Source organism: Chanodichthys erythropterus, chromosome 22 (assembly GCF_024489055.1).
Source record: "Chanodichthys erythropterus isolate Z2021 chromosome 22, ASM2448905v1, whole genome shotgun sequence".
In the NCBI taxonomy this organism is placed as follows: Eukaryota; Metazoa; Chordata; class Actinopteri; order Cypriniformes; family Xenocyprididae; genus Chanodichthys; species Chanodichthys erythropterus.
Genome location: NC_090242.1, coordinates 36,291,067 through 36,362,829, shown reverse-complemented (window position 1 = coordinate 36,362,829; position 71,763 = coordinate 36,291,067). Strand labels below are relative to the sequence as shown.

The 71,763-nt window shown below is 36.6% G+C and overlaps 3 long non-coding RNA genes across 4 annotated transcripts; 1 reads left to right on the top strand and 2 right to left on the bottom strand.

Moving 5' to 3' along the window:
• Window positions 1-11,514: 11,514 nt before the first annotated feature.
• LOC137013273 (uncharacterized) lies at window positions 11,515-16,120 on the bottom strand. The gene is made up of 4 exons (XR_010893690.1): window positions 16,062-16,120; window positions 15,788-15,915; window positions 14,416-14,485; window positions 11,515-12,166 (listed from the first exon to the last, which is right to left on the bottom strand). It is a non-coding gene; the product is annotated as an uncharacterized lncRNA (long non-coding RNA).
• A 12,365-nt stretch (window positions 16,121-28,485) lies between these two features.
• LOC137013134 (uncharacterized) lies at window positions 28,486-32,849 on the top strand. Its single transcript, XR_010893666.1, has 4 exons — window positions 28,486-28,677; window positions 29,545-29,713; window positions 31,358-31,478; window positions 31,938-32,849. It is a non-coding gene; the product is annotated as an uncharacterized lncRNA (long non-coding RNA).
• A 1,541-nt stretch (window positions 32,850-34,390) lies between these two features.
• LOC137012934 (uncharacterized) lies at window positions 34,391-38,506 on the bottom strand. Of its 2 annotated transcripts, XR_010893632.1 has the most exons (5): window positions 38,384-38,506; window positions 37,146-38,247; window positions 36,835-36,933; window positions 34,963-35,027; window positions 34,400-34,665 (listed from the first exon to the last, which is right to left on the bottom strand). It is a non-coding gene; the product is annotated as an uncharacterized lncRNA (long non-coding RNA). The 2 variants fall into 2 exon arrangements; XR_010893631.1 differs by having other exon boundaries at window positions 34,391-34,665; window positions 36,835-38,247.
• Window positions 38,507-71,763: the final 33,257 nt, after the last annotated feature.

Here is a 71,763-nt window from a genome sequence, read left to right as displayed (position 1 = left end):
GCCACAATATGCAGCTTTTGGTTTTAATTTTCAGTCAATGGACAACAAGAGAAGCTTCACTGCTTTACTAGAGATAAGAGGGGAAAAGAATTTTCAATTTGAGCCAAAATTAGTGAGGATGAAAACATTGAAGACTATTCGAACTACTGTTGTATAATTGACGTGTTAAAATCGTCTGATCACCTGCATTACACACACTTAAACATGCTAAGAAGATGCTACTGTTTATGCGATCACAGATATCTCATGCATCACAGCACATGCACTTTGAGTCAGTCTGTCTCAATCGTGGGCTAACCCTAGCCCCTGAAAAAGACCAAGTGTGAAAACACCCTAAAGAGTGAGAAATGCACACTGTTGTGTTCGTGTGTGAGCCGAGGCAGTGTACCGATCGCTCAGCAGGTACGTAACTGTACTTTATTGAACACTCACAGATCCCCTGGTTAGGGACGTTTGTCACTCCGTAGCGATCTTACTCATTTTATTACACTCACCCGTCTCTGCATGGGGGTTTCTGGCTACAGAATTTCCCAAATAGCTGCTCTGTCACCTTCTCTTAAATACACAGACGAGAACAAAAGGTATGTAAATATTTACTACACCTACATCCTTCTCATCACAAGTGACTGCTGTGAATTTGAGCCAATTTTACCTATGTGTCATTTCGTTGAGGTCTTCTCTCCAGATTAGTGAGTTTTACTGGAGGGTGTTTGATCTCAGCTTTTGCCTCATCAGGAAAATCAAGCCTTACCATGAACAAGTTTCTCTAAGTCTTGACTATAAAGCCTCTAATTCTTACAACATTTTTGCCGATCTGCTTGTCATTCTGCAGTGTATTAGCACATTCATTTCTTCATTTGCACATTCATTTGATCATTCGTCTTATTTGTTAAACATAATAGCAGATAATTCGTGGCATCTCTAGCTTGTCTTGTTGGTAACTTTAGAACCCACTGACTGCAAACCGTATTTGAAATTAATCGATAGTTTGTCATCGAAATCGTTGTTTTATTGTTTATCGCCCATTGATTACTAAAGTGTTCCTACAAACATGGGCGTAAATTTAATCTGACAGTTGGGGGGGACAATAAACTTAAAATTTCTCATTATTCTCATATTTGTCATTAATGTTAATAAAACAACAAAAAATGTTAAATAAATGTATACATGGTAAATAAACCTACTGTGTCTGAAAAATATTTAATTTGTATCTCTGTAGTATTTGTTGTATTGTTTGTAAATTTCTTTTTATATAACAATTATATATATTGGTGATTATGGCCTTTGAAGGTTATTGGACACTGTTAAATTTTTGTTCTTTAAGTTTAAGTGTGTCTGGAAAACTGCAACATCATCAAAAAAAAAAAAAAAAAAAGAGCGATAGAGAGAGAGAGAGAGAGAGAGAGAGACATTTATATGTGTATAGGCATTGGTATCGGTATCGGCAAGTACCAGAAAAAAAGTATCTGTACTCGTACTCTGTCCTTAATAAATGGTATCGATGCATCCCTAATTGCAAATGTTAAGTCTATTGTAATCTAAATATAAACATGCCGTTTTTGCAACCCTAGATGATCAAATCTACAATCAGATGACAGAAATGCAGAGAGGTAATGAGAAAAGACCCTGACAGATATGAAGAGTTATGGGAAAGGGACATTAAAAAAAGAGCAGAAATCGGAAAAGATAAACAAAAGAAACGCTACTATCTTTGACAAAATCCCTTCTGTTTCTCTCTACAGTAACCTATTGTTAAGGTTACATAATTAACATGCATCATTACCAACACAAGCTGTCATCACTGCAGCAATGATTTATTTTAATTATTAATCAGACTCTTGTTGATTAATAATTAGTGGTGGAAAAAAAATTGGGACGGGAGGAATTTTTTTCATCTCTTATTGTCCTTACATCATAATACGGAGCCCCTAAAGGGACAGGAATTTTTTTTTTTTTTTAATCTTTTGCGTTCCCTCGCAAAGTTATAATCGTTCCCTCGCTGTGAGCGGACAAACACTTCCTCTTTAATGTCCCGCTGGCTGGCAGTAGTGTTTCAGTTAGTAACATACGTAAATAATGCACATAATGCGCGGCTCATAGAGTTTGAACTTGTTGGACTCAAAAATGAAGAAATGCAGTCAGTGCTTATGTCAAGCAGTTCAGTTGGCAATATATTCACAGATTCGAGCTTCCCGGATTAATAACTCGTGAGCTAAACGTTGTTAAAAACACAAATGAAGCTACTTCCAATCATAGTAACCTAGACAACGAGCTACAACAACCCAATTTTCCTCAAATGTGTTTTATAATAAATTGGTCTCTATTGGTGCGTTCAAGTCCTCTTGGGAAGTTCGTATTTACGAGGTGGGAAGTCGTGTGTACGACGGTAGGTGCGTTCAAGACACTTTCGTCGGAGTATGATGGCGGTGTGCCTTCTCTAAATTAATTACACAAAATAACACTTCTGCTTCTAGAAAATATAGAGCAAAGAATGTGCATTAGTTGTATGTTGTTTTTTTATGTTTTTTAATTCATTTATGAAGCCATTGTAAACTTTATTGTTACATATTACATTTTTATATTGTGATGCTATCATATTTTTTGCTGGGAATCAGCTTACTTCATTGTAAATAGAAAAGCCTGACAATGTCACTGCTAAATATTTCGCTATGTTTCTGACTGACACGCCCCCAACTCGTACAGATCGGAGCTTAAAGAAAATTACGAGCTTCCCACGACATTGTGGTGGCGTTCATGTCTGTTCTGCTCGTAAATACGATCTTTCCGATATGACTTGAACGCACCATAAGAGCAGGCGGCGGAGATACACGCCTGAAGGGACCGTCTGAAAAGTGCAAAAACCAACACTTAGTTTGATTTAAAAAAATGCATAACGTTTATGATTATTAATAATTAAATAAAATAATATAATAATAACTTCACTGTTATTAGTAAAAATATTAAATAAATTGTAATGCCATCAAATCCAGTAAGCAATTATCATGCAAAAGCTGTTGTAAGTAAGCTGTGCACCAACATCATTTGTGTAAAGAAGGCCTTTATGTGCTACTTGCCAAACTAAGTGTTGTAGTACCTATAACCAGCAGGAGAGCAGTGATGTATGAACTGAATCTGGTGACAGTACAGTGTGTTACAGTGAAGTTATTGAGTATTTTTCGCAATATAAAATGAGCAAAAGGGTTTCGGGTTTTGCACTTTTCAGACGGTCCCTTCAGGCGTGTATCTCCGCCGCCTGCTCATAGAGACCAATTTATTATAAAACACATTTGAGGAAAATTGGGTAGTTGTAGCTTGTTGTCTAGGTTACTATGATTGGAAGTAGCTTCATTTGTGTTTTTAACAACGTTTAGCTCACGAGTTATTAATCCGGGAAGCTCGAATCTGTGAATATATTGTCAACTGAACTGCTTGAGTAAGCACTGACTGCATTCATTTTTGAGTCCAACAAGTTCAAACTCTATGAGCCGCGCATTATTTGTGTGCATTATTAACGTATGTTACTAACTAAAACACTACTGCCAGCCAGCGGGACATTAAAGAGGAAGTGTTTGTCCGAGCTCACAGCGAGGGAACGATTATAACTTTGCGAGGGAACGCAAAAGATTAAAAAAAAAAAAAAATTCCTTCCTTCCCATTTTTTTTTTCTACCACCATGTCCCTTTAGGGGCTCCGTATTATGATGTAAGGACAATAAGAGATGAAAACCATAAAAAATAAACATGTTCCAGATTAAAATCGTAACATCTACATTCAATTGTGTGTACATTTCTATGTATTACAGACTGTTATGGTTAAAATTGCAATTCATAGAGGTTGATTTTTTTTAAAAAAAAATTGGGAGTGTTATGACTGTCTAAGGGTCAGCCGTAACAGGAACAAGAAGAAAGAGTCTCACTACTAGAGAGATAAGCTTGATTTCTTAATAAGGGTTTGGTGTCGGGGCAGACAAGGACAAAATAACAAACAAAACAATCTCTTTGTTTAACCTCTACAATTCCTAACACAAAAACAAAGAGAACAAAATACAATTCTCCCTAACCAAAAAACAATGTGAAAAGATAGATATACAAAATAAAATGGCGTCAACTCCCTACATCCCGTAATTTGGCAAAATATATACATTAATATTTACAGGTGATAAATATAATAGTATGTATGCAAAATCAGATATATATTCAATATATATTCAAACAGGTGTAGGTCAAGTAAACAAGAATTATGAAAGGTCCTAATATCACAATCACAAATCGCAATCAAGCTCTCTGGTACGACACGATGACACAATAGATCAGGTGAAGAGGACCAAATGCAGCCTCCAAAAGATGATCACAGGACACAAACATTTCCAGACACAGAGATGAGATTCACTGATGAGAAATTCACAGGACAACCGAATGGAGTAAACGAATACATGAGTCAGAACAGGAGTCGAACGTGTCTGTAGTTGCAGAAACACTCATACACTCATTCAGTAACTGAACATGAAGAAGAATTTTCTGTTGGTGAGATGAGAAACCACAAACACGGCTTTCTAATGAAAAACACGCACACATGCACGCACACGCACACACACACACACACACACCAAACTCTCATCAGTATAACATCAGATTTCTGCATCAGCTCTACAGTGTGGTGATTCAATCCAGATCTCTGACTTTACAAGAGGAGATTAATTCAGAATTCACTGTTTGAATCTGCAGAGCACTATAGCTGTTGTGCTTCACTGTAATCTAGATGCATTTTAAAGATGTACACTTTTATTACTGAAATGCTGGAAAGTATTTAAAAGAACAATATTTCATCACCGCTCCACTGCAGCGAACAAAAGGAGAAAGAGAAAAACATTTGAAATAAGTAGGCGATTTTATATAATTATATACATTAAAAATATAAACTTTATCTCGTGTAAATAAGAGGCTGCATTAACTTATTTCTGCTAATTTCCATATTTTTTTTAAATGATGTCCATCATTTTAAGATAAAATACAAGACAGAAAGCTATTTCATTATAGTGTTTATCCTGTTTTTAAACTGGGGAACAAATGAAATTAAATAATTTTAAAACTATTAATATTAATAATTATTAAATGTCATGTGACTGACCACGTGTGCAGCGCGTTCCCCAGACCGGGTTCATAAGATCACAAAACTCGCCAACCGAACGCATGAGTTTATCACTGAGCTGCCGTGCAAATTTATTTTGACAGGTTTCCCCATGAGAAACAATTACCATCCGAAATGATGTTTTATTTACAAAGTCCAGGAGGATCATCTATTAATAAAATTCCCTATCCAAACAGCAAGACAAACCACAGTTTTCTTCATCCCTCCTCCACCCGTCTCCTCACACTCCTGCTCATTTTCCTAACCAGGAATACGGAGGGATTCTCTGGGTTCGGGCCAAATACTGAGCTCAGAGCCTGTCCTCGAACAACACTCCATCTGATTATTTATAAGTGAGATCTTGTGAATAGGGTTAATAGTCAATAGCTTGCTTAGTCGGGGACACTTGATATTCAACAATGTTTTGATCTGCATTGACAGCATTGTGTGAGAACTGAACTGAGCTGGACGATATCATCACTGTTCACTCTTGAGCTGATATAGAGATAAATTAACTCAATTAATAACTAATGATTCTTACATCAGAATGAATCAATACTGAATTTACTTAAGATGGACAATGACACCGTTTTCTTTGCAGACAAAATTATATTCTCACTGTAAAGGTAGAAGATCTATAGATGTACCAAAATAATTCATTGATTAACCATTTAGATCAACTGGATTAAATAATAGACAAATGCATTAAACTGAACGAGATGCAGTTCAATATGATAGTAATAGCATTATGAAAAGCAGTTACTGTGAATGAAACAATTATATAAATGAAACACTTATTTTGTGTTTTGACACTATTGAAAACATGCTGAAATGTTTGTAAAAGGTGCACTTTTGATGATCTGTTGTGATATCAGTTTTGAAAATGTACACTTTGCTTGTGAAAATAAAATGAATAAATTAATATATTTACAAAATATGAGAATGTGCTTTTTAATGAACTTATTAAACATTACATACTGATTAACAGATCATTATTTAATGTAAATTACTATTGTTGGTGCAGCTCGTTTTCTGTCGAACCAGAACATCTTTATTTTTTCACACGCATGCATTTATGGGTGATAGGATCACATATGAGGACACACACATTACATACATTAACACCTGCTCTCATACTGTACAGTGTGCTATTAAAATAAATAACAGAATCCATGAACACAGTCTTGTATTTCTCTTGTGTTGCATTTACATACCAAACACAAAACTCTTGGATTTAAACTTTATCATGACATCAGCCAGCATTTCTTCTGTGGGACTCAACTGTCACTTTACCGTCACTGAGTGCTGATCGACGGCAATGATGCTCTGTATTACATCTCTGTCGACACACTGGCTTCTTTGACAGAGCAATGACACATTCGTCGTCTTCAGAGATTTGGACTGACTCAGACATGCAGTTCAACACCTACAAGATATCCTGTTCTGTGTGATTTCAGCAGTGACATACTTCACATATAAAGCAAATGAAGACTCAGGAAATATCCTGCCAGATATTGAGAGGCTTTTGCTCACACGGTGTTGACCCGAGTCATTGAATATTGAAATGTACCTTTTCTAATTCATTTTTATTACTCCTTGGAAATGTTTTGAGCTTTCCCAGATCTTTAATTTTGAATCTTGCCGTCAGCATCTTTTTTTTTTCATGTAATTCATTATGGGGTGGTTTCCCGGACAGAGATTAAGCCTAGTGCTAGAATAAAATGGCCCTTTAAACCAGATTAACAGAAATCTGCTTTCTCTGTCATGGTTTAAAATAGTCCTAGACTGAGTCTAATCCAGAGTTTAATAAGCTGATTTCCTGGAGGAAGACTAGAGCGACTCTAGGACTAAACTGAGGCTTAAATTAAACCTACCAGGAGGAGGTTTAACTTCAGATTAACATTGTGTTTCAAAGAAGACTCATGTATTACTTGGATATATATTGATATTGAAATACACTGTGTGTGCGTGTGTATATATGTACGTAAATATATATATATATAGATAGATGCTGTTCACTTTATTTAAACAATTTATTTTGATTTAACACCATTTTTTCTGGTTCAAATGTGATTGCTTCATGTTAAATTGACTTGAAATGGTTACTAGAACTCGGTTTTCATTTTGAAATAACATGTTTCAGTCATGTGACCCAATCAAACAGGACTTTCACTTCCCATCATGCTTTGCACTGGGCTTGAAGTGGGAGAGTAAATGTTGAAAAAGTGTTATTTTATGCATTTTTTTAGAAAGATGCGAATATGGAGAGACTTCTTACTGTTTAACATAACAAAAACTTTTACAAAATAGAACATTAATGTTTTTTGAAGATTACATTGTGGTGAAGCGTTGGGTTTGGGTTGAGGACCTGCTGACGAGAATTGGCATTTTTATATAATGAAGCAAACACTCTGATAGTGCTTTGGATCAAACCAGCCCATTTCTATCAGACCATTTCTAGACTGCCAACACTGATTATCACATGTGTAAATATGTTTATGTGTAAATAGTTATGTTTAGTTTGTTGCTATGTAAAGACAAAACAAAAGCATTAATAAGTATAGGATTATTATATATATATAGAATTAATCTATTTAAAATAATTTGTTACAAACAGATTTCCAGGCATTTCTTTTTTCCCCACAGCTGACGTATTTTACTAGCTTTAAAATAAATGTCTCTTGTTTACTGAAGTTTTTATATTGGAGTCTTTTTTGCTGCTATTGTTTTCCTTTGATTTGCTTCTCAGTTTCATGCAATTTTAAGCTTTTCTTGGTTCATTCCATGTTTTACAGGCAGCCTCTCTCATGATAATTCAGATTTGCACAGTTGGTTTTAAATTAATCTAGTTTATTTTAAGTCTGGACTCCATAGTCCAGGTTTTAGTAATCTGTACTTAATCTGTGTTTCAGAAAGCCATTTTTTAAGCCACGATTAACTGTTCTAGATTAAGGCCTATCCTGGTTTAATTTAAACCCTGTCTGGGAACCCACAACCCCCCCCCCCCCCCCTTTTTCAGTGTGTTTACTGTACACACAGTCATCAGCTGAATTATGCACAAAATCATCTAACAATTTATTTTAAAACTGTTTTAAATCATACAGTGAATTGTTCAGTGTGGAGCCTAGCTTTTCTCCTACCTCTGACTTCACTACAAAACCTGTTTCATGACTGTTTCATGTAAATCTCAGTCATTTGGATCATGAAGATAAGTGGTTTTCACCTCCATCTGATGAAGTTCAAGATCATATTGTTCTGTCATTTGCATCAAGGCTGAACTGATATTTGCTGTTGGGGAGAAAGTGTCTGTAATCTACTCATCACCTGACCACAGCCTTTGGTGAAATATCTGTAATTGTATGTCTGAGTCTCATCTGCATTATTTTTGGCCGCATAGACCCATCATCCCACGGCATGTTTCTGGTGTAGTTTGGTTAAATGTGTCGTTCTTCTTAAGGGAATCCCCTTCATGGCCTTACTTGAACTCTTAACTTCCTTGAATGTTTTCGGTACATCCCACACACTGCAACAGCTTAAACCTGCTCATCACACTCGAGTCACCTTTATTTATATAGCAGTTTTTACAATGCAGATTGTGTCAAAGCAGCTTTACAGTGATAACTGGTATATCATTTTGGCTGTATTTTGTAATTTCAGTATTGATTCATTCCATTGTATAAATCATTAGTTATTAATTTAGTTAATTTATCTATAAATCAGCACTGGAGTAAACAGTGATGTCATCGTCCAGCTCAGTTCTCATACAATGGCGTCAATGCAGACAGATCAAAAACATTGTTGAATATCAAGTGTCCCCGACTAAGCAAGCCAGAGGTGACAGCGGCATGAACCCAAACTCCATCAGGTGACAAAATGGAGAAAAAAAAATTGAGCCAACAGCGAACAGTGCATGATTATGATTCAGGCAGCGTTACAGGTAGGAAGTGAGATTGGGATTGCAAAAGTCAAAGTATTTATTCCAGTTTCATCCAGTTGAGGATTGTATTCATCACGCCGGTATGGACGGTTTGTTGAGGAACTGTGGCACTGGCTGTCGTGTCGATGATGTCTTCACAGTGGATGATCTAGTCGACTCGATCTCTGCTGATACTTCAGGGCTGCGTTGTGGTCGTGTCATGGCGGTAAACTACGGTACTATGGTGGTGACTACGGTAAACCTCTGGATAAACAAAGTCTAATATTAGCGTAGATGCCGTTCTTCTTCTGATGTAACGAGTACATCTGGTGTTATAGGAAGTGTTCCTGGTTCACCTACTGGCGGTTTTAGCTTTTCTCCTACATCTGACTTCACTTCAAAACCTTCTGGCTGTTAAAAAGTAGACTATTATTTAATTTGTGTCAATATATGATTTAAACATTAATCTCTTCACATAATTTATGCAATTATAATGTTGCAGTATTTTGATTTTTTTTAAATTAAATTTAAGAAATCTGACATGAGGACACAGATATGACAATAAATTTAAGGGTGCGTTCACACTTGTAGTTCGGTTCGTTTGGTTCATTTGGTCCGGACCAAAGAAGAAAAAAAAACAAAAACATTTAGTCTTGGTCCGATTAGCGTTCATATTGGCAATTTTGATCATGAACTACAGCAGTGTTTCCACTCTTTCTGAAAGTAAAGCAGCTTTAGAGTGACATAAACCACAATAAATCAATAATAAAATAATGGATTGCACATGATCTTTAAGTGCTTTGAACATCCAAATGTGTTTTCTAAAGTTTTTGGCCATTTTAATGCACATTTTGTAAATTTAATTATTCAAATATGACAGTCCTATTAGATAGATAGATTTGTTCTGTATAACTGCACTATTGATCATTACTGACTGGAAATATAATAGCCTTTTGCCTGTGTTTTAGTTTATGTTAGAAAGATCTGTAATGAGGCAGACTCAGGGAGATCCATTTGCAGCTTTTAATAAGAAAATCGTAGTAGTACAGTGTCAGAGGCAGGGCAAACTCAGAGTCAGTAACCAGGCAAACAATCAGGGCGGGCGGCAGGCAAGACAGGCAGAGATATCAGTAGGCAGGCGGCGGGCAGTAAACAGGGGTAGTAGGCAGTCCAAGATCAAACACAGGAAAACAAACACAAGGAATAACGCTCAGTAATGCAGCCGTGGCAAACAAGACTTCGTAAAGCATGATGGGGCGTAAGAGTCTTATATAGTCCAGGGGAAATGAGGTTCAGGTGGGGTGTGATCAGTCCAGGTACGAGGAGTGTTCGGGCGAGGGTGCCCTCAGGTGGTGATCGGAGGGAGCCACAGAGGCCGAGTTTGTGACAAGAACACAGAGAGGAAAAGTTTTTCCAGAAAGTACTGATGATGGTGACGACAGAAAATAAGGTCGTAGTAAGAAAGAAAGAAGTTAGGACACTGTCAGTTATAAATGATGAAATCCTAAAAAAGGTCAAAGGTCAAATAAAAAAAAAGGAAAATGATTTTAGCCTTGACTATATGTAAAATATAAAGTCATTTTTTTCTAATAAATATTCACAACTCATATAATATCTGGTCTGAACACAGTAATTGGCGAAACACAAAATGGATTTATGTAAAATAGACATAAGAGCTCCGATATAAGATCAATATTCAACCTCATTAATTATTCAGAGAATATTGATTCAGACACTATTATAATGTTTTTGGATTTTTTAAAGCATTTAAACCATCAGATCATTAATTTTAGTTTAAATGCCTTGGTGTTTTTGGTTTCAGAAATAAATGTATTAGCATGATAAGAAAGCTTTATAATGATATTAATTCTTAGTTTTGGTTGTCTTGCAAACTACTAAACATTTTAATTGTGACAGAGGAGTGCGACAAGGATGCCCCATTTCCCCGTTTCTATTTCTTTTAGCCACTAAATATTTTACAAAATCCTTTTTGAAAGGTATTTCTATATTTGGTAAAGAGTTGACCAAAGAGAAGACCATGCTTCAATTTTTGACGCCTCGGGATTGAGAACGGGTTGTGAGTTCAGCTCAAAGGATCTTCAGACAAGCTGCACAAAAGTTATCAAACAGGTTTCTGATTTCCATAACTAGGATTTAATAAGTTTGTGTTGTGCTTTGCTCCTCAAATATAGCTATATCTTTAACTGTGAATCTTTTAATTTAGTGTTAAATATATTTAGACTTTAGAGGGAGTTTCTGCAGTAGATGTGTGGAGGAGTTTGTGTGTTCCTGTCGGATCTTGTCCAAGAATTTCACAGTTCATGACAGTCGTTTTCTTCCATCTTTATTATGATTGGAATGAAATCAGAAGCACTTCAGAACATCTTACAGAAATAATCACATCTGTGTCTTAAAGCAGAGGTTTTCAAACTGGTGTCCAGTGTCAAGAAGATGCTAAAGGTTGAACATCTCAGATTTCAGAGAGAAATAATGTCATTTCTTTATTCACAACCACAGATGTTTATATTTTAGGAAGGTGTTTCTTCACAAGAAGATCATCATATTTAAGATCTGTAGCTTCAGAATGACCAAGTTTATAAATTCTTAAACAACTCTAACGGAGATACAGTGATGACATCAGAGATTACTATAAAACTATCAAATTCAGAAAAACATGAACTATATTTACAAATATCAAATACTTTCATACACATTCATTGCCAGAAAAAGTGCAAGAGCGGATCTGTTAACTTTTATTAATGTACATTCACTAATGAATACTGTACTAATAAATCATTTAATATCTTTAAAAATATACAAAACCAAATCAAATGAAATGAGAACTATAGAAGTGATTTAAATATGAAAACAGTACAGATGTGATCAAACACTGAACATGACACTTGAAAAAACATTTAAAAAAACAGTTTAATCTTTGACCGCATGATAAATCAAAGAATAATCTATATCGCAATATTGCATTTATGAAATTACAAAAGCTGCAATTTAAATATACACACTTCATTCATCTTTGTTTTTCATAAACACTTATTCTCACAGCTGACTATACATCTTCTTCTTCATCATCTTCTTCATCTTTTCTTTCTTCATCTTCATCAATGGCTACTTTCCATGCATACAAAAGAAGAGAATGAGAACTGTGTGAACATGTTAAAGAAAATGGTGTCAGTATCCATCTGAAGTAAATTCATGTCACGGTTCATGGGTTCACTGACCCGCCCTCGTGTTATGTTGTGTGTGCGTGAATGATTGTGTGTGGGCGTGTCCTCGTTACGACTGACTGTGATCTGTTGTCAGCTGTGTCTTGTGTGTTTGGGTGTCGTGTTTGTCAGATCCTTGCAGGCTGTCCTGGTGTGTTCACTTCCCCTCGGTTTTTCTTCCTGGACTCTACCTTCTCTGGACTGTTCGTGTTTACCCTTAGTCTGGCTATCACCAGACCAAGCTCAATTTAAAATTGAACATTGGTCTGGGGAGTTTGCTATGTATTTCCTCCCGCACAAGAGGCGTGATCAACGAGCATTAGTCACGCAATTGGATAGTCCTTCAACCAATCAGATCAACGATCCGGGTGACGTACTTTGCAGAGCGATGCGAAAACTCCAGACAGGCTTTGTAGCATTGATCCGCAGTTTGCAGAAGCAGCAATGGCATCGAGCGATTTTTGCAGGTTGTGCAAAAAAACATGAAAGTGATCGGTATTTACACCCACTTGAGCAAATTGTTTGCTAACTAAAGAAGTCATTCAGCATCGTCGAGAGGTTAAAAGGCGACTCTGATACTGTTCTGGTTCAGTGTAAACAAAGACTATAGAATAACACAAGACGTGTCACTCGTATTGTTTTGAATGGGAGAAAGTGTAACGCGCAATATGGCGGAATAAGTCCCGCCTTCTAAAACCAAGAGCCAATCGCCGACTGGTAAAGTCATCGCGTCACTTCAGCGGCCGTTAGAATCACCGGTTTCTATAGAAACAGTCAGACGCGCGCCTCCGAAGAAACGCGCATTTAGGTCTGCGCATGCGCATTAGCTTGATCCAGCCTGAAAAAAATAGTTTTTTTGTCATGATTCGAGCGTTTAGAAACTAAATTTATGAGTCGGTTGTTGTTAGATTTCAAATATCAAATTTAATCGTAAGGTTGACGAACAGTTTTGGAGAATCTGATGTTTCCCCATTCAAAGAGACAGGAGCTGCATGATGCCCAGGATGCCCGAGAGGCGTTTCAAAGATGGCCGCCGAGTTGTCTTAAAGGGACTTTGGTGTAAATGAACGCGAATATAGCCGCCCTAAACTACGTCATTGTCATGACAACCAAAAAGAATTCCAGTCAGCTCAGGCGCGCGAGATTCAAGAAGCAGGGAGACGAAACATATCGAGCAAATAATTAAAATATTGTCTACCATCAAGGGGCATTGAAGTAAAAGAGTCCTGTACTCACACCGTGAAGCAAACCACCAAAATAACAGCAGAGAATCATTGTGTGTCATTAATCGCTGTTTGTAATCTTCCTATGAAGAGACTGTCGGATCAACGCTCTGCTACATTTCTCTCGGATAAAGTAAATGCTTAACACAATCGGCGTTACTGTGATTGTGCATTGTTATATTGAAGTGACGGGTAGATCAGAGTTTGAAAGCTGCTTGCCGTCGCTTCTCTATCGTCATCTTGTTATACCCGCCAATAGCGAGCAAGGTGGCTAAGCCATACTGTGATTGGTTCCCGCAAAAGTGTAACAGCGCAGCAGAAATTAATGCACGGGTTTCCAGACTGAGTTGCCGAGCGAAATCAAATCGCCGCAGGTCAGACTGGGTTTACCCAGAATAGTTTACTCTGCTTTCTGGGTTGGATTATCCTTCGGCATCCGATACTCATTGCAGCCCTGCGTCACCCAGCACACCACCTGCACTACATCGCCTGCCTGCGTTCTCTTGCTTATTGTTCAGTGTAATCTGTCAATAAATCGGTGTTTACTCGCATTTGGATCTTCTGTCCTTTTGTTACGTTACCTGACAATTCATGACAAACATAAAATTCTATAACTTTCAAGTTCCTTTTTTAAGCACAACTTGCTGTCTGATCCAATAATGTGAAACACACATCAGAATTTCTGCCTAAATGAAACCATGATGGTTCATCGTGTGAAAATGAAAAATCAAGATATTATTATTAGTACTATTGTCATTATGCAGTTGTTTAAAATTATTATTTTTATTAAATATTTGACTTCTATCAAATCACACTTTTAAGATTAAGTGCACATTATTTTTTTCAGTTTCCTGCTGCTTTCTAAGAAGAGACTAACAGAAGTTTTTAATTAACTATTAATTCTGTGTATAATCAGTCAGTGTCTCACCTCGTCTGTGAGCGTCTCTTTGAAACATCAGACTGAATCTTTACAGCGTCGTCTGGATCACTAGAAACTACTAATTAAAAACACAAATATATTATTATTTTCATGCAGTTTATATATAGTGGATGAATGTTACAGTTCAGGATAAAATTTACTGTAAATCAAGAAATTTAAGGCAGTGACTGATCAATGGAGAAACGGGGGCAAATGTAACAAATTTCGGTTATGCCGTCATTACTCAAAAACCTGAAATATTTTAATACAATTTTTATGTCAGTAACGTGTATCTGTTCTACTTGTTAACAGTCACCAAATGTTTAACAAGCAATGTTAGAGTCACAATATTGACTGAAACATTAGAAGTCCAATGTTACATCTGTAACAACACATGTAAAACCTTCACATAAACACAGAGGAGCACAATAAACTCTAGAGAATATATAGTTAAAACTATTTAATATCCATTACATCTGGATCACCAGATTGAGAGGCAAAAACTTTAACCTCTGGACTATATCACTGAATATAGTGATGATAACACAGTACAGTATAAACAGGCTATAGTATTTAAAGTTAAGACAACTTCTGATTCATAAACACTGAAGATTTTGAAAGCATGAGAATGAACACCGGTGCCCAGATTGAGAGGCAAAAGGACTATGCTACCACACTACAATATTTATAGATATTTAAACTGAACACACAACACTTTTCTTATATTACTGGAACAAATAATCTGTTTTGATGTCTTTGACTTTGATGGTGTCGCGACTGAACCACCCCGTGACAAGCTGCTCTGATAGAAACGACAAAGCTAATGTTTGACAAAGATATCAAATGTTAGACAACAGAATCAAAACAAGACAGATTTAAATTCATAGACAGTCTTGGTGTAGATAAAAATCAAAAAAAAAAATCAAAAATGAGTCTTTGCAGAAACATTCTCTCAAGTATGAGTCAGAAGCTTGTCCTCTGTCATGCAGAGAGAGAGAAAACTGGTGTAATTTGAGATGTTACAGTTGACTCCCTACTTTTAACATTAAGATCCGCCACTTTCAATCCCCAAAATGTATTTTTCAAGGACCTTTGAAACCGTGTATGATCCTAGAAAACACACCTTACACTTCATACACATTTCCTATTTATATTTTTAAAATAAACCGTCATATTACAGTCTCTCATGAATCTGTGAAATCACAAATGCTTACAGTTGCCAATAATTCATCATTTAGTGTCCATGATATCACGCTTCCATTGGTTTCAAGCGTCCTGCAATTAAGCCCTGAATTTAGGTTTGATCACCAATAACTGATTGATTGGTGCACATTTCAGACCACAGAGTAGAAATCTGTTTAAGGCTGTAAAAGACACTCACAGCTTGGTCTGATGTCAACAATGCTGTTCCGTTGAGCTTGAGTCAGGATCTGTTTCTCTACTTCATCAGATGAATCTTTATTTTCTGATTCCTGCAGTTTCTGATGATCCATCTTCTGCTATTCATTTCTGTTGCAAAACGTACAATTCAGAATTAAAGTTGGCCACTTATCAGAGATTCTTGTGCAATACAGATTTACATTTTAGTTTCATAGTAAAAACATCAATGAGTAAAATAGGTTAATAAACAATTAAAGATAAAGTGTTTTATTTACCGTGATGAGCTCTGGAGGGAATCTCCACTGCAGCTCTGAGAGCTTGAGCATTTATACCAGCATGAGGGATGCATGAGGGAAAATTCAGGGAGCTCCTCCTAAGATCATATCCAACAGATAAACAGCATTCCTGAGAGTTTGTACCAACATGGTCTTGGATTAGAGTCAGAAAGTTTTGGAATAACACCAGATGTACACATTCCACAACAAATCCACAACAAACACAGAATGACATGTAATGAAATGATAGATATGACTCTCTGCACAGAATGCAATAAATTATACAGAATGAAGGAATAAAGAAGAAGAAATCTGAAGATTAGGGTCAAGAAAATCCAGATTAAGAATGAAAATCATGAAAATGATCTGCTTATTGAAAAGTAGAGATGAGTCAAAAATCACTCCTTCCTCACATGATCTTGTAAACTCAACAATAACTGGACAGGCCTAAGATTTCAGTTTTGTTCTCATTTAATTGTAAGAAATTTTTTGCCAACCAATGTTTAATATCTTTACAACAATTTAAGGCTTTCTCAGATGAGCAATTTTTGTCTACATCATTTGGTCTCTTCTGACAGCTTATAAACTGAATAGAATTGTGGTGAACAATAGAGATATTAAAGTATTCTAATGTACAATCTGAACTATTGGTCAAACCAGAATTAAGAGAATATTAATGTGCTTTTCCCCTTCTAGACCATCATCTGTTCAGTTTTATGGCCTTTTGGTATCATTTCAGTGTTTGTATTCCATGTCAATGCTTTTTTCAGGGCATAAGGAGGAATGATATCTGTTGATCTTACAGAGAGGAGTTTATTCTGCCACTTCCACACACAGCACAGGTATCATCATGCCCACACACGACGAGAAGGTGTTTACTCTGCTGCTCGTGCACACCTGAGCACCATCACCACCATCCCTTCCTCTTTCTGCACACATTCACACACTCAGATAATAGATAAGGTTTTTAACCTGTTACTTCTATAGATCAGCGCTCCAGCCACACACTCCCTTCCTTTCTTTACTCTCTTCTGTAAAGCAGTGCTTTATATTACAGTGTTTCTACTGTATGTTCTTCCACTGTCCGTCTATTTAAACATGCAACTTAAATAACTTTGCCTACATCAATGGCTTTGAGAATATTTATTTTTACTAAAGAAATGTTGAACGCTGAAGTAATTGTAACTTTATCTAAAGCTTCAAGTTGTGTTTTCCTATCAGTTCTAAGTTTTCCTGGTGTGTTCTGCACCTTTGGCTCTAGTCGGACACTGTCTGGGTTTTTCGGGGATTATTCAGTATGTAGAATCGGCGTCGGGCCATCGAGGGAGAGAGAAATCTGATTGACTGTTCAGTTTAGGAGACGAGTCTTAGCATGAGGATAATAGCAAAACAGTGAGCAAACAACAAGTCAAGGAGGTACAGAGAGACGAGGCTGCAGACACGAGCACACAGTCATCAAAGGGGAACACACGTGACACCATTCATTCCTGCATGAGAGCACGTCCCACCTCATGTGCTGCTGCCTGACACCTGAGAAACACAACAGCTATCTGGCAATGAGAAGAGAAAAAGTAAAAAGCCCAAGATGAATCCTGTGTTCCTGTCCTTGATTCTGATTGGTATGTGATTGGATCACGATAAAACACGGCTATGACTGCGTATCACCTTAGCAACCACTCTTAGCAACGTAAACTGTATGTTCTCAGTTGATATTGTTCAAACTGATTAGAACTTTTACGATCAGAAAGAATTTTGCAGAGACTCTGACATCATTCTTTCTGAGAAGGACAAATAAACCCTCTTATTTCTATGTATTCTCTATATAACCATCTCTTGAGTATAAAACAGTGTGAGAGTAAGGGAATTAAAATCATGCTATTTTTAGTGATATTTGTAAATTGTCTTTCTAAATGTTTCGTTAGCATGTTGCTAATGTACTGTTAAATGTGGTTAAAGTTACCATCGTTTCTTACTGTATTCACAGAGACAAGAGCCATTGCTATTTTCATTTTTAAACACTTTCAGTCTGTATAATTCATAAACACAACTTCATTCTTTATAAATCTCTCCAACAGTGTGTGATGTTAGCTTTAGCCACGGAGCACTATCAAACTCATTCAGAATCAAATGTAAATAAACACTGTACTCACTATGCACGATGAACATTTTGTAAAGATCCATTTTGAGGGTTATATTAGCTGTGCAAACTTTTTTATGCAATGTATTAAAGAGTTGTGAGCTTGGGGAGGGGGAGCACGAGCATTTAAAGGGGCTGACTTCATTTGTCCATTTATTACATTTCTTTATTTCACTGATTCATGTGTTCCAGATATACAGTAGAAACACACTTTGATTCACACATGATCTTTCACACACTGAATGGGTTTTGCAGTAAAATAAATAAACAAATAACTTATAAAGTGATTTACAATATTGAATATGATTTGATGGACAGATTCAGATTCCACACTGAATCCAGTTCAGTTCTCTGATCCAAACATCTGAACTGAATCCAGATCAGTGTTCACTGATATCAACATTCATAATTACAGTATTACTGATGATTATGACACTTTGACACGCTCATATTCTCCTCCAGATGGCGTAGTTTACTGCTCTTTCTTTAACACTGATTGACCGTTGAAATAAAATCCACTTCACTTTCAGTTTGATCTTGTTTTTCAGTGTGATTTTCTTTTCTTTCTTAGATCAGACGCACAAAGGTTCAGCAGTGACTGTATTTTTCAGTATTGATCTCTCACATTCACATAAATCACACAAATGAAATGTTCTTACAGGTCAAATGTCTGTGAAAAACACTCTTTTGAAGGTCCGTTCATCCCTCCTTCGCTCCGCTCGTCCTGTAAGAGTCTCTGGGATGATGTAGTCTCATCCAACATCTCTGTCCCGTTTGTGTCCTTTATTATTATTATGATTATTGCTTCATTAAAGTTGATTTTCATCAGTTCCAGCTGCACACGTCAGTAGTTTATATTTCATCTGTCAGTGAATGACTCTCTACAGCTTCATCATGACAAACTGCAGAAAATAAAGATTATAGATCATTTAATAAATCTTTATAATCAGTTCCAGATGAACTCAAACTCTGTGATGGTAAAATACTCACAGTTTGGTCTTTTTGGATCCACACTGTCCTGTTGATGAAACATCATGGATCTTCTCTTCTTTAATTCTTCAGATTGTGAGTTTTTCTCTCTGTTCTCCTGGTTTTTGTTGTTCAGTTGTTTCTGAATCTTCAGATTCGGTCCGTCACACATCATCTCCAGTCCATTAACCTTTATTCTCTCTGCTTGGGGAAAAAACTATTTATTATTTGCATTGCTGCCAAAAATGGTCTAAATTCAGAACCCTTTCAGATAAATCATGTTTAACACATGCAGACAGTCGAGTGTCAGCTGATGTATTCGGAGACTGGGGCAAGTTGTCACACTTTTAACTCGGTGAAGTCAAATCATTTTTGAAAGTTTAATTCTGTATATAGAAATACACTGTAAAAATTCCCACTGTTGAACTCTGAACATTTACTATCCAGGAAAACAAGAAACAGTTTATCTAACAGACATTTTGCTGTTTATGGACAATGATTATGAAATATTAGCATGCACTTGTCAAATCATTGTTTTACCAAAAGACCTAATTGCAGTAAATGCAAAAAAAACCCCCATATATTTATATGGGGAAAAAAAAAAAATTGTCCTGAAAGCACAGTTCAACCTTTCAAAAGACCTTCATATCATTCTAATATATAATATTTCTAATATATTAAATATCAAATCGACTTACGAGAAGCATGAGATTTAGCCCTGCGGGCCATGAAGGCCACGGCCCAGGCCATTGGCCAGTTTGGTAGTGCTGGAATGTCACTGCGCTGGACCCGGCGACTCCGAAGTCGTCCTGATCTGCGAAGGAAGAGGATTGGGGCATGTCTCGCCGTGGCCGGACCACCCCAAAAGCTCAAGTTGTAAGTGTTGATTCATGAACTGATCATTCTTATTATGTAAGAATTGATTTTGAATTTTGAATTTCAATTCAATTCCCATTTATTTGTATATCGCTTTTCACGATACATATCGTTTCAAAGCAGCTTTACAGAGAATGCATGTCAACATTACAATTTAAAGAATGCAGTTAGCAAATAATGTAATAATTTAGGCAATTCATTTACAATCACTGTTAGCAGTTTAACTGAAGGTAGAAGCAATGAGCTCCTGGAGAAATTAATTACATTAACAATAATTAGGATATATAGAAATTGGGCTGTGTGCATGTTGATCCAGATGATTGCGTCTTCTGAAGTCCTTGCAGGAGTTGGCGGCGTCTCTTCATAGGTGTTGGTCATCTGAGGTCTTCTTAAGAGGCTGGATCCAAACTGAAGCTGATGGACGGGTGTCCCGAGATAAAACAGAAAAGCAAATGGAGAATAATTAGTGTAGCTGCTGTTCATAACATTAAGCAAAGATAGTCATGTGCAGTTGATCTGGTATGAGATGCGTTATGTGAACGCTTGGCTAAAGAGATGTGTCTTTAATCTAGATTTAAACTGGGTGAGCGAGTCTGAGCCCCTAACATTATCAGGAAGGCTATTCCAGAGTTTCGGAGCCAAATGTGAAAACGCTCTCCCTCCTTTAGTGGACTTAGATATCCTAGGTACAACCAGAAGTCCAGAGTTTTGTGATCTTAAAGAGCGTGAAGGATTGTAGGGTGATAGAAGATCAGTTAAGGAGCTAAACCATTTAGAGCCTTATAGGTCATTAGCAATACTTTATAATCGATACGGAACTTAATGGGTAACCAGTGTAGAGATGATAAAATTGGTGTTATATGATCATATTTTCTTGACCTGGTAAGAACTCTAGCAGCTGCATTTTGTACTAATTGTAGCTTGTTTATTGAGGAAGCAGGACAACCAGCTAATAATGCATTACAGTAATCTAGTCGAGACGTCATGAAAGCATGAACTAACTTTTCTGCATCAGAAATAGATAACATATTCCCTATCTTAGCAATGTTTCTGAGGTGGAAGAAGGCTTTTTTTGTAACGTATATAAATTTGATTTTCAAAGGACAATTTGCTGTCTAATATAACACCCAGGTCTTTAACTGTCGAGGATGGAGTAACAGTACATCCTTTTAATGCAGATTGTAGTCTGAGAGATTCTGTGTACAGGTTTTTGGCCCAATAAGTAATACTTCAGTCTTATCTGAATTTAATAGAAGAAAATTACTAGTCATCCAATGTTTTACTTCTTTAACACACTCTGTCAGTTTGGATAATTTAGAGATTTCATCTGGTTGTGTTGAAATATATAACTGAGTATCATCGGCATAGCAGTGGAAACTAATCCCATGTTTTCTTATAATATTGCCGAGTGGCAGCATGTAGATTGAAAATAGCAGAGGGCCTAACACTGATCCTTGCGGCACTCCATAGTTTACTATCGTTATCATTGGATGGGTTTCCAGAACTTTCCACACCTTAAGAATGTAGACATGACTTATGAAATCTGCTTCAACATGAAGATAAAAAAGCAAGCGCTTAGTCAACAGTTTGTGGAATTACAGTTACGTGAAAGAAAAATTCACTGGATGGATTCCAGAACTTCCCATGCCTTGAATGTAGATGAAACTTGCTTCGACATGAAGTTAACTACATCTACCCTTAAGAGGTTATGAAGATATCAAGAAAAAAATACAGAGGCTGAGGAGATTTTTTTGTTTTTGTTTTCATCTTGGGGTGATTGTATCTAAAGGAGTGATATAATTAATTCTGTTTTCCTCGAAAGTATTGAAAAGTAAGAAAATAATTATAAGTAAAATAAAATAAATAATTATGTGCTATACAGACTTATACAGATTTGTGCATTATTGTATATACAGCAAGATGAATAAAAAATATATATGTTACTGTGATGAACAGGGCGGGTGAGAGCCGTGAGGGAACGGCCTCGAGTCTCTCACGGAGGAGCTCTGGAAGCATAAAAGGAGGAGCGACGACAGTGAAGGACGAGAGAGGACCAGGCCTGGACTTTATTTTATGTTTTGTTATGTTTGTGTGGCCGGCAGACATCCGTGCATTAAGAGTTCCTTTCAGTGGAACTAAGGGTTCAAGCCCAACCCCTGAAAAACAACCCCACACCATAATCCCCCTCCATCAAACTTTACACTTGGCACAATGCAGCCAGGCAAGTACCGTTCTCCTGGCAACTCCTGGCCGCCAGCTCCTGAGACTGGGCTAACACTAGCCGGTCATCTATATAGTTAAGAACTCGTGTGCCTTGAAGTCTGAGAGGCTCTAGGGCTGCTTCCATGCAGTTTGTGAAAGTGCATAGGGAGAGTGCTTGGCCAAATGGAAGAACCCGATACTGGCATGCTTCACCCCCGAAAGCAAACCTCAAGAACTTCCTGTGTTCCGGAAAGATGGAGATATGAAAGTAGTCGTCCTTTAGATTGAGGTTTGTTGGGTAATGTTTCCCAGGTGTCCAGGTAATTTACTAAAGGGCCCAGCCTCTCGAGGATGATCACTGACATATTTACAGAAGCAGACTCGGTGCCCTGAAGCAAATTCATGGCAGGGTTTATCCCAATCAATGTTTCTACAAGCATCTCTAAGGAGAGAGTTGTTTATTGGCAGACATTGAGGTTTGGGCTCGTTGGAAACCGTTGTGCCCCGAATTGACATAGGCGGCTGGGTTAACATATTGATTTCCTGAGGGCTCCGTGGGGGAGCAGGTCTGGTTTGCTCCATCCCAGGACGGGGCGCCCTCAGAGGCCTGAACTTATCCGCAGGACTGTTACTGTTACACACTGTTACTGCGGCAGAACCTGTTCAGACATACTGGATCCTTGCAGAAAATGCAGAATCAGAAAGAGCTTCATTCGCCAAACACAATAAATCTGTTGTGGAATTTAGAAGAGTTTGTGTGTCGTTCTCCTCTAAAGTAGCACAGATTCATTCTAACAATAGTTCATTCTAGTTCATTAGTGTTATTAGAATAAAATGTGTTTCATTACAGAAATAATTACTGTCTTAAATGACTGTAAACAATCATAACAATACAACAGTAAAATTATAACATTGATTACTGTAAAACTCTAACTGTAAGAAATTCATAAACCAAAAATTATTCAGACACTAGATATAATTTTTAATGCTAAAATATAAGAGATATGATAACTGTATATTCAGTGACAGTGATGAAGAATATTTTGCTGGTTCTGCAGAGAGATACATTACACATTACACATACAGTAACTCTAATCATCAGATTTGTGCTTCATTTCTACAGTTTCATCTCTGTATAGATCAGTATCTCACCTCAAACTGCTCTGATATGAACTAAGGCTTTGGAGTTTGCAGTGACAATCTAGTTGCGCCATCAAGTGGTCAAAGATGAGAACAACAGTTCACCTTGTGTATTAAAGCAAATATAAAATACATTCTCTGATACTAATTCTAATGTCGCATGATGGGTATATATTATATAGTATATACTATACACCCTCCTGTGATTCACTGGTTTGTGTCTCCATTTCTCTCTCTGTCTTCTTGTTTTCTGCTGCTCTGTGATTTCTGAGGCTCCAGCAGTTTTCTGGATGTGTGATTTTCTGAATCTGTTCAATCACACACAGAGTTTAGTTAAAGTCAGATTAATGTAGAATCAGAACATGAAGATGTTCAGCTGAAAGAACGACAGAAGAGAGGGAAATAAAGTGGAAAAGAAACAAGGAATAGGAAGACGGATGATTGTGTAAACTGAAGTAAGTTACTCTGATCAGTTTAAAGCACATCTGTCTGATCATAGAGCTCTTAAAGAGACAGTTCACACAAAACTCTTCATCCTGACATCATTCACTCACCTTCATCTCCTTCAAACCCGAATGAATTTCTCTCTTCTGTGGAACAAAAGATGATATCTTTTTTTAATACTTCAGCGCACTCCTGTACATCAAACTTGTATATAATCATTTTTTAAAGTTTATTATGATTTAGGTACATCGCCTTATAAATAAAATGTGATTAAATTCAAACAACAGTCAAGATTTACTAATGTAATACACATCATTAATGAATAAAACAAATATAAAGGTGTTTTAATTGCCTTGTGATTTTCTCTGCGAAATTCTGTATACTTATTTAATATTTATTTTACTATGTTTTAATGTAGTTTTTTTAACGTATTACAGTACGGAGCCCCGCACATGACATGCAATAGTCATGTAGTGCTACCATTGTCAGTTAGAAACTTTTTGTTTGTTGGCCTGGCCCTCTCCTGAAGATCTGCTTTCCCTATTTCTCTCTTTTTGTTGTGATTATTTTTGAATTGTTATTAAATAAAGTTATTTTTGCTTAATTTGTGTTTATGGCTATTCTGGACCAGGCGATTTAAGTGACCGTCAGTCATTTTCATTTTATTTATTATTTTTATTTTGTTAACAATAATTGTTACTTCCTCCTACAACTAGACAAACTGGGAGGTTCGTAACAAGTGGGGGCTTATCCATCCAGTGACTACTTCGTGCTTCGTGCTCTTTTCTCTCTAGACTGGTTTTTGCTGTTTTCGCTTCTTGTGTGGGGAGGAGAGTCTTGTGGTGATAAGAAATGGAGTTTGATTTGTTGGCGTTTACCGTTTCTCCCACCACAGAGGTCTTTCATAAGTGTAGAAAAAAGCTTCTAATTTTGATTGCAGAGATGTTTTTGATCTAACCCTGATTTAATCTGTAAACCTGTTCTCCAGGGCAGACAATGTTGTTCAGTGCTCTTTTGGTGCTTTCCAATTCATTGAGGCTCCAGATGCCCATGTATGTTGACACATTTTGGTGTCACATTTTGAAGACAAAGCAATGCTGTAGTGTGCATTGTGGGGGAAATCTCATAATGAAATAAATGTTTTTGACCACAGTTATTGCAACCTCCTTTTCCCAAGATAACAGCTCTTCTATAATGCCTGATGAGTTTGGAGAACACCTGACAAGAGATCAGAGATCATTCCTTCATGCAGAATCTCTCCAGATCCTTCAGATTCCAGCTCCATATTGGTGCTTCTTCTTCTCTTCAGTTCACTCCACTCATTTTCTTTAGGGTTCAGGTCAGGGGACTGCCATGGCAGAAGCTTCATTTTGTGCTCAGTGACACATTTTTGGTTTTCCTTGTTGGTTTTGATGTTTGTTTTGGATCATTGTCCTGATGGAAGATCCAACCATGGCTCTTTATAAGATTTCTAGATAAAGCAGTCAGGTTTTGATTTTTGTTATTATTTGATAGAATCCATGATACCATGAATCTGAACAAGATGTCCAGGACCTCCAGCAGAAAAATAGGCCAACAACATTAAAGATCCAGCAGTATATAACCATGGGCATGGGGTACACTTTATCCCTGTGTGCACCAAACCCATCTGGTAGATATATTTTAAGATGGAAGAATGCGGTTTTACAGATGCTAGTAACATGGCCTTCAAATGAAAGATTGGTATCAAAGAGCACACCCAGGTTCCTAGCTGACGACGAAGACTTAACAGAGCAGCCATCAAGTGTTAGACAGTATTCTAGGTTTTTACGTGAAGTTTTTGGAATCTCTGTTTTTTTTTCAGAATTTAGTAGTAGGAAATTACTGGTCATCCAGTTTTTTATATCAGCTATGCATTCCGTTAATTTAGTGAATTGGTAAGTTTCATCAGGGCGTGAAGAAATGTAGAGCTGAGTATCATCAGCGTAACAGTGAAAACTAACACCATGCTTCCTAATGATATCTCCTAAGGGTAGCATGTACAGAGTGAAAAGCAACGGTCCTAGTACTGAGCCTTGCGGTACTCCATATTGAACTTGTGATCGATATGACATCCCATTGTTTACTACTACAAACTGATAATGGTCAGATAAGTATGATTTGAACCATGACAATGCAATTCCACTAATGCCAACATAATTCAAGTCTATTCTTTTGATCAATAGTGTGAAATGTGAAAATAAGATCCAGTAAAAATGAACATAGTTGTGATGAAACTGCCTTTTCTAGTATTTTTGACAGAAAAGTGAGATTTGAGATCGGCCTGTAATTGACTAATTCTCTAGGATCAAGTTGTGGTTTTTTAATAAGAGGTTTAATAATAGCCAACAATAAAGTATAAATATACACACTGATAAAACATCAATATGCAAATTAATAATATCCGCATTTGTTATGACATTAACACTGAAAATACGTCTGTACAGCGATCGTATAATAAGATTGGATAGAGATTAGTTTACAGACACATGTGCTCGGCAGACACGATAAGAACGTCTTTAAAGACAAATTCACGATCAAATGTAAACAGTATAATGAAGAAACAAACTTACTCTTTGATGCACTCACACATGCCATTACTCAATATCGTGGCAGAACGGCATTACCACCACTTTTATGTTCGTCTCGCGGCAGTAATAATAATGACGATCATAACTGAATACTAAACTGCGTCAGCATACAGGTCCTTTTCCCCTTCTGGGTCCTAACTATAGGCGAGTGACTGATGCCTGACTAAATAACAACAGCAAATTAACCATTACACATACAAAGAATGAATGAACATATTAATCACTGGCCCTCAGTCAGTTTAGTACAATACATGTTATTGATTTTGATGATTTAACAAGTTTAGACAATTCTTCCTCTCCTAAAGCAAATGAAAAATAGGCAGATCTAGCAGTTTTTAAGGCCTTTCTTTACTCTACCATTCTCTCTCTCCACGAAATGCGAAAAACTTCTAGTTTTGTTTTCTTCCAGCTGCGCTCCATTTTTCTGGCTGCTCCTTTTAGGGCCCGAGTGTGCTCATTGTACCACGGCGTTGAGTCTAATGTGCTGGAAAAGATGGAGGCAACAGTTTCTGTTGCAACATTGAGGTCTTCTATGCTGTCTGGAAAAAGGAGCGCATGAGAGAGTGATGACAAGTTAACAAGCTAGCGAGATGCAAACGCGTTGTAATAGGATTTGGATTAAAGGATTAAAAGCTAGCGACGTCAGATTAATGTGGTAGGCAATATTAGATATATGGTAATGATAATATAAACAACAATGAATGAAAGTAAGAGATTCAAAACAAAGCTATACAGAATTACAGACGCAAACCACTCTGAGCAGCGAGGCAGACAGGAGCAGTCAAGGCTTCAGTGGTCTTATTAAAGGATTAGTTCACTTTTAAATAAAAATTTCCTGATAATTTACTCACCCCCATGTCATCCAAGTCATGTTTTTCTTTTCTCAGTGGAAAAGAAATGAAGGTTTTTGATGAAAACATTCCAGGATTTTTCTCCATATAGTGGACTTCAATGGCCTCCAAACAGTTGAAGGTCAAAATGACAGTTTCAGTGCAGCTTCAAAGAGCTTTAAACGATACCAGACGAGGAATAAGGGTCTTATCTAGTGAAACTATCGGTCATTTTCGAAAAAAATACAACTGTATATGCTTTATAAACACAAAATATCGCCATGAACGTACTTTTGCTTTCCGCATTGTACTTACGGAAGGAACGCGGCTCCAGTTTCGTTTTTTTTTTTTCACCCTATAAGAGGTCTGTCGTGTATGCTCCATAAACAAACACAATAAAACAATAATGAAGCTCCTCTCTGATGGAAAAACTGGTGTTATGTAACAGGCCCCAATAAGGTCAGAACGATGAACATGGGGACTGGATTTTATTTGCAGTCTGACCTTCGCTGTTTTGAGGGATGATGTGATTTGGGTTGAGAGGTGTCAGAGCATCACTTTCAAATCACCATTTCTGAGGCATCAACAAGCTGATGTTCACACTCCAGTGAGATCATAACTATAACATGCTAATAAGAGAAGACATTTCATGGCATTTCTGAATATTCTGGCCAGTATCAGTATGACCAATATGATTTAATATTAGTCTCATTTTTCATAAAGTATCTAAACACTCACATAGTACACTGGAATTACCCTAAACCAGCGTGCTCTAATAACTATAGAGCGACAGAGAGAGAGACACACACACACACACACACACACACACACACTTTCTTAAGAAACTTCCAGCCTAGTTCCCATATACCCTCAATCTCATGCACTCTTCTTGTAAACTCTAAACGCATTCTCTCTCACTAAAACACACATATGACAGTGTGATGAACTGCAGTAAACACAAGCTGCAAAAGTTAACCACAACTTCAACACAGTTGTCATCATTTACACACAACAGCTCAACATTGTCACACTTGTTTCTAATGATGTGATTAAACCAACTGAATGAAATATGAGCCGTTCAGAAGCATAACAGAGGAGAACTGAATGATATGAACAATCTGAGAGAGAGAGAATGAGGAAGAGGAAGGTGAGAGAGTGTTGTTAGAACGACACACCAGAGGGTTTCCTCATCATTTCCTGTGGTGTGAACACAGAGACAGTATGGGGCAGGTGTATAACACACACAACCAATCCTAGTTAGTTTCAGTCTGAGCTTTTCTAGGAATTTAAGCCCCGTGTTATTTTCTTTATAGCTTTTCTAAGAATTCTCGGATGGTTTATATAAAACAACACTCAAGCAGCACAGATCAGAGCTGCGTCGATGTTTCCTCTTTTCTGCTCGTCACAAGGTGATTAAAACACTTTTATATTTATTTTATGAAGTTTTTATTCATTCATTCATTCATTATTGAAGTTACAGTACTGTGGATAAATGTACAAATACATTTTAAATGTCTGACTGTTTTATCTTGAAGTGTTTTATTGCTGAACTGGAAGTGATGAAGTGTAATTTACTGTCATGTTGTGATGAGAAGGAAAGAGATGAAAGTTCTGGATCTGATTATCAGTGTTGATCTTGTGTAAATGAAGACAGAATGATGTTCTGCTGAAAGAGATCTGTGTTCATGCAGCTGAGAAACATGATTTAAAGTGACGCTCGACTTTAACAACTACAAAAATACAAGAAACCAATTTACAAATTCATCTTTCTGTGATTCCTCCGTCCTTGTTTCCTTTCCTCGTATCTATAGAGGGATGAAGAAGAACATGAGGAAAGACTGATGCTGATGGTTCATGTTTACTGCACTTTATTTTCCTCTCTTCTGTCGTTTAGCTGGACATCTTCATGTTCTGACTGTTACAGCAGCTCCTATACTGCTGATAGCTTGGATATACAACACGCACACCAAAGTCCTCTAGTAGTCGATCTTAACTTTTTGGCTAATTTACTGAACATAATGCAAACATGGTTACATACTTTGACGATGATAGTGGACATCCAACATGTGGCTTCTAGTGTTTGTTTGGTAAAAAACTACTAAGAAACTAAGAAACACCTGTTTAAAACCCCTCTGTGCACACACTGCCCCCACCTGGTGACAGCCTGAAATACATTTACATTAAACTGGCTCCTACACTCTCTGCTGACAGACTAAATGAATGAACTGACACCACTGGCTTTAACTAAACTGTTTGTCTTCTGTGTGATTGAACAGATACAAATGGAGAAGAGAAAGAAAATCACACATCCAGAAAACTGCTGGAGCCTCAGAAATCACAGAGCAGCAGAAAACAAGAAGATGGAGACACAAACCAGTGGATCACAAGAGAAAAGAGGACTGACACTTGATAGATGTGAGAGTATGGAGAGAATAAGGCCAAACTGTGAGTGTTTGATCATTATGACTCTTGCTAGATTTACTATTATTATATTTGCACTTTACGACACATTCAGAGAGATTCATCACTTTCTGCAGTCTGAGTATAGAATATGTTTATTGAAAGTTCACAGATGTGTGATTGTTTCATTGACAGAAAGTGTTATAGATTGAGAACATAAAAACGAATCCAAAAAATGAGGATAATCTGTAGCCTGTTGCATGAAGCTAGTTGAACAAACTCTGACTTTCAGAGTGGGTTTAGAGTTGACAAATCCAGATAAATCCAACCTGGTTTAGATCAGGTTCAGTGGGCTCACAATGCTCGGTATAAACTTTCTCTGTCAACTCAGGTTTAATCCAGAGTTTGCGATTAACTCTGAAGCGTGTGAACCTGAAAGCCAATCACACGAGCATCAGTTTGATTCACTTCTTGCGAGAGAGCCTTCTCTTCTGAAGATAAAGAGATCGTTATGAAAAATATCATGAAATTAAATGCATTTACAAAGCAGGAATAAAAAAGTGAAAGATTGAGAAGGCAGCTGTTAGGTTTTTGCTCCTAAATCGTGCCTCATCCCAGACCTCTTATTTGGCAATTGAATGAGCAATCACTCAGCGCTGAGGGATATAGTCTCATTTTACTGATAAGAAAAGAGAGAATATATAGAAAGAGTACAAGGGGTGTAGTATAGTTTCAGCCAATGAGAGAGAGAATACATCATATAGCTTATGGTATAGGAATGTGATACATATGGAAAAACAAGTCGAAATATGGTCATCTACTGGTCAGGTACCCATGAGGTCCCTTAAAATCCCAAGGACCTTCTCCTATTCTGGTGATACAGAAAGCAGGGATCATTCCCTGTCTCACATTCACTCCTAGTAGAGCCTTATATGGAAATGGTTCTGGTACATAGAAAACCATATGTTAAACATAATATACAGTTTTGACAGAGGAAAAAGGGAGCCTCTGTCCACATACTTTCAATGCTGAGACCAACATAAAATCTATCAGCAGCTGAAAGAAAATATCTGATTATATCAGTGCATGTCACTCAATATGCCTAATTTCAAGATTAGTTTGAACAAACTCTGGTTTTTCGGGCTCATGAAAGTATATTTAAAAAATACATTATTTAATATCCTGAAGTTGTAGTGTATTTAAAGTTAAATTTGAGTATATATTTTAAGCTTACTTATTCATCCTTGGAATTCATTATATTACTTGTGCTTATTTATTTCAGTATGACTAATGCATTAAAAGTCCCTTTTTTAATATATGCAGTGTAGCCTATAATTTCCAAATATGTGTAAATGTTTAAGTTTACACTGGCAGAATCATTTTACAATCGTACACACAAATCTATATTGAACAACACACCAGCAGCACAAGTAACGTTACATGCGAAAAATACGTTGAGTGGTTGAACTTGAGACTTCGTTCGGAATTCAAATATCTGTAAAGTGTTGAATGCTTGACTGTACGGAAAACAATATCGACATGACATACATACAGTTCCTGCTGCTGATCCTCATTTACTGTTCAAATATAGTATTGGTTCAATGTAGGATTCAGACAGACTATTGTAAACGTGAATTAAAAGTTGATCATGATGTCTGACCTTCTATCTTTTGTATATTCTGTTAACAGACGCTGTTCTTCACGAGTTTCTGCAGTCTCTGTGTAAGCGGCCATCAGACACAATAATGAGCAGCTCATCAGAAAATGGAATATTGGTCCAATAATTTTTTTTTCTTTAATGAAAAACATGGTAAGTTTTGCCGAAATCATGTTAAGTTTAAATAAAACCCATTGGATTTGTTAATGAATGTCTCTTCATTAATGATGTTGTTACATTTGATTTATTTTAATGGCCTTGAAAACAAATGCATTTGAACTTAAGGAAAATGTCACCTAAGTAATTCTTTAAACTGTATTTAAATGATAGCACAATTATAATACTGTATTGTGTGAGATTATGTAATGCAAAGTACAGCAGTCAACATCATGTAACTACATCATATTTGGTCTCTTCTGACAGCTAATAAACTGAATAGAATTGTGGTGAACTTAACAGAGATTAAAGTCTACTAATGTAGGGTCGTTAAACATTTCTTGTTGCACACTAGTGCATAAGCGCAGGTGAAATCTTTTTTCACTGTTCCAAAACACTATTACTTTAACACCTTAAACTCTTCATCATGATCCTCAAACTTTTCTTCAACAACAGGTGCATTATCCTGCTGGAAGAGCCACTTCCACCTGTGAACACAAAGGTGTTGCTCTGGCCTCCAAAATCCCCAGATCTTAATCAAACTATGCATCTGAAGATGTGCTGAACCAGCCAGTTCAATCCACGGCAGCTCCACCTTACAGCCTAAAGGACTTGCAAATGTCTTGGTGATGTAATTTTCTCCACAGGGAAACTGATGTTTAAAGATAACTTTAAACCTTTAAAGGCAACCATGAGCTACAAGGTTGATAATCGATGGTATTTGCTTCAACTTTATCCAAATTATACAGATTCCTCCATCTTAATATCAGATCTCATATTTCTCCTCACACTGTCTCTGATCTGAACTAAGAGGCTTTTGAGTTTGCAGTGAAATCTACTTGCACCATCTAGTGGTCAAAGAGGGAAACAAATCTTCTGTCTTGAATTAAATCTTCAGAATTGACCAGCATTCACTAATTATGTTCCAAATACTGAATGTAAGATAATTTAAACCCTTATTAATTAGAAGCTAATTAAAACAACAGTGCTGTGTTTGACATGGATAAGTTTATTACATCCACTGAACTCCTTACTTAAAATTGAACTGAACTTGATCTCTTTGTTGTGGTGGATGAACAGAAAGAGTGAATAAAACAATAAAGCTTTAAATCAACTGAACATGTCCTCTAACAATAGTGTTTTAATTATAACAATATTTTTTAAACAATCTTGTGTGTGTGTGTGTGTGTGTGTGTGTGAGAGAGAGAGAGAGAGAGAGATTTGCAGGCTTTCTAATAAAAAGAATCAATCAGTATGTTTTTGTTGTTATTATTAAAGGGTTAGTTCACCCAAAAATGAAAATTCTGTAATTTATTATTCACCCTCATGTCGTTCCACACCCGTAAGACCTTCGTTCATCTTCAGAACACAAATTAAGATATTTTTGATGAAATCTGTTGGCTCAGTGAGACCTGCATAGCCAGCAAGATGATTAACACTTTCAGTGTCCAGAAAGCTGAAGACATTTTTAAAACAGATCATGTGACTACAGTGGTTCAACCTTAATGATATAAAGCAATGAGAATACCTTTTCTGCTCCAAAAAACAAAACAAAATAATGACTTTATTCAACAATATCTAGTGATGGGCGATTTCAAAACACTGTTTCATGAAGCTTTGAAGCTTTACGAATCTTTTGTTTCGAAGCACATATTAAACTGCCAAAGTCACGCCCCCCAGTGATGAACCATGAAATTTCAAAACAATTATGATGCAACAAAGCCTTGTTTACTGAAATCACATGACTCTGGCGCTCCAAATCCCTGATTCGAAACAAAAGATTCATAAAGCTTCATGAAACAGTATTTTGAAATCGCCCATCACTAGAAATCGTTGAATAAAGTCGTTATTTTGTTTTTTTGGTGCAGAAAAGGTATTCTCGTTGCTTTATAACATTAAGGTTGAATCACTGTGGTCACATGATCTGTTTTAAACATGTCTTTAGTAGCTTTCTGGGCATCTGAAAGTGTTAAAGATCTTGCTGGACCTGAAGGCCTGAGTCATCAGATTTTATCTAAAATATCTTAATTTGTGTTCTGAAGATGAACGAAGGTCTTACAGGTGTGGAACGACATGAGGGAGAGTCATTATTGACATTATTTTCATTTCTGGGTGAACTAACGCTTTCATTTTGTTGCTAATCAATTTCAACGTTTTAGGAGATCCATTTCTGTTGTGAAGTTTCAATGAAAAGGATTAGATGGATAAAGAGATGAACACTGATTACAGATCAGCTATAGAGATTCAGCTCCAGGATCAGAGATATGAACATTCATAGCATGACTTTTTATGAGGATCTGTTTATATGCAGCGGTTCAGATTTCTGTCTCTGATCACCATTAGTGTATTGACCTTTCAAACTCAAACTCATTTTCACTTTAAATCATCTGCTGTTGTTGACTGTCACGATGTTGTTTGTTGCACATCAAGGCATGATGAGTTTTAACAAGTTTTTTTTAGATTTTCATTTTTAAAAAAATGTTAGTACATTTATAGCAGTATACTTTTTTATATATATTACCTTTGCATCAATTACAAGAAACTAGTTAAAGCTGCTGTGATGGTAAAAATGACATCTTTCTCTCTTCTGACTGCTGTTATCAATCTCTCTCTATTTTTTTTTAATCTTAATGAGACTTGTAAAAACAGTATTGTGGAGTTTTTCTTTTGCTATTTGAGAAAATGGGAACACAAAAAATATATATTTAATGTATTTTCTCATTCACCGCTATAGAAGTTTACACAACTATGATGATTTCTGCTTCTGAGAAACCTGGAAATGTGAAAAGGGTCTGTGGTGTGTATAGTTCAGTCCAGTGCTGTTACAGTACACATTTTATAAAGCTTATTTAAAGAAATAAAATCATTATAGAAAAAAAAACATGCTTCTCACTTCTGCACTGTATTGTGCAAACTTTGAAAGAAGCTCACCATGTAAAAGTTACATCTTTTTAACATGTAAAATACTTTTTTTTAACAATTTTAAATGAATGGAAGTACCTATGAATTTAAATAACATACAAAAATATAATACAACAATATGCAAGCAGCAGTATGGGGCAATGAAGGCAGGGTAAGGTTGAAAGAACGGAAAAGCAAACGATGAATCGATCACGTTTATCATCTGACGTCACGAGTGAAGATGCTGTCAGGAGCTCGAGGATCCAGAAGAGACTTCAGTGTTCTGTTTTCACAAAATATAAACAAGATCAATTAATAAAGTCACAGCTGAAAAGCTGTATGAACTGAAGAAACATCAGAGCTGCTTAATACTCAAATCACTTTCATCATCTGAAATATTATTGAATATTTAAATATTACTACACATTAAAAATATGTAGTTTTTCTTCATCCAGAAAAATGTTCATATGACTATTTAAATATGACTACAATGATCTTGCTCAGTATATATATATATAATTTTTTTTTTGCAGCAATGTAACTTTGTTTCATCTCTGCTTCTGATGTATCAATATCTTACCTGACTCTTTGTCTTTTTTAATACATCAGAAGGACACTTTACAGGTCTGTGTGGATCAGCAGAGACTGTGAATAAAAGCATGTGATTATCTTCATAGTTTAATTACAGCAGATGAATTAATTCTACACATCCACAGACAACATTAGAACAAGGGAATAAGGAGGAAGATTTGATTAACTAAGTGAAGTACACTAGTGAGAAAAAGTCTTTTGTGAAAGTCTTTCATACATACACTAAAAGATCAATATTGGTTTTAGATTGGATTAATTATTCAGAAAACCATGAAATTAATGAAGTTAAATGAGTGTTATGGAACTGTCCTCACATCAGGACACAGGTGTGAAAGGGTTAATCACAACATTAATCACCAGGAGCAATTTATGGTTACTTTATTTCAATAGTCCACTTTAGACATTCTGCTAACTCTAAGTAACTTTGCAGCTACATGTCAACTAACTCTCAGTAGATTAGGTTAGGATTAGTAGGATTAGTTGACATGTAGTTGCAAAGCTACTTATAATTAGTAGAATGTCTAAAGTGGACCATCAAAATAAAGTGTTACCCAATGTTCATTTTTATTCCCAGTTTCCACTAGTGAAATGTATATAAATATGAACACTTGTGATGTTTTATTCTTTAGTAACAAGAGCAGCTGTGATGATCAGAAGATTCCCTAAAACCGTCTCAATTGGTTTGGCCATGGGACCGACATTTTTTTTTAAAGAATTTGACCTAATTCTTAATAAATAAATAAATAAATAAATAGCCTATAGGCTAATACAAGAATTATAATAATTTTGCTTTTAAAAACCAAGCAAATTTATTTAATAAAAACGGTTGACTTCACTTTACTTAACATAGGCCTAAACATAAATTGTAAGAATATGACTAATACTGATGAATAAACATATAACAGTCCCAAAGTAGTTTTTTTTTTTTTTTTTTTAATACAATAAAGAGGCACCAGACATTTAAAAATTTAAAAAAAAAAAAAAAAAAAAAAAACACAAAGTGAAAATAAAGTGCCATTTTGGATTTAAGAAAACAAGTTACCATGGTAAATACACAATTCTAGCATGAACTGTTAATGAAACGTATGGAAACTGCTGCTGATGAATAACAACATAGGGGAGAGTGGGGTAAGATGAGCCATTCTTTACTTATGTGGTCCTCAAGATAAGGGAAAATGAGGCAGAAGTACAATTAAACTATTTCAATTAATGTTTCCTATCATTTTAAATGATCAGGATACATCTATGACAAAGGGTTCTAAAAATATGGCTTCTTATATAAAGGTTAGGGGTAAGTTGAGCCGAGTCAGTAGGTGGGTGTAAACTGACCATCTAACTGAATCTGAATCAAACCCATGTGAATTTTTAAAGATAATGAACCTATTTTAAATACTAATTTAATAATCAAATTTCCATTTACAAAATATTCTGTGTAAAAATATTTGACAAAAAAAATATTTTTTTAAAGCTAAATTAAACAACATAAAACCAACCAAATGAAGCTGAAATTTCAGTATCTTTAATTGTTTGCAATCCTTCCCAGGTAACACGTACCAGTTATGTAATTTATTGTACAATTTTTGGCAATTTCACGACTTAATAATTGACAACATAACTGCAATGTTGCATGCTCATAATTTCTTTTGCGCTTATATTGAACAGCTGACAGGACATTAAAGTTTTCTGGGTTAAGAGACTTTTTATTTATTTACAATTTAAAATAACGAAAATAACATTAAAATAATGACAATGACATGTAGCCTTCTCAGGCACAAACAGCGTCTGTCAACAGCGTTAATGCATGTCTTTCAAAATAAAAGTCTCGCTTCAGAAAAACATAATTACTTATCAGTTTACTCACAATTCGGTCTTAAATCATTCAAGCTGTTCCATCTGACAAGGTTCACATTTTTACTGGTTTGTGTCTTCATCTGTCTCTCTCCTGTCTTCATGTGTTAATCTTAATGGAGAGATGCATAACAGGAATTAATAAAGTGATAGCAATTAAAACTTTTCTTTCAAGTATTTTATTAAAACATCTAATGCTGCAGTGATCCATATGAAATCCACAAATGTTTGATGACAAAGTTCCTCAGTAAAGTAGCTACTCAGCATTAAATCAATTTCTACCCTAAAAACATATTAATAGGCTATTTTAAAATCGTATATCACCTGTGACGAGAGGAAATGTAGTAATATCCAGTGGAGTCTTCACGGATTTATAATCACACTGTATGATCAATTTATGCAGAAATCAGGATCCGCAGTCAACATCTTAGACTAGGATAAGTTTCGTTAATGCAACTGCTTGAACTTGTGTGTGTTCAGACACTTGGGATGGGATTTTTTTTTTTTTTTTTTTTTTGATGGGCGGAGTCACGAGCTGGGCTGCGTTTCCCAAAAGATCTCAAGTTCCGTCGTTACTAAAACATAGTTCAACGATTTGGTTTTTTCTGAAAAAATCGTTCAAACAAACATTCACAAACTGCATTGCAAACTCGTGTGGTTAGAAGAAAAGTGTCTTGTTTTTAAGACATGCTGACTCGTTATCTTGAGCAAAATAAACAAGCTGACATTAAGTACAATGTATATCTTTTATTTCGAATATATACAAATGTCATTTACACATTTTAGTTTGCCAAGAGATTTTAAGCACAGTCTTTGAGTGCGCATGTGCGTACATGCTCCGGTATGTAAGAACGAGCTTATTATTGAATCTGGAAACAAAGCGAAATAACTAAAAAAAAATGAGAATTAGTCCTCAGATACCATGTAATTTAGAGAGAGAGAGAGAAAAAGAAAAAAAAAAACTAGCATTAATTTGATCTCAAACGGATTCATTTAAAGAAGTTATTACTCACCACCTGCGTGATGTTATTCACTAACGTGGTTGAACGACAGGTTTGCGACAATACGTTTGCGAGAAAAAACAGTCCTGACTATGTATTTGATTTATTCAACAATGCATCGAACTATGGTAGTGAAGCAGCGAGTTACAGTTTTTCACCAGATTCTTTATGCATCGTGTCTGTGATTTCTGACATGTAGTTTAATCACTGACACAATCCTCAGAGGATGAGCTGAACAATGACGCATGTGAAATACAATACAATACAATACAATACAATACAAAATATAAATGACACCAGACTTTAACTCAGGAAACTTTTCCACAAACAGTATTTAAAAATAAGTTGTACTGAAAATAAAAATGTAGTGTATTGGACATATAGCAGCTCCTCTTTCTCTTCGTGTCTCTTCATGTAGTTTGTGGCTAGAAAGTAGAAACAAAAATAATTGTCAAACATTTTTTATCTCATTCCTGAACACATTGAATCAGTTATTAGGTATTTTTATGCAACAAAACAATCCTTAAAACATTCACTGGATCTTTAGTGATATTTACTTACAGTTTGAACTCCAGCTGCTCCATCTGATAATCTTCACAAGCTGTTCTTTGGTTTTCTCTTTTTGAATGCAAATGCACAGAAGTTGCGCGTTTATGAACATGCAGTGTAAAATAAGATCCTCCTCCCACTGCCTCAATGTTGAGTGAACCAATCAAATGGATGTGAGATGACCCGTCTGCAGAAATGGGGCGGGGCAACATTTGGTTTCCGCCCCATATCTGCTCTTACTGGATTCAGTGTGAATGTTTGGAGAAGGAAGTGGTTTTGTGTGTCCAGGGGTGAAAAACATGAGAGATGCCATGAATCATGAGGGTGGAGATGTTTCCCACTCATAATGAAACTGCATGTAACTAAATAACAGAAACGGCAGAAAAATAAGAGAAACTCTTTATATTCTATTTTCCAGGACATTTCATGTGCACAAACAGACGTGATTTATATTGTGCTTATTAGATAATTCTACAGTGCAAATGTGTTTAAATACTACAACATTGTCAAAAAAAAAATAAAGGATTAATCTGAAAAAAAAAGTGCTAATTTTTAGTGCTAATTTTAACTAATACATTTTAAATTCTTAAATTCCCTTAATAAATCTTCATGAATTTCAATGCAAGGAACTTGTGAGACAAAGTTTGGTAACACTTTCAATAAGTTTCATTTATTAACTTTAGTTAATGTGTTAACTAGCATGACCATAATGAACATTATATATTTACAACTTTTAATAATCTTTGTCAGCATTATTAATTGTGCATTAGTGCATTAACTGATTAATAGAGAAGGATTTGTCATTGTTAGTTCATGTAGTTAACAAACAAGACCTTATTGGAAAGTGTTACCCAAGATTTTACCTAAAAGGAGAACTGAGAAAAATAAATTCTGCTTTTTCTGATGAAATCATCTTCTCATGAACTGAAGAGGGAATCTCCAGCGCAGCTCTGAGATCAGACTGTTATTGGGATCTTTTAGTTCCTTTATAAGCATGAAGTGAAACCACATGTCAGCACGCACCGCAAACAAAAAAACATCTCTTTATATTTCTCCTCTGCTCTTATGTGTCTCATATTTAGCTTTCTATTAAACCTGCCATATAAACATTTTGACACTGTGATATTACATATCTATCAAGACTGATGGAAACAACGCACATCTGGTCATTTTGAAAATGAAAAGATCATGATTTGTTAGTTTCTCTCTTTGTTTTTAGATGATCTCATCACATCACACAATGCTTTACAGGCAAAAAGACACTTCTATCTGTTGACTTTGCAACAGTTAAACTGATGGTTAATTAGTATACATCGTGTAAAACCATATGTTTTGGTTTCTCATGACATTTTATGTGATTTCTGTATGTACTGGTCAGTTTGATCAGGAGTTTCTGTTCTTCTTTAAGGCACAAACCCTCTTTAGTGATGATCATCAGTCTGTGTGGCTACAGAAGTGATGACTGCAGGATAAAAATTTCATGACCTCGTCTCGACACACAGACTGATCATTAAATACTAGAGTTACACTGTATTATAAAATCAGGCAAAACCATCTCCCAATAATAAAATGATACAAAATAATATAAATACGAAATTAAAAAGATAGAAGAATGTAATGATAAAGCCAGAATTCACTTAAAATTACAAGGATCATGAAGCACAATAATGATCAAACTATTTTAAGAACTGCTTAAAAGATCGTATGAAATTTATTTCTTTGGGGCACTATGAAAGAAACAAAACATTCATCACTCTAAACATGTGCTTTACTTTGCTTGAACAATGACATGAACTATAATCTCAAACCTGCTGAGAAGATTTGATGTATTATATTTCACTATTTCTCGAAATGTGTTTGGTGCTTTTTGTTGCATCACCAGCACATTTACATTATAGTATGTGGTTTTAATTTATTGTACCTTTATTATTTAAGTTAAAACGGTCTTTTTCTTACATGACCTTTCAGTTGTTGAACATAAAACAGGAAACTAAATAAGTTTGCATTGTCAGCACTTTCATCTCCTCTCATTGTTTCCTCATGAAACTGATTGTGGCTAAACCACGCTGATCCAATCCACACTCGTATTCTTCACTGGCATCGATGTTCCATGAAGAAGCTTTAACATCCATGAAATCTTTCCTTTTTCTTTATAGTGAAAAGGGTTCTTTAGATGACTAAAATGTTCTTTACTGTATAAAGTAATGGTTCTGTTAGGAACTGATCACTGAAAGAACCAAAACTATGGCATTGCTACAAAAAAACCCTGTAAACGTATAAGCCTGTTATATGTGGATATATAATATAAAACAGAGAAGAAAAACTATAAGAATTAAGAAAGCTATAAAATTTGAGTTATTAATCAAATTCATAATAATAAAGTGACAGTTATATTTAAGGTAATAATGATCAAATGAATTCCACATATCGATGGTTTTAAAAACAGACAAATCTAAAGGCAAGTTAAAACAAATCTGTAGAGATTAGCGATGAATCATAAGGGATTTTCATTTTATATTTTCCTGTTGTGGAAAATATGCAATTGTCCTGTTATAAATGTGTGTAAGATAAGTGTTTATTAAGAAAGACACTAACTTTTGTTTGTAATTGATTTATTAAGAGAAGTAGTTTATAAGGAAAGACTCTACAAGTTTTGCTTTAAGCATTTATTAAGAACATGCTGGAAGAATAGAGAGAAAAAACATGAATTAGAAAGAGCTTGTATGTAGTATTTATCTAAAATATGTATTAGAAGTATAAAAGAAGGTATTACCGTTGGATGACGAGACGAAGGAGACAGCGAAGGAGAAGAGTCTGAAGAAGGAGAACAAAGATGCGAAAGGCTTTATATAGACAAGTCTTGAGGGAATTTCCAGAGAGGAAGACCTCAAGAAGTCTAAGGCTAAAATCTGAAGATGACGGCAGATGCTGATTCAGGACCTTCTGAAGAGCTTCTCCAGCACCAGAGCCATTGCTGATATTGCCTTGAGTAAAGAAATGTTTAATGTTTTTACTTCATTTAATACTTGTATAGATTACTTGTATTAGAAATACTAATACTAATAGTAGAAATACTAATTGTAATAAATAAATGAACTTATAACTTCATAACTAAACTCTGCCTCCCATGGCATTAATGTAAGTCGTTGAGCTTGAAACAGACCACAAGCTGAGTGCTTATAATTTAGATTAGATTTGACTTATACTTAACCTGAGAATAATAAAGAATATGGTAAAGGTGTTTAATTACGCACCATAAAAACACTATATATATAAATAAATAAATATAAATAAATAGGACCATGACGTTAACTCTTTCATGGGGAAAACCTTGTTCTTCTCATGTCTTTGTGCCTCTTTCAGCAGGATATGCTCCTGCCACAAAGCAAAAATGGTTCAGGAATGGTTATCAAAATTATCCCAGAAGTTCCCCATGGTAAATATGACTTGAGAGTGTGTTCATGTCCAATTTTTAAACTTGTATTTATGGTAATTCTGATATCATGTGAAGGCAGCATAATTCACCCCAAATTCAAAAGAATAATGAGAAATTTAGTTTTCCATGAAAATTAAGCCCATCTTAGGGATGGATGGATGAATAAAAATGAAGCATGTTTTCAGTAGCCTATAAAATATTTATTAATTGTGACATTAAAGGGATAGTTCTCCCAAAAATAAAAATTCTGTCATCATTTACTCTCTCAAATCTGCAGTTCTTTCTTCTGCTGAACACAAAAGAAGATATTTTGAATAGCCTATAGGTAAACAGACCAAGGCCCCTTTGACTTCCATAATATTTTTCTCTCCCATATTTATTGAAGTCAGCACTAATTAAAGCTGCAGTCCATGATTTTTCCTCTTTGTCGCCATCTCTTGTTTGAAACATGCAATTGCAGTCATATGCGGAACAGTTACTGTATCTGTACGTGTGTTGTACGTCGGCACAGCTCGTCAGCACGGATGAATCTAATGCTTGCTGTCAGTCACCGCACCAGTGATACTGTACTGTACATCTTGAAAGTATGACCAAAATAAGAATTTTCACTGGAAAATCTAACGATGGCTTAGCTTGGATCATGCCAAACCGTGCAAATTATTATTACTGTTATATTGTTCTCAAATTGTTATTGTTAACATCAGCATTGTATGATTGTGTATTTGGTGTGTATTAGTGTTACCTGTAGATTTCAATTTCTGTAGCCACTCAACAGTCCAAAGTCTTTTGCTTTTTGACAACAAGTGAATCTCACATTGTCACTGATGATTGTCATTTGGATCTTTCTGGATTACAATCTGCCATCAAAATGATAAGTTTAAAGGGTTAGTTCACCCAAAAATGAAAATAATGTCATTAATTACTCTCCCTCATGTCGTTCCACACCCGTAAGACCTTCGTTCATCTTCAGAACACAAATTAAGATATTTTTGATGAAATCCGATGGCTCAGTGAGGCCTGCATAGCCAGCAATGACATTTCCTCTCTCAAGATCCATTAATGTACTAAAAACATATTTAAATCAGTTCATGTGAGTACAGTAACGACTTATATGGTGATGGCCGATTTCAAAACACTGCTTCAGGAAGCTTTGGAGCGTTATGAATCTTTTGTGTCGAATCTGCTGTTCGGAGCGCCAAAGTCACATGATTTCAGCCGTTGGCGGTTTGACACGTGATCCGAATCATGATTCGACACACTGATTCATAACGCTCCGAAGCTTCCTGAAGCAGTGTTTTGAAATCGGCCATCACTATATAAGTCGTTATTTGGGTGAACTAACCCTTTAATTATTTCAGCTGCTGTGAGAAAAGGCTATAAATGATCCGCTACCGGCAGCATCCTCACGTGATAAAACCGATTAGCCTGGACTCCTTCCTTTCTGTTTACGGACGTGACGTAATGACGCACAGACGAACTGCTGCATGCTCGAATTTCCCGTGGAAATCCACCAGGTCGCTCTTATTATAAAACATTATTACAAGCTTACTGTTGTGAATCGAGACACGGTAATGACATAGTTTTGAACACTGGCTGGTTATGTACTTGCTCAAAAATTGATTTTGGATCATTTTTAACCAAAAAACGTTTCGGACTGCAGCTTTAAAGGAAGATCATAATACTGTGTAATGAATTATCACTATTGTTTTTTTTTTTTGTTTTGTTTTTTTAATATTTATTGAGGCTGATCAAAATATAGTTACTCCTGAACTTCAAGCAGTTTTTAGTTTTATTTAAATAAACCTCTTCTGGAGTCTGATATGATGTATGTTCACGTGATCTTCTCTCAGCTGTTGATCTGTTGCTGTAATACTGATGATCTCCAGTAGAGGGCGACACTGACACACTGAACCACGTGTGTCCATAGATCTAATCTCGTCTCCGTTGTGTTTGCAGTCAGAACTCACATGGGTTTTTCTCACAGCAGATATCATCCAGTGAGTCAGCAAATGTTGAACATTTGTTTTAGTGAAATCATCTAATGCTGCTATAGTTAAGATTAGAGAGATCCTTTACTGTCAGAGCAAATGTGAACACACCTGTGGCCAGTTTTTCCATATCAAGCACACAAATGAAACATTAATGCCAGTAAGATTTATTTGTATTTTTAGTAGCAGCATTTTTTAAATGGTAAATTTTAAAGATGCAGCCCTAGTGTTTGTGTTTTGTTCTTCTGCTTCATCAGTTTGTCATGATGTTTTTACATCTAAATTCAGCTGTAGTTACGCACATGTTGGTGTTTATATGTGTGACCAGTTAAAGCAAAAGCATTTGGGCTGCACCAAAATATTACAGTAGTTAACCTGTGTGAATATAAGTGATGAATCAAAATTAATTTTTCAATGTAGGCCAACAAATGAAACATCAGTGTCAGTGTGTTTGTCCATTTTAAGCACTGGAATAACCAGTCTCTTATTGGTGAAGGCGTTAGTTTAGCACAAATGTGTGTTTTTCACACTTCCTGGTAAGATGCAGCCCTTTGTTTTTATGGTTTTGAATCATCAGTGTCAGTCGTTCTGACATCAATCTTCACTGAATTCAGTCACAGGATCTTCAGACAAGCTGCACAAAAGTTATCAAACAGGTTTCTGATTTACATAACTAGGATTTTATACATTTGTGTTGTGCTTTGCTGCTTGCAGCTATATCTTTAACTGTGAATCTTTGAATTGAGTGTTAAATATATTTAGACTTTAGAGGGAGTTTCTGCAGCAGATGTGTGGAGGAGTTTGTGTGTTCCTGTCGGATCTTGCCCAAGAATTTCACAGTTCATGACAGTCGTTTTCTTCCATCTTTATTATGATTGGAATGAAATCAGAAGCACTTCAGAACATCTTACAGAAATAATCACATCTGTGTCTTAAAGCAGAGGTTTTCAAACTGGTGTCCAGTGTCAAGAAGATGCTAAAGGTTGAACATCTCAGATTTCAGACAGAAATAATGTCATTTCTTTATTCACAGCCACATGTTTATATTTTAGGAAGGTGTTTCTTCACAAGAAGATCATCATATTTAAGATCTGTAGCTTCAAAATGACCAAGTCTATAAATTCTTAAACAACTCTAACGGAGATACAGTGATGACATCAGCGATTACTATAAAACTATCAAATTCAGAAAAACATGAACTATATTTACAAATATCAAATACTTTCATAAACATTCATCACTAGAAAAAGTGCAAGAATGAATCTGTTAACTTGTATTAATGTACATTCACTAATGAATAGTATGAATGCTATACTATTAAATAATTTGAAATAATTTCAACACTTGAGTCAAGTCAAGTCACTTTTATTTATATAGCGCTTTTTACAATGCAGATTGTGTCAAAGTAACTTTACAGTGATAACTGGTACATAATTTTGGCTGCACAGCAGCTCTTAAAGAACAGTGGCAATGCAGCAAATCAAAGCACTGTTGAATATCAAATGTTAAGTGTAACACTAATGAATACTAGCCTACTATTAAATAATTTAATAATATCTTTAAAAATATACAAAACCAAATTAAACGAAATTGACTAGTGTTAACATGAGATAGAAGTGTTTTAAATATGTAAACAGTGTATCAATGTGTGATCAAACACTGAGTTTGTAAACTTGTGTGTCACACAAAGACACTTGATGCAGCAAATTTACACTGCAGTGAAAAAAAAAAATAGTTTATCCTTTGGTTGCATGATAATTAAAAGAAAAATCTACATTGCACTATTGCTTAGTGCATTTATGAAATTAAAGGTGCCCTAGAATCAAAAATTGAATTTACCTCGGCATAGTTGAATAACAAGAGTTCAGTACATGGAAATGACATACAGTGAGTCTCAAACTCCATTGTTTCCTTTCTTATATAAATCTCATTTGTTTAAAAGACCTCAGAAGAACAGGCGAATCTCAACACAACACCGACTGTTACGTAACAGTCGGAATCATTAATATGTATGACCCCAATATTTGCATATGCCAGCCCATGTTCAAGGCATTAGACAAGCCAGTATTAACGTCTGGATCAGTGCACAGACAAGGTAAGCAAGCAAGAACAACAGCGAAAAATGGCAGATGGAGCAATAATAACTGACATGATCCATGATATCATGATATTTTTAGTGATATTTGTGAATTGTCTTTCTAAATGTTTCGTTAGCATGTTGCTAATGTACTGTTAAATGTGGTTAAAGTTACCATTGTTTCTTACTGTATTCACAGAGACAAGACTGTCGCTATTTTCATTATTAAAGTACACATGAAATCAAAATCGACCTTATTTATTTTGTTAGCTCAAATTGCTAGTTTTGTGGTGAACAATTCATCCGTGCAAGTCAATGCACACAAAAAAAATTGTTTGGCTTTGTAATATTTAATCAAAATCTGAAAATGCTCCTCCCCTGTGCAACGGTGCCCCTTCTTTGATGACATCAGTTTGACGGCTTCGGTTGAAAACGCTTAAACCACACCCCTGCAACCGTTAGTCTGCTATGAGCGAGAGATTGAGAGGAGGAGCACTGAAGTAAAACTTTGCCCTCTATTCAATATTCCGTTTCACTTGGAAATACGTTACAACACTGGAGAAAAGTCGTTTGCAACTTCCGGTTCATGCAGACTTTAAACACTTGCAGTCTGTATAATGCATAAACACAACTTCATTCTTTATAAATCTCTCCAACAGTGTGTAATGTTAGCTTTAGCCACGGAGCACTATCAAACTCATTCAGAATCAAATGTAAACACCCAAATAAATACTGTACTCACATGATCTGATATGCATGCATGACGAACACTTTGAAAGATCCATTTTGAGGGTTATATTAGCTGTGTGAACTTTGTTTATGCACTGTATTATAGAGTTGCGAGCTCAGGGCTGGGAAGCGCGAGCATTTAAAGGGGACGCGCACAGAAACGGCGCATTTATAATGATGCCCCAAAATAGGCAGTTAAACAAATTAATTAAAAAAAATCTATGGGGTATTTTGAGCTGAAACTTCACAGACACATTCAGGGGACACCTTAGACTAATATTACATCTTGAAAAAAAAGGGTTCTAAGGCACCTTTAAAAAGCCTGCAATTTAAATATATACACTTAATTCATCTTTTCATAAACACTTATTCTCACAGCTGACTATGCATCTTCATCATCACTCTTCATCTTCTTCTTCATCATCATCATCTTCTTTTTCTTCATCTTCACCTTCACTAATGGAAACTTTCCATGCAAACAAAAGAGGAGAATCAGAACTGTGTAAACATGTTAACCCTCTACAAAAATATTTGTTTTGTTTTTGTTTTTTTTAGAATTTTTTACCTCTACATAATGGTGCGGAACTTAGTAAAGTTTTTGGCACTTGCCAAAGTATACATTTCATATAAAAATTAAAAATTATATATTTTTTTGTGCATTATTGCATTGCAATAATTATTATGATGCACTGCATTTTCATGGAAATAAACATAAAATTCTAAAACTTTTAAGTTCCTTTTTAAAACTGTTTTCACTTCAGCAATAATCTGCCATGTGTCTTTAAAAAGAGAGCAAACTTCAGTCTGTGCTTCAAAACATTCGAGATTTATGACAGTTTAAGCTGGAAATTTCATTTATCTATGCTGCAAAAGTGAATAAATGGATTATAACTACTGAATAAATATAATTTAGTACCATAAAATCCTCTAAAAATACAAAATATTACATTACAAACAATGTTTAATAGATATTAATAGATTATTGAACAAAAATGTAGTACATTCATTTAATTGAAATAAAAAATAATTTTTGACTGACTGACAAATTCATTTTTGACACGCAAAGAGCACCAGGGTAAAAAAAAAAAAAAAATCAGTCTAAGATGAAAATAAAACTACATTATGATTGATTTCATACATAACAGAAAACACCTACACTTCATACACATTTCATATTTATATTTTTAAAACAAACCGTACTATTACAGTCACTCAAGAATCTGTGAAATCATGAATGTCACACTTAATACACGCAATTAAAATCAACCCTGAATTTAGGCATGATCACCGATAACTGATCGATTGGTGCACATTTCAGAGTGTAGATGTAAAACTGTTTGAGGCTGTAAAAGACACTCACAGCTTGGCCTGCCTTTATCAGAGCTGTTCCGACGAGCTTGTGTCGGGATCTGTTTCTTTACTTCAGCAGATGAATCTCGTCCTCTTGGCTCGTCATTTTCTGATTCCTGCAGTTTCTGTTGTTCCATCTTCTGCTATCTCTGTTGCAAAACGTACAATTCAGAATTAAAGTAAAATTTGCCTCGTATCAGAGATTTTTGTGCAATACAAATTTACGTTTTAGTTTAATAGTAAAAATATCAATGAGTAAAATGGGTTAATAAACAATTAAGGATAATTACCGGTGATGAGCTCTGGAGGGAATCTCCACTGTCTGCAGCTCTGAGAGCTTCAGCATTTGCAGCAACATGAGGGAACGTCTCCTAAAATCATAGCCAACAGATAAACTGCATAGCCTACCTGAGAGTTTGTGCCAACATGGTCTTGGTCTTTCAGTTTTGAAATAATGCCAGATGTGTGCATGCATGGGCAAATGCTTTCACTTTCCAGAGCAGATGCAACAGTTTCACAACAACCGCAAAATGACATGTAGTGAAATGCTTGGTACAACTCTTTGCACAGAATGCAATAAATTATACAGAAGAAAAAAAAAATGCAGTAAAAAAGGAATAAAGGAGAATAAATCTGAAGATTATGGTTAAGAAAATCCAGATTAAGTATAACAGAGAAGTATGGTATAATTGCACTGGAGATTCTCCAGCTTTGTTGTTGTTGAGCTGTTAAAGCTCCGCCCTCTTCTGGAAAGGGGGCGGGAGCAGCAGCTCATTTGCATTTAAAGTGACACACACAAAAACGGCCTGTTTTTGCTCACACCCAAATAGGGGCAAATTGTAGATGATCTGTGGGGGATTTTGAGCTGAAACTTCACAGACACATTCTGGAGACACCAGAGACTGACATTACATCTTGTGAAAAGAGGCATTATTGGACCCCTTTAAAAAAATGACCACTTGAACTTGCATCTGCGTGATCAAAACTACATAAAATGACAGAAACCATATTTGGAAAAAATAATAAAAAATCCCATTTGATTGCATGGAGCATGCTGCCACCTGGGGGCGATCAAACGTTTTGGCTACACTTTTCAGGACATGGTTCTAACATGTACAACATGTTTGGTCTCTTCTGACAGCTTATAAACTGAATAGAATTGTGGTGAACATAATAGAGATATTAAAGTATTCTAATGTACAATCTGAAATATTGATCAAACCAGAATTAAGAGAATATTTGCATGATTTTCTCCTTCTAGGTCCAGTGGTGTAAAGTATTTGAGTAAATGTAATTAGTTACTGTACTTAAGTATCTTTACATTACATTTGTGATGAGCAATTACACATTGCATTTTGCATGGCACCTAACTTTTTCTGCAGCTGTTTATTTCTGCTTTAAAGAAGTGATATTCTGATATAAGGGCATTGAAGGTACTACATCTTGTGCGTTTTGCCTTTACTCACCCAAACTTGTCAACAAGGTCACTTTACGCAAATATGAGTGAATTATCAGGTAGTTTCTGAATCACAAAGGAAAGCAACACTCGCTGTTCAAAACTACATCATGGCTACCACTGTCTCATCATATCTTACTATAATTCAGGAAAGCATACAGAACAAAATCAAGACGTGTACGTTCAGAGGTTTGTTTGTGATGAGACACTCTACTCCACTGATCAGACTCATAAAAGCTTGATAAAAACATTATTTTATTTAACTGCTATTTTGAAGGATACTAATTTACTTATGGCCTATTTGTGAACGCGAGCTTAACTGAGACTAGTGTTTGTAGATGTTGTGTCAACCTTGATTTATTGCAATATTGAGTTTTATTTTGATTTTACAAAATAAACATGATTTCTCATCTTACAAATCAACTGTTTCATATTTTCACCGGCATGTCTCTCAGATGTCTCTAGTGCATCTTTAAAGCTACATTCAGTTTGAGTAAAATACTTAAAATCAGATACTCTAAGACTTTTACTCAAGTCGTATTGGATTTGACTTAACTTGTAATGGAGTCATTTTTGCAGTATCTGTACTTTTACTCAAGTATGGTTCATGTAGTCTTTACACCTCTGTTTAGATTATCATCTGTTCAGTTTTACGGCCCTTTGGTTTCATTTCAGTTTGTTTCAGTGTTCGTATTCTATGTCTATTAATGCTTTGCTCAGATCATAAGAAGGAAAGATAACCTATGATCTTATAGAGAGGTGTTTATTCTGTCACTTACACACACAGCACAGGATTGACATGCCTGCACACGACAGACTAAATTTTTTACCCTGCTGCTTGTGCACACCAGAGACCCAGCTCCACCCTCTCTTCCTCTTTTTCTGCACACATTCACACGCTCAGATAGATAAGGTTTTTTACCCTGCCTCTTCTAGGCGTTGGGCGAGAGAGAGAGCTCTGATTGGCTGTTCAGTTATTGAGCGCGGGAAAAATAGTAAAGCAGTGAGTAAACAAGTCAAGGCGGTAACCTACAGACAGAAGCTCTGAGTTTACATCATGAAGGGTGAATTTGGGTGTGACCAGAGATTATATACTTTAGGGAGATGAGAGGGTCTGTTTGGTGTGTCTCTACCCTATGAATTTTACATTGAATAAGAGGTTAAAGAATAACAACGACTTTAATGTACACTAATCAGATTAATTCTATTGATGTCAGATAAAGGATTAAATTCTGCAGGCCATCCTTCAACTGTTTTGTTCTTAAAATTGGTTTAAAAAACTCCAATAATGAAATGTATGTGTCAAGTCAGTCAATCAACATTTTCCCCTCAGCTGAGAATCACAGTTGTTGAGAGTCACTTTATGCTTAATGTGTGACAGGATGATTCTCATCCATCTTCATATCAGATCTGATCATCATGATCATCATCACTGACTCTCATCTGATGTGGGTGATCTGGTGGCCAAAGATGGAAACAAACATTTATCTTTCATCTATTAAAAATGTAATTCTATTGCAGTTGCTAGCCTATATTCACTAATTATGGTTCAAATACCAGCTGAATCAGTTGGTGAGAATCAGAATCAACTCTAATGAAGTCAGTGTAAGGACCTGAGGACTGGTGTGATATGATCATGGTTTCTGCTTCTGTTCAGTGTTCTGTATGAGCTGCAGATGTCTGATGGTGTTTCTGGAGTCCATTACAATAATCCACCCTGCTGGAGATGAAACATGAACAAGTTTCTCTGAGTCATGACTGGAAACAAACCGTCTAATTCTTGAGATGATGATATGCTGATTTAGTTATAGCTTTGACATGAATACTGAAACTCAGCTCTGACTCCAGAATAAGATTCCTGACTTGATTTTTAGTTGTTCACCTCTATAGTGAAGGTATGTGTTCACCTTGAGAACTTCATCTTTGTTTCCAAACACAATGACTTCAGTTTGTCTCTGTTTAACTGAAGGAAGTTTAGGCACATCCGCAGTGAAGTCGACGCAAGCATATTGATCAATGCATTTGAAACGAGACCACAAATTCACTTCACATTCATATTCCCTATTTGTCAGTACACCACTTGTGATAAAAGCTTAAAATACAACGCATATTTCAAAGATCCAAAATAGAACAAGGCGTCGGTTACAGTAGAACATTTTGTCGTTTCACGTCACTTCCAGTCTGGACATTCACAGCATCAGATTATGGGTTTTCTTGGTGTGGTCTTATTAGAGTTTTCTCAGTTGCTTATAGTGATGGGAAACCAAGACTTTCTGAAGCGTTTGAGGCTTTCATTAAATTGTGCCCAAAAATGGTTCATTACTCGAAGTTCTTAACACAAGTGCAGTGCAGCTTCGACAATCTCCTTCTAGTGCCTATGTAGTCAGCTAGTGTTCTGATCAGTTCAGCTGAAGCACTGATGAGCAGATATATAGTGTGCACTGCAGTGTTGACTATGTAGTCAGCTAGTGTTCTGATCAGTTCAGCTGCTGAAGCACTGATGAGCAGATATATAGTGTGCACTGCAGTGTTGACTATGTAGTCAGCTAGTGTTCTGATCAGTTCAGCTGAAGCACTGATGAGCAGATATATAGTGTGCACTGCAGTGTTGACTATGTAGTCAGCTAGTGTTCTGATCAGTTCAGCTGAAGCACTGATGAGCAGATATATAGTGTGCACTGCAGTGTTGACTATGTAGTCAGCTAGTGTTCTGATCAGTTCAGTTGAAGCACTGATGAGCAGATATATAGTGTGCACTGCAGTGTTGACTATGTAGTCAGTTAGTGTTCTGATCAGTTCAGTTGAAGCACTGATGAGCAGATATATAGTGTGCACTGCAGTGTTGACTATGTAGTTAGCTAGTGTTCTGATCAGTTCAGTTGAAGCACTGATGAGCAGATATATAGTGTGCACTGCAGTGTTGACTATGTAGTTAGCTAGTGTTCTGATCAGTTCAGTTGAAGCACTGATGAGCAGATATATAGTGTGCACTGCAGTGTTGACTATGTAGTCAGCTAGTGTTCTGATCAGTTCAGCTGCTGAAGCACTGATGAGCAGATATATAGTGTGCACTGCAGTGTTGACTATGTAGTTAGCTAGTGTTCTGATCAGTTCAGTTGAAGCACTGATGAGCAGATATATAGTGTGCACTGCAGTGTTGACTATGTAGTCAGCTAGTGTTCTGATCAGTTCAGCTGAAGCACTGATGAGCAGATATATAGTGTGCACTGCAGTGTTGACTATGTAGTCAGCTAGTGTTCTGATCAGTTCAGTTGAAGCACTGATGAGCAGATATATAGTGTGCACTGCAGTGTTGACTATGTAGTCAGCTAGTGTTCTGATCAGTTCAGTTGAAGCACTGATGAGCAGATATATAGTGTGCACTGCAGTGTTGACTATGTAGTCAGCTAGTGTTCTGATCAGTTCAGCTGAAGCACTGATGAGCAGATATATAGTGTGCACTGCAGTGTTGACTATGTAGTCAGCTAGTGTTCTGATCAGTTCAGTTGAAGCACTGATGAGCAGATATATAGTGTGCACTGCAGTGTTGACTATGTAGTCAGCTAGTGTTCTGATCAGTTCAGTTGAAGCACTGATGAGCAGATATATAGTGTGCACTGCAGTGTTGACTATGTAGTCAGCTAGTGTTCTGATCAGTTCAGCCACTGAACCACTGATGAGCAGATATATAGTGTGCACTGCAGTGTTGACTATGTAGTCAGCTAGTGTTCTGATCAGTTCAGTTGAAGCACTGATGAGCAGATATATAGTGCGCACTGCAGTGTTGTCTATGTAGTCAGCTAGTGTTCTGATCAGTTCAGCTGAAGCACTGATGAGCAGATATATAGTGTGCACTGCAGTGTTGACTATGTAGTCAGCTAGTGTTCTGATCAGTTCAGCTGCTGAAGCACTGATGAGCAGATATATAGTGTGCACTGCAGTGTTGACTATGTAGTCAGCTAGTGTTCTGATCAGTTCAGCTGAAGCACTGATGAGCAGATATATAGTGTGCACTGCAGTGTTGACTATGTAGTCAGCTAGTGTTCTGATCAGTTCAGTTGAAGCACTGATGAGCAGATATATAGTGTGCACTGCAGTGTTGACTATGTAGTTAGCTAGTGTTCTGATCAGTTCAGTTGAAGCACTGATGAGCAGATATATAGTGTGCACTGCAGTGTTGACTATGTAGTCAGCTAGTGTTCTGATCAGTTCAGCTGAAGCACTGATGAGCAGATATATAGTGTGCACTGCAGTGTTGACTATGTAGTCAGCTAGTGTTCTGATCAGTTCAGCTGCTGAAGCACTGATGAGCAGATATATAGTGTGCACTGCAGTGTTGACTATGTAGTTAGCTAGTGTTCTGATCAGTTCAGTTGAAGCACTGATGAGCAGATATATAGTGTGCACTGCAGTGTTGACTATGTAGTCAGCTAGTGTTCTGATCAGTTCAGCCACTGAAGCACTGATGAGCAGATATATAGTGTGCACTGCAGTGTTGACTATGTAGTCAGCTAGTGTTCTGATCAGTTCAGTTGAAGCACTGATGAGCAGATATATAGTGCGCACTGCAGTGTTGTCTATGTAGTCAGCTAGTGTTCTGATCAGTTCAGCTGAAGCACTGATGAGCAGATATATAGTGTGCACTGCAGTGTTGACTATGTAGTTAGCTAGTGTTCTGATCAGTTCAGTTGAAGCACTGATGAGCAGATATATAGTGTGCACTGCAGTGTTGACTATGTAGTCAGCTAGTGTTCTGATCAGTTCAGCTGAAGCACTGATGAGCAGATATATAGTGTGCACTGCAGTGTTGACTATGTAGTCAGCTAGTGTTCTGATCAGTTCAGCTGCTGAAGCACTGATGAGCAGATATATAGTGTGCACTGCAGTGTTGACTATGTAGTTAGCTAGTGTTCTGATCAGTTCAGTTGAAGCACTGATGAGCAGATATATAGTGTGCACTGCAGTGTTGACTATGTAGTCAGCTAGTGTTCTGATCAGTTCAGTTGAAGCACTGATGAGCAGATATATAGTGTGCACTGCAGTGTTGACTATGTAGTCAGCTAGTGTTCTGATCAGTTCAGTTGAAGCACTGATGAGCAGATATATAGTGTGCACTGCAGTGTTGACTATGTAGTCAGCTAGTGTTCTGATCAGTTCAGTTGAAGCACTGATGAGCAGATATATAGTGTGCACTGCAGTGTTGACTATGTAGTCAGCTAGTGTTCTGATCAGTTCAGTTGAAGCACTGATGAGCAGATATATAGTGTGCACTGCAGTGTTGACTATGTAGTCAGCTAGTGTTCTGATCAGTTCAGCTGCTGAAGCACTGATGAGCAGATATATAGTGTGAACTGCAGTGTTGACTATGTAGTCATCTAGTGTTCTGATCAGTTCAGCTGAAGCACTGATGAGCAGATATATAGTGTGCACTGCAGTGATGACTATGTAGTCAGCTAGTGTTCTGATCAGTTCAGTTGAAGCACTGATGAGCAGATATATAGTGTGCACTGCAGTGATGACTATGTAGTCAGCTAGTGTTCTGATCAGTTCAGTTGAAGCACTGATGAGCAGATATATAGTGTGCACTGCAGTGTTGACTATGTAGTCAGCAAGTGTTCTGATCAGTTCAGTTGAAGCACTGATGAGCAGATATATAGTGTGCACTGCAGTGTTGACTATGTAGTCAGCTAGTGTTCTGATCAGTTCAGCTGAAGCACTGATGAGCAGATATATAGTGTGCACTGCAGTGTTGACTATGTAGTCAGCTAGTGTTCTGATCAGTTCAGCTGCTGAAGCACTGATGAGCAGATATATAGTGTGCACTGCAGTGTTGACTATGTAGTTAGCTAGTGTTCTGATCAGTTCAGTTGAAGCACTGATGAGCAGATATATAGTGTGCACTGCAGTGTTGACTATGTAGTCAGCTAGTGTTCTGATCAGTTCAGCCACTGAAGCACTGATGAGCAGATATATAGTGTGCACTGCAGTGTTGACTATGTAGTCAGCTAGTGTTCTGATCAGTTCAGTTGAAGCACTGATGAGCAGATATATAGTGCGCACTGCAGTGTTGTCTATGTAGTCAGCTAGTGTTCTGATCAGTTCAGCTGAAGCACTGATGAGCAGATATATAGTGTGCACTGCAGTGTTGACTATGTAGTTAGCTAGTGTTCTGATCAGTTCAGTTGAAGCACTGATGAGCAGATATATAGTGTGCACTGCAGTGTTGACTATGTAGTCAGCTAGTGTTCTGATCAGTTCAGCTGAAGCACTGATGAGCAGATATATAGTGTGCACTGCAGTGTTGACTATGTAGTCAGCTAGTGTTCTGATCAGTTCAGCTGCTGAAGCACTGATGAGCAGATATATAGTGTGCACTGCAGTGTTGACTATGTAGTTAGCAAGTGTTCTGATCAGTTCAGTTGAAGCACTGATGAGCAGATATATAGTGTGCACTGCAGTGTTGACTATGTAGTCAGCTAGTGTTCTGATCAGTTCAGTTGAAGCACTGATGAGCAGATATATAGTGTGCACTGCAGTGTTGACTATGTAGTCAGCTAGTGTTCTGATCAGTTCAGTTGAAGCACTGATGAGCAGATATATAGTGTGCACTGCAGTGTTGACTATGTAGTCAGCTAGTGTTCTGATCAGTTCAGTTGAAGCACTGATGAGCAGATATATAGTGTGCACTGCAGTGTTGACTATGTAGTCAGCTAGTGTTCTGATCAGTTCAGTTGAAGCACTGATGAGCAGATATATAGTGTGCACTGCAGTGTTGACTATGTAGTCAGCTAGTGTTCTGATCAGTTCAGCTGCTGAAGCACTGATGAGCAGATATATAGTGTGCACTGCAGTGTTGACTATGTAGTCAGCTAGTGTTCTGATCAGTTCAGCTGCTGAAGCACTGATGAGCAGATATATAGTGTGAACTGCAGTGTTGACTATGTAGTCATCTAGTGTTCTGATCAGTTCAGCTGAAGCACTGATGAGCAGATATATAGTGTGCACTGCAGTGATGACTATGTAGTCAGCTAGTGTTCTGATCAGTTCAGTTGAAGCACTGATGAGCAGATATATAGTGTGCACTGCAGTGATGACTATGTAGTCAGCTAGTGTTCTGATCAGTTCAGTTGAAGCACTGATGAGCAGATATATAGTGTGCACTGCAGTGTTGACTATGTAGTCAGCTAGTGTTCTGATCAGTTCAGCTGAAGCACTGATGAGCAGATATATAGTGTGCACTGCAGTGTTGACTATGTAGTTAGCTAGTGTTCTGATCAGTTCAGTTGAAGCACTGATGAGCAGATATATAGTGTGCACTGCAGTGTTGACTATGTAGTCAGCTAGTGTTCTGATCAGTTCAGCTGAAGCACTGATGAGCAGATATATAGTGTGCACTGCAGTGTTGACTATGTAGTCAGCTAGTGTTCTGATCAGTTCAGCTGCTGAAGCACTGATGAGCAGATATATAGTGTGCACTGCAGTGTTGACTATGTAGTTAGCTAGTGTTCTGATCAGTTCAGTTGAAGCACTGATGAGCAGATATATAGTGTGCACTGCAGTGTTGACTATGTAGTCAGCTAGTGTTCTGATCAGTTCAGTTGAAGCACTGATGAGCAGATATATAGTGTGCACTGCAGTGTTGACTATGTAGTCAGCTAGTGTTCTGATCAGTTCAGTTGAAGCACTGATGAGCAGATATATAGTGTGCACTGCAGTGTTGACTATGTAGTCAGCTAGTGTTCTGATCAGTTCAGTTGAAGCACTGATGAGCAGATATATAGTGTGCACTGCAGTGTTGACTATGTAGTCAGCTAGTGTTCTGATCAGTTCAGTTGAAGCACTGATGAGCAGATATATAGTGTGCACTGCAGTGTTGACTATGTAGTCAGCTAGTGTTCTGATCAGTTCAGCTGCTGAAGCACTGATGAGCAGATATATAGTGTGAACTGCAGTGTTGACTATGTAGTCATCTAGTGTTCTGATCAGTTCAGCTGAAGCACTGATGAGCAGATATATAGTGTGCACTGCAGTGATGACTATGTAGTCAGCTAGTGTTCTGATCAGTTCAGTTGAAGCACTGATGAGCAGATATATAGTGTGCACTGCAGTGATGACTATGTAGTCAGCTAGTGTTCTGATCAGTTCAGTTGAAGCACTGATGAGCAGATATATAGTGTGCACTGCAGTGTTGACTATGTAGTCAGCAAGTGTTCTGATCAGTTCAGTTGAAGCACTGATGAGCAGATATATAGTGTGCACTGCAGTGTTGACTATGTAGTCAGCTAGTGTTCTGATCAGTTCAGCTGAAGCACTGATGAGCAGATATATAGTGTGCACTGCAGTGTTGACTATGTAGTCAGCTAGTGTTCTGATCAGTTCAGTTGAAGCACTGATGAGCAGATATATAGTGTGCACTGCAGTGTTGACTATGTAGTCAGCTAGTGTTCTGATCAGTTCAGTTGAAGCACTGATGAGCAGATATATAGTGTGCACTGCAGTGTTGACTATGTAGTCAGCTAGTGTTCTGATCAGTTCAGCCACTGAAGCACTGATGAGCAGATATATAGTGTGCACTGCAGTGTTGACTATGTAGTCAGCTAGTGTTCTGATCAGTTCAGTTGAAGCACTGATGAGCAGATATATAGTGCGCACTGCAGTGTTGTCTATGTAGTCAGCTAGTGTTCTGATCAGTTCAGCTGAAGCACTGATGAGCAGATATATAGTGTGCACTGCAGTGTTGACTATGTAGTCAGCTAGTGTTCTGATCAGTTCAGCTGCTGAAGCACTGATGAGCAGATATATAGTGTGCACTGCAGTGTTGACTATGTAGTCAGCTAGTGTTCTGATCAGTTCAGCTGAAGCACTGATGAGCAGATATATAGTGTGCACTGCAGTGTTGACTATGTAGTCAGCTAGTGTTCTGATCAGTTCAGTTGAAGCACTGATGAGCAGATATATAGTGTGCACTGCAGTGTTGACTATGTAGTTAGCTAGTGTTCTGATCAGTTCAGTTGAAGCACTGATGAGCAGATATATAGTGTGCACTGCAGTGTTGACTATGTAGTCAGCTAGTGTTCTGATCAGTTCAGCTGAAGCACTGATGAGCAGATATATAGTGTGCACTGCAGTGTTGACTATGTAGTCAGCTAGTGTTCTGATCAGTTCAGCTGCTGAAGCACTGATGAGCAGATATATAGTGTGCACTGCAGTGTTGACTATGTAGTTAGCTAGTGTTCTGATCAGTTCAGTTGAAGCACTGATGAGCAGATATATAGTGTGCACTGCAGTGTTGACTATGTAGTCAGCTAGTGTTCTGATCAGTTCAGCCACTGAAGCACTGATGAGCAGATATATAGTGTGCACTGCAGTGTTGACTATGTAGTCAGCTAGTGTTCTGATCAGTTCAGTTGAAGCACTGATGAGCAGATATATAGTGCGCACTGCAGTGTTGTCTATGTAGTCAGCTAGTGTTCTGATCAGTTCAGCTGAAGCACTGATGAGCAGATATATAGTGTGCACTGCAGTGTTGACTATGTAGTTAGCTAGTGTTCTGATCAGTTCAGTTGAAGCACTGATGAGCAGATATATAGTGTGCACTGCAGTGTTGACTATGTAGTCAGCTAGTGTTCTGATCAGTTCAGCTGAAGCACTGATGAGCAGATATATAGTGTGCACTGCAGTGTTGACTATGTAGTCAGCTAGTGTTCTGATCAGTTCAGCTGCTGAAGCACTGATGAGCAGATATATAGTGTGCACTGCAGTGTTGACTATGTAGTTAGCAAGTGTTCTGATCAGTTCAGTTGAAGCACTGATGAGCAGATATATAGTGTGCACTGCAGTGTTGACTATGTAGTCAGCTAGTGTTCTGATCAGTTCAGTTGAAGCACTGATGAGCAGATATATAGTGTGCACTGCAGTGTTGACTATGTAGTCAGCTAGTGTTCTGATCAGTTCAGTTGAAGCACTGATGAGCAGATATATAGTGTGCACTGCAGTGTTGACTATGTAGTCAGCTAGTGTTCTGATCAGTTCAGTTGAAGCACTGATGAGCAGATATATAGTGTGCACTGCAGTGTTGACTATGTAGTCAGCTAGTGTTCTGATCAGTTCAGTTGAAGCACTGATGAGCAGATATATAGTGTGCACTGCAGTGTTGACTATGTAGTCAGCTAGTGTTCTGATCAGTTCAGCTGCTGAAGCACTGATGAGCAGATATATAGTGTGAACTGCAGTGTTGACTATGTAGTCATTTAGTGTTCTGATCAGTTCAGCTGAAGCACTGATGAGCAGATATATAGTGTGCACTGCAGTGATGACTATGTAGTCAGCTAGTGTTCTGATCAGTTCAGTTGAAGCACTGATGAGCAGATATATAGTGTGCACTGCAGTGATGACTATGTAGTCAGCTAGTGTTCTGATCAGTTCAGTTGAAGCACTGATGAGCAGATATATAGTGTGCACTGCAGTGTTGACTATGTAGTCAGCTAGTGTTCTGATCAGTTCAGTTGAAGCACTGATGAGCAGATATATAGTGTGCACTGCAGTGTTGACTATGTAGTCAGCTAGTGTTCTGATCAGTTCAGTTGAAGCACTGATGAGCAGATATATAGTGTGCACTGCAGTGTTGACTATGTAGTCAGCTAGTGTTCTGATCAGTTCAGCTGCTGAAGCACTGATGAGCAGATATATAGTGTGCACTGCAGTGTTGACTATGTAGTTAGCTAGTGTTCTGATCAGTTCAGTTGAAGCACTGATGAGCAGATATATAGTGTGCACTGCAGTGTTGACTATGTAGTCAGCTAGTGTTCTGATCAGTTCAGTTGAAGCACTGATGAGCAGACATATAGTGTGCACTGCAGTGTTGACTATGTAGTCAGCTAGTGCTCTGATCAGTTCAGTTGAAGCACTGATGAGCAGATATATAGTGTGCACTGCAGTGATGACTATGTAGTCAGCTAGTGTTCTGATCAGTTCAGTTGAAGCACTGATGAGCAGATATATAGTGTGCACTGCAGTGTTGACTATGTAGTCAGCTAGTGTTCTGATCAGTTCAGTTGAAGCACTGATGAGCAGATATATAGTGTGCACTGCAGTGTTGACTATGTAGTCAGCTAGTGTTCTGATCAGTTCAGTTGAAGCACTGATGAGCAGATATATAGTGTGCACTGCAGTGTTGACTATGTAGTCAGCTAGTGTTCTGATCAGTTCAGCTGCTGAAGCACTGATGAGCAGATATATAGTGTGCACTGCAGTGTTGACTATGTAGTTAGCTAGTGTTCTGATCAGTTCAGTTGAAGCACTGATGAGCAGATATATAGTGTGCACTGCAGTGTTGACTATGTAGTTAGCTAGTGTTCTGATCAGTTCAGCTGAAGCACTGATGAGCAGATATATAGTGTGCACTGCAGTGTTGACAATGTAGTTAGCTAGTGTTCTGATCAGTTCAGTTGAAGCACTGATGAGCAGATATATAGTGTGCACTGCAGTGTTGACTATGTAGTCAGCTAGTGTTCTGATCAGTTCAGCTGAAGCACTGATGAGCAGATATATAGTGTGCACTGCAGTGTTGACTATGTAGTCAGCTAGTGTTCTGATCAGTTCAGTTGAAGCACTGATGAGCAGATATATAGTGTGCACTGCAGTGTTGACTATGTAGTTAGCTAGTGTTCTGATCAGTTCAGTTGAAGCACTGATGAGCAGATATATAGTGTGCACTGCAGTGTTGACTATGTAGTCAGCTAGTGTTCTGATCAGTTCAGCTGCTGAAGCACTGATGAGCAGATATATAGTGTGCACTGCAGTGTTGACTATGTAGTCAGCTAGTGTTCTGATCAGTTCAGCTGAAGCACTGATGAGCAGATATATAGTGTGCACTGCAGTGTTGACTATGTAGTCAGCTAGTGTTCTGATCAGTTCAGCTGAAGCACTGATGAGCAGATATATAGTGTGCACTGCAGTGTTGACTATGTAGTTAGCTAGTGTTCTGATCAGTTCAGTTGAAGCACTGATGAGCAGATATATAGTGTGCACTGCAGTGTTGACTATGTAGTCAGCTAGTGTTCTGATCAGTTCAGCTGCTGAAGCACTGATGAGCAGATATATAGTGTGCACTGCAGTGTTGACTATGTAGTTAGCTAGTGTTCTGATCAGTTCAGTTGAAGCACTGATGAGCAGATATATAGTGTGCACTGCAGTGTTGACTATGTAGTTAGCTAGTGTTCTGATCAGTTCAGCTGAAGCACTGATGAGCAGATATATAGTGTGCACTGCAGTGTTGACAATGTAGTTAGCTAGTGTTCTGATCAGTTCAGTTGAAGCACTGATGAGCAGATATATAGTGTGCACTGCAGTGTTGACTATGTAGTCAGCTAGTGTTCTGATCAGTTCAGTTGAAGCACTGATGAGCAGATATATAGTGTGCACTGCAGTGTTGACTATGTAGTTAGCTAGTGTTCTGATCAGTTCAGTTGAAGCACTGATGAGCAGATATATAGTGTGCACTGCAGTGTTGACTATGTAGTCAGCTAGTGTTCTGATCAGTTCAGCTGCTGAAGCACTGATGAGCAGATATATAGTGTGCACTGCAGTGTTGACTATGTAGTCAGCTAGTGTTCTGATCAGTTCAGCTGAAGCACTGATGAGCAGATATATAGTGTGCACTGCAGTGTTGACTATGTAGTCAGCTAGTGTTCTGATCAGTTCAGTTGAAGCACTGATGAGCAGATATATAGTGTGCACTGCAGTGTTGTCTATGTAGTCAGCTAGTGTTCTGATCAGTTCAGTTGAAGCACTGATGAGCAGATATATAGTGTGCACTGCAGTGTTGACTATGTAGTCAGCTAGTGTTCTGATCAGTTCAGCTGCTGAAGCACTGATGAGCAGATATATAGTGTGCACTGCAGTGTTGACTATGTAGTTAGCTAGTGTTCTGATCAGTTCAGTTGAAGCACTGATGAGCAGATATATAGTGTGCACTGCAGTGTTGACTATGTAGTTAGCTAGTGTTCTGATCAGTTCAGCTGAAGCACTGATGAGCAGATATATAGTGTGCACTGCAGTGTTGACTATGTAGTCAGCTAGTGTTCTGATCAGTTCAGTTGAAGCACTGATGAGCAGATATATAGTGTGCACTGCAGTGTTGACTATGTAGTCAGCTAGTGTTCTGATCAGTTCAGTTGAAGCACTGATGAGCAGATATATAGTGTGCACTGCAGTGTTGACTATGTAGTCAGCTAGTGTTCTGATCAGTTCAGCTGAAGCACTGATGAGCAGATATATAGTGTGCACTGCAGTGTTGACTATGTAGTCAGCTAGTGTTCTGATCAGTTCAGTTGAAGCACTGATGAGCAGATATATAGTGTGCACTGCAGTGTTGACTATGTAGTTAGCTAGTGTTCTGATCAGTTCAGTTGAAGCACTGATGAGCAGATATATAGTGTGCACTGCAGTGTTGACTATGTAGTCAGCTAGTGTTCTGATCAGTTCAGATATACAGTGAGAATAATCATGATTCTGTCAGATCAAACTCTGTCAGTGTTCAGATATTAAACATTGATCAGAGGCTTTAAATGAAGCTCTAAACACAGAATTCACTGGAATCAAACTGATCTAACGTAAATATTTCTCTGAGGTAATTTTAAGTAACACTACTAGGCCTAAAGCCTTATTCACAATAATTGATTCTGCTCTCAATCCCACTATTAATCACTTTCCTGTGACATCTGTTTCTCTTTGTGAGGATTTTGCCAGTTATTTTAATGATAAAATCTCACAGATTAAATCTCTATTGCCTTTGTCAGCCTATACACCAATTGATGTTCCTCTCTGCTCTTCTACATGGTCTGTCTTTGAGTCTATCACCTTGGACTCTCTTAAAGTGATTATTGCTGGTTTAAAATCTACTAGCTGCCCTCAGGATGTGATTCCCACACATTTTCTTAAGCAAGTTTTTCAAGCTATTGGCCCTGATTTGTTGTTTGTCATCAACAAATGTCTTTCCACTGGGACTGTACCTGAATGCCTTAAACATGCCTCTGTTCTGCCTCATCTTAAAAAAACAAATTTGAATCCTACTCTTTTGAGTAATTTTCGACCAATTTCAAATTTACCTTTTCTATCAAAAATTTTAGAAAAAGTGGTCTTGAGCCAACTTTTGCCTTTTTTGAATGATAACAATATTCATGAGAAATTTCAATCTGGTTTTAAAGTTCGTCACAGCACTGAATCGGCCCTTTTAAGAGTTATGAATGATGTAATGCTTACCACCGATACTGGGCAGTCTGTGGCTTTGGTCTTGCTAGACCTTAGCTCTGCTTTTGACCTGGTTGACCACAACATTCTCTTATTACGTTTAGAAAAATGTGTGGGCCTTGGGGGTACGGTGCTCCAATGGTTTCGCTCATATTTAACAAATAGGAGTTACTCTGTCAGCCTTGGGCACCATTCTTCCTCTAGTAAACAGTTAAGTTCTGGTGTCCCTCAGGGCTCTATTCTTGGCCCGGTACTGTTTAATCTTTATATGTTACCTTTGGGTTCTATTTTATCTAAATATGGTGTATCTTTTCATCTGTACGCTGACGACACACAAATTTATCTGCCTATAAAGCGTGATGATAAGCTTGCCTTTAAGCCAATATTTGACTGCTTAGATGAATTGAAACTCTGGCTTGCTAGTAATTTCTTATGTCTTAACGAGAGCAAGACTGAAATTATCTTGTTTGGTTCAAATGATCGCAGCATTTATGATGTTGATCTCGATACTTTGTTACCATACAGTACGACCTGTGTTCGGAATCTGGGGGTTTTGCTTGATAACAGTCTTAAATTTGATAAGCAGATAGGTTCTGTGGTTAGGTCTTGTTTCTATCATCTTCGTCTTTTAGCAAAGGTTAAGCCCTTTTTGTCTGGTAAGAATCTTGAAACTGTCATGCATGCATTTGTGACGTCTCGCCTAGACTATTGTAATTCCTTGTATATTGGTGCCTCTCAGTCTTGTCTTACACGCTTACAGTTAGTCCAAAATGCTGCAGCCCGGCTCCTTAAAGGGAAGCGTAAAAATGATCACATTACACCAGTTCTGATTTCGCTTCACTGGTTACCGGTCAAATACAGAATTGACTTCAAAGTCTTGTTATTTGTTTTTAAGTCTTTGCGGAACCAAGCGCCACAGTACATATCTGAATTACTGCTTCCATCCTCTCATTCCAGATCACTTAGATCTAGGAACTCTGAATTACTTCATGTTCCTAGAACCAGACTTAAAAACAGGGGTGATCGCGCATTTGCGGCCATCGGCCCCAAGTTATGGAATAGTCTTCCAGCCTACATCAGATCTGCCCAAACCTTGTCAACTTTTAAATCTGCCCTGAAAACCTACTATTTTTCCATGGCTTTCAATATCCCGTGACTCATATTGCCCTAAATTGTTTTTGTAAACAGCTGTTCTCTTTTATTTTTATTCTTTTCTCTTTTATTGTTTCTCTGGTGCTTAATTTTGTCGTTATTGTCGACTTTTTTGCCTTGTAAAGCACTTTGGTCAACACCAGTTGTTTTTAAATGTGCTATATAAATAAACTTGTATTGTATATTGTATTGTATCTTGATTCTGATTAAATGACTGAAACCTTCAATAAAACACAAAATCAGCAGAACCGATCTGATATAATGGAGCTGTTTGACTTTTACATTTGACATCCTTGAGTGACTTCAGTAATGCTTCTCTGTTTAACTGTGATTCTGATGATGGCCTGTAGAGGGAGACACACACACACTCACATTCACACTGCTTCAGTCAGTGATGGTCAGAAATCAAAGGTTCAGATGAAGAGCCTCACGCTTCCTTCATTCATGGCCTTCAGTTTGACTGACAGTATCCTGACAGGAGTTTGACACTGAACCTACTGGAAATAACGATTTCAAAACAATCAATCAAATATAACATTTTATTTGTCAGGTAAGAATGCATCAAGCCAGTTATATAAAGAATTGATAAGACGCCAGGTCAGAAATGAGAAATACATGACATGAGTTGCTGTAAGATGGATGTAAGAGTGAGAAATTAAGAGATCAGAAATTATAAGACCACACCAAATAATGATAAAACTGAGCAGAACTTGTGCTGGCTTCAGCTGCCCAAAACACTGAAATTCAACACACTCTTTACAGGAATGTTAACATCAGTTTACATTTCATTAACTTTAATTATTTCATTAGTTTTTAAATAAGGAAAAATATTAATGTGAGACTATTTGTAATGCATTTATGACTGATCAATGATTTTATGCTATTCTTCAAGATTATATTGAAACCAGCATCAGCTATATACTCAATCCAGAAAGATGTCTGGAATTCTTATAAGAATTATAATTACAATTCTACTCAATTGTAGTTTCTTTTATTTAAAGTGACGCTGACTTAAACACATTTTTTAACTAAAGCTGTTCTTGATCTTGGAGTTGATGATGCTTTAATCTAATGTTTAAACTTTTTTTTAATGTGAATTAAAGTGTTTGCATCTCCAGGACACACATTTAATGGTATATTTATCTCAGTTTTTAGTGCAGATAAATGTTTCAGAGAAGTGTATTAAAAACACTATCCAGTGTGTGAATGAATGTGAGTCCATCACAGAAGAGACACAACACAAGTCATTACAGAATCTGCTTGAGTCGAGCCGAACTTAAACACTCATCATTACATGAACAGAAAAAAATGTAAAAGTAGGAGTGTCTCACTGTGGTTCGTGTTAATGCCCAAGCGAGAAACGGAGAGGCTTACAAGGAAATGAGCAACATTTACTGTCAAAGATCAGAATGGTTTATTTTTCTCATACCGGATAAACAGAACTGATCACACATCCTTTATTGTTCTATAAGAAAAGACCATTTCACTCTGAGAAATCTTACATCATACACTTTTTATTATTATTATTATTGTTATTTTAATGCTTGCTTTATAATTAGTCTCTTTATTTTATCTCCATATCTGGCTCTGTCTTCTGTATTGTGTATTGAGTTTTTTTACAGTATGTATTTACAGTAAATTTACAAGACACTGACAGAATTCTTGACTGTTTTAAGGTTGAGGACTAAAAAAAATCTAAATACAAAGTATATAAAGAAAGTGTTCTACTTGGAAGGTTGACAAAACAAGACAAAAACCATCATATCTTCAATAAATGCTTCAAGGATTCTTTTTGAGGGGAAAAAATGAAAGGGAATTCAAGTTTAAGTATAGTAAGTTTATTGTTGAGTATGTGAGTGACACAGTGACTGAGTGAAATTATTTGTTTTTACAATTTTTTTTTACAGGTTTTTAATTGTTTAATTTTGTTTTTGTAATTTAAAACTGTTGCTCAATGTTTAGATTATATTTATTAAATCAGTTAATATATTATATTAACTGATTTACTGTGGGATATTTAATGTTCTGCTATTCAACAGCAAATGATCAATTGTATAAAAAATTGGAAAAAAATGAATAGCTGAATGTTACAAACCCCTACTTAAAGTCGTCAGAAAGGGGAACACGTGAAACTCAAACATGTTACTAAATATTTATTAAAAGGCAAAGAATCGGGAACACGTATTATACGTAAAAGAGAAAACAAAAAGTAATTCCAAATATAACACAAAACAATTAACCCAAATTAATAATATTAATACCTGAAACTTTAACCAAAACAAAAATGTTTGGTTCAGCATCTTCCACATAGTCAGTAAAAAGTGTGCACAACTGACGCAGGTGCACAGGGGCGGACCTACGATCAAACTCGGACAGAAAGTGAAAATAGCAGAGTCATGATGTCATATAGAAAACGAAAACACTCTAGGCACAGGCCATAACAATGAAATAAAATTTATTTCTGTTAAATAGAATATTAAACATAAATATAACAACTGGCCAGATAGACAACTGCTTAGTATCTTCATGGTTAAATACAGTATAGATAGATTGATGCTTAAGACCAGAAAACACTAGAACTCCACGAGAGAAGAATAAACATGTGAGTTTTACTCTGTACATTATCTGTGCAAAAGTCTGGCAACAATCCAGGTCATATGTTTTGTTATGCGTCACACTCACACTGTCTTAGGAATGAAAAGAATGTCAGGGTACTTAGAAAAAGAAATGCATTACTTTAAGTTTTGAGTTGTGATGAGCAGGTGTGTCTGGTGTCATGACTGAGGTCCAGGGTGGGGACGAGGGGAGGGGAGGGGTGGACTGTCTCAGGTGGCTGTCGTTTTGAGAGCTTATCAAGATCAGGCGAGTCTCGACTCATGGCTGAGGGTCAGGGGTCAGATCTTAGGCTTACAGGTTCCACCAATGAACAACATTTATCATCTCATAGTCTGAACCTCTTCAGTTTGACAGACTGGTTTTGGTTTCTGTGGTGTTTGTACATCTTCTCTTCCCTACAGATTATGCTTATTTCACAAATCACTTAACATGTAGTCAGTGTAGAGATGATTAAATTGGTGTTATATGATCATATTTCTTGACTTTTTAAGAACTCAGCTGCATTTTGGACTAGTTGTAGCTTGTTTATTGAGGATGAAGGACAACCAGCTAGTAATGCATTACAGTAATCTAGTCTAGACATCATGATTTAAATATATATATATATATATATATATATATATATATATATATATATATATATATATATATATATATATATATTAGTTAATCCATGTCCTTGAGCATGCAGTCGTCATCAGGGCTCCTCCTCTTCACAGATAACAGATATAAAGAACATAACAGTGATGAAACTAAAACTAAACAAAGCTCCAGAGATCAATTCTGATCAGCACATCTGCACTGAAAGGTAGGACTGAACTTACAGAATTGCCTTTTAGTATGAAAAAGACAATGCAATTAGCATTAATGTTAAATTACATCATTTTATAAACTGCAAATAATGCTTTATATTTAGTACATTAATAAATTACATTATATTTACAGCTTTTCAACACATCCAAATCTCAAACTACAGCTAAAATGAAACTGTGAAAATGAATGTATCCACTGTCTGGTTTGTGTCTTTCTGTAATTCTGTTGCAGTTGGTTTACAGGTAATTATCACTATGAAAATATAATTGCATATTGTTTTGGCTGTTGCTCTGTATGTACAGAATAGACTGGAATAATATTAGGACTAGAGTAGCATTAGTATGATTCAAAGCAACAATCACTGTCAGTCTTTAAATGTGAAAAGCCTCAAGACACAGAGAGAATATTCCTGTCATTCCTGTTAGGCTGTACTTCTGGTACTAAGATAAATATGTTGCAGTTCAAGTATTTTTATAGAGCTGTATTCATCAGACACTCAATGCTTACTAACACTATGGTTAGTCAGTTAACCAGATGAAACCTAATAGAATGGAAATAAATAACTAGAGTTTGCTCGGTGAGAAAACAATAGTTATCTGAGGGTGTCAACTTAATGTCATTTTGATATTTTCATCATCTCTTAGGATTTTTAGGATTCTTACTGATTTCTTGTAATTTCATCAAACAGCATAGAATGTCTTAAATAATGACAAATCATCACAGAATTCACTCCACTGCTAATCCAAATATTAAAAGTGAAATTAGGACACATATTTTGATAAAAGAAGTTTGAAGAGAGGAAAGAAAAAATTAAGAAACATATATCTCTTAATTAACAAGATTTTATAAGTGCATCTTCTCACCATAACAGTGAAATAATTGTTTTATATATATTTTTATATATATATATATATATATATATATATATATATATATATATATATATATATATATATATATATATATATAATTTTTTTATTTATTTTTATTGTAACCACTGACAAACAGACAAGGTACATAATCAAATCACTGAATAACACAACATGTGATCAGCCATAGGTTGAGCATAGCCAATAACAAACAGGGATCACAATAAAACAAACTGACACTAAATAAATAAATTAATTAAAATAAAAATTAAATAAATCAAAAGGGGCTTTTTAAATGAATTTATACCTGTCTAACAGAGAAATCAACTTGAGGGCTTTCATGTTTTTAACCAGTTTTAAAGATTTGCACAAGAGATTAACCTCATTCATCCCCTGGTTAAAATCAGGTTTAGATTTAAACCATTTGCACTTATGAATGAAAAACTTTCCGACATAACGAAAAATTACAAACAAAATCAAACTCTTGGTTTTCCAGACAAATACCAAACCTAATTATCTTTACAGTAAGGGGAGGAAGTTCAACCTCCCTAGACATAACCAGTTCTGCATATCTCTTCATATCACAAAAAAAAAAAAAAAAAAATCAATATTTGTTTAAAAAAAAAAAAAAAACACAATTTATTGATTTATATCAAAATTAAATTTCAATCTTAAAAATTCATTGGTAGGATAAATCTCATTTAAAATTTTGAAGCTCACCTCCTCGGAGGGAAGGGGAAAGACAGATTTCCATATTTTTTAAATTTGGATAATAAGCATGTAAGCTTTTCTGTGCATTTTTTGGCCACAAAAATCATAACCTTCTAAGGAGAGCTGCCTCAATTCTGGAGAGACTTTGGAGTGCAAAATGTCTTCTTTAACCATTAATCTTACAACAATTAAAACAGCTCTAATCATTCTATTGTAAATATTAACAGAACACTGCAGTTGGAATTTCTCACAAAATTTTCTATACAGTAACAGATTTCCATTATCATCTAAGAAATGGGCAACCGCCCAAATTCCTTTGGATTTCCTTTCCTCGAAATATACAGACTTTCTGCCAAACCTTATACATCAGTTATTCCAAACTTAAGTGTTGTGAGGTGTGAAGTTATGTTTGAACAATAGTTTCCAATAGACGTCATGTAGAAAATGTGCCCGATCCAGTAATGTTGAATGGGTTTATAGCTAATATGTGAGACGCTCTCTACACATGTTAGTTTACTCAGTTGCTTACTCATGAAACATAGCAACACAGTGAAAAGTATTTTTAATATGCTGGACCTTTTATTGAGAGTAGCCCATATTTACCTGTTCACAAGCACCTGTAAGAGCTTTGATGTTTGAGTCGACGGAGGCGCAACATAATAAAGTGCTTTTTCAAAATATGCTGGCACTAGGTGCCTCTAGTGTCACATATACTTCACCTTTAAACGTATCAGGCCCTGTCCACACGAACATGGGTATTTTCAAGACCGCAGCTAGTAACTTATAAAAGACATTTGTTAAAAATTTGAAAACTTGCAGTTGGCAATCCACTCAGCAGGGACGTCCCTTATGCACGCTCTTGACACAAACCTCACGTGGGCTTTGTTATGTGAGAAATAATTTAAATGTAGGGAGGTGAAAGCAAAGTTTATATTATTTATTTATTTTTTATTTAATAATTATATTACATCACCACACTTGTGCTGTTATTACCATGACATTAAAATAACAATAATATTATTGCACTTCAAGAAATCCGTCTTCTTCATTTACAGTAGCACTACTGCTTTTGCGTAAACAGTAAAGTACTGCAATTCCCATATACAGTAAGTTACTCTAAACTTAATAAATATATCCATAATGCAGTACATATTACAGTAGTTAACCATAAATAATAAATATGGTATTTTACTGGGCTTTTTTGGTAAGTAACTGTAAAATTACAGCAATGTCTAACAGTGATGCATATTTGTTTGTGTATATAGACAGATGATTTCACACTTAAATATTTTTCAACCACATTATGTATGCATTTATTTGCAGTTTATGATGTTTAAGTCCTTCGAGAAACAACAGGCCCTGGCACTGGCTGCACACCAGCGAAAGTGGGAAATGGAGGATCTAAGGCTTAAATTACTAGGGGAAGAACTAGAGAAAATCCGAATAGAATTAGAAAACCATCAGTTGGAAATGGCAAGAATTCAAGCTGAGAATAACTATGGTTTAATTCAGAATACAGTAAAGTTGGTTAAGGATATTGTTCATTTGTTTTCAAAATAATTGTTTTGTTTCATTTCATTTCATTATCCCAATGTATGTATTAATCATGTCTCTCTTTTTCTTTTTTACAACTATAACTAATTTTTTTTTTAACTGAAAAGGTTTAACACTGTAAATCTTATACACTTTTTGTAACTATAATGTGTAAACAATCATGTTGTTATAGTGGGTGTTTTTAGGGTGTTTTTTCTTTCAGTATGAATATTGAATATGATTTTTATGCAACATTTACAACAATTGTACAGATTAAAATTTGTAATATTTTAATATATTTATTCATATTTTCATTTTTACACAGTTACATATCTGTTGCTTTCAAATAACATTCTCATCTTGGCATGTTGTCACTGCACCAGGGGTTATCTGAAGCTTGACCAGAAATAGT